This window comes from Oreochromis aureus, linkage group 3 (assembly GCF_013358895.1).
Source record: "Oreochromis aureus strain Israel breed Guangdong linkage group 3, ZZ_aureus, whole genome shotgun sequence".
In the NCBI taxonomy this organism is placed as follows: Eukaryota; Metazoa; Chordata; class Actinopteri; order Cichliformes; family Cichlidae; genus Oreochromis; species Oreochromis aureus.
In genome coordinates this window covers 68,497,026-68,569,114 of record NC_052944.1, presented here as the reverse complement: position 1 = coordinate 68,569,114, position 72,089 = coordinate 68,497,026, and the positions used below count along the sequence as shown (strand labels likewise).

Here is a 72,089-nt window from a genome sequence, read left to right as displayed (position 1 = left end):
CTATTATTTCCTCTTTGTTAAAAGGACTCTTAGAAAGAAACAGCAGTTTTTTTGTGACATTCTGCTCTAAAAATATAGGGTGAAATGTACAAATTGATCAGATTCCTCCATCATTTAAACTCTTACTTACTCTTACTCTTCTGTCAGTTTCTTATTTCAACCGATAGCTGCACACTAGTTTTATTTTCTGTGCCTGTCTTCAGTTAATGGAACAGTTCAGTGGCACTCGATGGTGGCAGAAGACAGTTTTAGCCAGTGCTTGTTGCTTTTTTTGTCTGTGGATGTTATAGCAATGCAGCTATTTAAACTATTTATTTTATTTTGAAATGAGCAGCTATTGATTCTTTTTAATTAAATCAACGAAATCAAACTAAAGACGCATCCACTGATGCACTTATTTTTATAATTTAGCAATATGCTTACACTATATTTTACAAGTTTAGCTACTTGTGGTGCTAAATATTTAGAATTGTACTTCACGGTGCATGACTTAGCATAAAATAAAATGAACATGATCACGGAGGTGTTGTTTTAATAACATATTCTTATAAATACAACATCAGTGCAATCATGTAATGTTGATTTATGTACTATTTGTTTGAATTCAGGTGACAATAGAAAGACTAATAAAACAAGTATGAACACATTTCCTATGGGGTTTTCAGATTTTCCATAAAATCACTTGTTTGGGTGCTCTGGTTTGAACATTTTTTATCCAGTATATCCACAATCCCCCTTTTCTGCTCTTCTGTTCAGGCAATCTCAGCTCTTCCTCTCTATCTTTGTCCTCTAGACTCCTCAGCCTGAGCAGACCTACTCCTTTCCAATATAATATATGTGCACTCCATATAAACATTAGATTTTGTGATGTGAAAAAATATATAAATTTAATAAGAAAACCATATATTGGACAACAAGTAGAATATATTTAAAGTAGTGACTGCAAAGTAAACTAAAGTGAAGCAACTAGTGAGGTGTGGAGCTTGCCATGTGTGGCTTGGCATCACACACATATTTAATATATATAAAAAAAAAAAAAAGATAAAAAGATAAAAAAAAAAAAAATAAGACGCAGGAACGTTATATCTTGTCTGTCTGAATCAGTTTGAAGTACAATGAGACTCATGAAGGAGGCTGAGATTAAATAATTATTGTTGGAGCCAAAATAGTAGAAAAAAAAACCCTGAGAAGACACATCAGAGGCATATCTAATTACTAATTACACAACTAGAGCGCCCTCTAGTTGATGATGGCTTGATATGACACTGGCTTTAAATCACATAATAAAAATAAATGGAAATTTGACAGATTAAAAAATCTGTTCTTTTAAAGGATACAAAGTGGAATATCTGAGCAAACGATAGTGTATGCGGTAATCTGGAGGAAAACACAATATTAAATCCAAAATATCTTTTTGCATTTAATATCATTTTACTTTTACTTTTTAAACTGACTTAATGTGAGTTACAGTGTGAGCAATGTAAACAGTGGGAGAATTTTGCTGAAGAACACTCAGTACAGTCACAGATTGCTGTCTGTACAAGTCTCATTATTTTTATTTTTTTTGTCTCGTTTGTGAGGATTTCTCCAAAACATTATTGACAGTCGTTTGTCAGATGTGTGTCACAAGTGAATCTAGTAATAGGCTATGACACTTGGCCACAGGTGGCAGCAGAGGACTCAATTTGAGACTGCTCCAGCTGCTATGTGATAGCAGATCTGCTAGTAAACTTCACGCTTTAGTTGTGAAGCGGAAACTCTAAAATTAGAGTAATAAAACATACATGATAAAATAAATAATAAAATAAATAATAATAAAACATACAAGGGGAACGATAAAGAAGACAAGATTCTCCCGATCATTTACTCGTTGTCCTGTGAACAGCATGGTATTAATTGTTTGCTTGTGTCCAGACAAAACGCAGATTTTGGCAAATGTGAGCCTGAGGAGAAATACGATTGCTGATCGGGTTTGTGAGATGGGCACTGATTTAAGAACACGCAAAAACTTTCTTGCATAATCTCTTGCTGTGGATAAAAGTATAGACATGATGGACATTGCACAGCTGGCCATCTTCATCCGTGGAGTGTAAATATTGGAAATTAAATCGATGCACGGGACAACGACAGTAAAAGACATTTTTGAAAACGTATTTCAAAGTGTAACCGACATGAAACTGCCCTGGGACAACTGGTGTTGTGCAGGATGTAGGATCTAGTAAAGATGCAGGAGAACTGTACCGGTGAGCATATCACTGCATCATACACCAGGAAACGCTGTGTGGTAAAGTCCTAAAAGACCTTTAAAAAAGAACTAACATAAATAAATTTTATCTGTCTTGGAAAAATTCAGCTCTTTTTCTGGCTATAAAATTCATGTGCTCAAGAGTGAATGTTACCCTGTGAACTCTTTAGCGTTAACACTTGAGCAGTCTGACATTCCTTTTAAGCTCAGCCCCTCTGGGTTTAGGTACTTGGGAATTAATATTATAATTAATATTACACGAACTTTACCTTTACTGTTTTCTGAGAATTTTGCCCCCCTGGTCTCATTAGATTTCCAGAGGTGGAACTCCCTCCCGCTTTCACTAATTGGCAGGATTAATATTATCAAAATGAATGTGCTACCCAGATTTCTCTTTCTGTGTCAGTGTATCTCCCTCTGCCCAAACATTTTTTTAAGTCCCTGGACCAGATAGTTTCTTCTTTTTTTTGTGGAATGGCAGAGCCCCTAGACTTAGGCTCTCTTTATTACAGCAGTTTACCTCGTATGGGGGTCTTTCCCTACCAAATTTTTTTAATGTACTATTGGTCTTTGCACATTCATAAGCTGACCTACTGGCTAAATTCACCTAACCTGATTTAGTGTAAACTTGAAATTCAATCAAGTTCTCAATATTTTTCACCCGCCTCCCTTATCTATTCATCACTGCCTGTTAAAACATCTTCTGTTGCTTCAAATCCAGTAGTGCTCTCTACACTTAAGATATGTTTTCAGTTCAGGTCACATTTTAAATTCATATCCTCCTCTACCAGATTACCATTGTTAAGGAATCATCTACAGCTTATACAGTTTAAAGTAATAAACAGAGTCCATTTCTCAAAATCCCGTTTATCTAAATTTTTCCTTCAATTACAGACCAATGTGACAGATGTCACACCTCCCCTTGCAATCTAAGCCATATGCATTTTTTCTGTCTGAGTCTGAACAAATTTTGGAGTGATTTCTTTTCTGTACTTTCGGGGGGTTTCGGAATTCAGATCCGAAAAGATCCTCTAATTGCCATTTTTGGAGTTCCAAAGACCCCTCTTAATATAACTCCCCAGCAAAATGAGATCTTGGCCTTTTGTTCCCTTCTTGCTAGACGCTGTATTTTACTTCTTTGGAAATCTCCCACGCCTCCATCTGTATTGCAATGGCTTAATACTGTCCGGACATTCTTGAGGGTGGAGAAGATCTCACTCGCAGTGAAAGGTAGTTCTGCCAAATTTATCCACAAGTGGACACCCTTTGTGGAATATCTCAAATCTTTTCCTTAGTACAATGCAATTTACCCACCCTACGACTAGAATGAAAATAATTTGAAATTTACTTTTTTCTTTTTGTTTTTTCTGTTTTTTAAGGTAGGCATAGGATTTAAGCACCCCCCTCCCCCTTTATTCTTTTATTTTATTCTTTTATTTTAATTTATTTTATTTTATTTTTAATGTTGTTTCCTCAATTTTCTGTTGGTACTGTGTTTTTTGTATTTTAATTTCTCTTTTGTTTAACAAGAAAAAGTTAAAATGATTGGGAAAGAAATGTTTGACAAAATATGTCATGTAGGATGCATACAATACAATGTATATAAGTTTCTATAATCTCTTGATAAAACAAAAAAAAAAAAAAAAAAAAAAAAGATATATTCATGAACCAGCAGTTAAACAGTGTCATAAAGTGGTCCCTGAGTGTATATTTACAGTATATACATAAACTATGAACCCTTTGAGGTCAGGACTTAAAATCACACCAAAAGTAAAAGGTAAAAATGTAAAACAAAAAAAACAAAAAAAACAAAAAAAAAACTAATGTCCTATGCAGTATCAGTTATTTGTCCACCATAAATTTTGAATTCCTGCCAATGTAACAGGGGCAGGTCGCAAAGGGCAATCACACACTCGTGGGCTGGGGCAGGCAGTGCTCCGGAAGTCATGTGGTGTTGCTGGGGAATCAGTGGATGTCTGATGTGTGCGCATAGCCAGATTATGATCCTGTAAAACAGGAGAGAAAGTGAACACAGGAGACACGCTGCCGTTCGCCTGGTCAATCTTGCCAGAATTTATTCATACAACACGAGCATAGGGCTGGGCGATATATCGAGTTTTTTAAAAATATCGATATATTTTCATACGAGATATAAGATGTGACAATATCGTTTATATCGATATAGTATATGTTACGTTATAATTATACTTGTGGAGCCGCAAGTTTGCCTCTCTTTCGTCCACTTATGTCTCTACGCTGCGTTACTCGGCCTCGCCTCTCCTTCGCTGAACACAACTCCCCCTCCCCCATAGCTTCACCTGCAGGCAGCGACAAGATGGAAACGGCAAATCTCCCTTATCAAGTTACCGCGGCTCGCCCCGTGTGTGGGGCTGGACGGTGTCAACGTGTTAGCGAGCTAACCGCGCTAATGAGCTAACTGCGCTAACGACATGCAGCCCAGAGGGGCTGCATGACCTAAAATCCTTTCATTTTCTCAAAAATCGACAGTGCGCCTTATGTATGAATTCTGGTTGTGCTTACTGACCGCGAACTGATTTTATGTGGTACACGGAACTCAGCAATCTGTCAAAAAATGTTTTAGTACGACTTTGGTAAGCTACGGAGCTGCACCGCTTGATGGATTGTCGGAGCATTACGGCTACCGTAGTCTGGAGCCTCGCGGAGTGATACGTACTGTGCTTCAACGTAATATTACTGTATTGTGTGTGTATAAGGACTATAAATGGCACCTGTTAAGAGACGTGGTTAGAAAGAGGATTTCAAACTCCAGGCTGTCAGTCACGCAGTAGAACTTGGGAATAGAGCAGCTGTGAAATCTGTCTGTCTTTGTTATTATGCTCAGCGTCTTTTAGTTTACATTTTGACTGCACAATTGTGAGCTTTTTCTTATGCACAAAAACAACATTGTTTTCTTTTATTTATGGAGCATTATTATTTAATAAATGCTGATAATTTATTTTTGAGTAATTTCTTCATGTACATCTACGCTGTATGTTAATAAAAGTGCCTGTGTGACATCTGGGACACAGCTTTGGCTAAGAACTCTCTTTTTGTTCTTACCTTATGGCTTTAAAAAGAAATATCGAGATATATATCTTATATCGCCATCCAGCTAAAAAATATCGAGATATGAATTTTGGGTCATATCGCCCAGCCCTACACGAGCATATGTGCTCCACTCTTTTGGTAACTCAATTTCATCATAACTGCTCATTCCCTCACATGGCTTGTTTTCCAACAGTACATTTCAATATTAATCCACACTACTGGCATAAAACAACAAAGGAGACACGTTGCCGTTCGCCTGGTCAATCTTGCCAGAATGGAAAACTTACGGCAGCTATGCACCCGACTCAGCATGCTGCTGCCCAAAGAGTTATACACTCTCCTGGCAACAGGGAACTTACATGACATTGTGGATTTAAATTACACCAATAAACCAGCAAAATAAAACATGCATAATAATCTCCATATATCACGACACTTAACTCAAAATTGTGACCACATATGCGTGTGGATCACATTCACCTCAGCTTCCATGAGAACTCCTATTCAAGTTTGGCTTCACTCACTTGGATCATCGCCAGCAGGTGTTCATCCTTATAGATCTTCAGTCTCCCTCCTGAGCCAATGGCCTCACAGGATACATATGTAAAGGGACTAAGAGCTTTTAGTTATTCTGCACCTCGATTTTGTAATGCACTTCCACCAGATCTCTGGACTACAAACTTCTCTCTCTACTTTTAAATCACATTCTGTTCAGAACTGCATACCCTCCATTATTACTTGGTCTTAGTTCAGTTCAGTTCAGTTGTGCGTTTAGCCTCCAGCCAAACTCTCTTGGAAGAGTTACATTGTCAAGAAAATGATCAATTACATTGATCAGACAGTCATGCAATGGCACTGGATTTGCCACTGACACCAGGAGAACTCCAGGAAGCCCTGATAATTATGCCCAAAGGCTCCAGGTCCAGATGGCTTTCTGCAGAATTCTACAAAGAATTTTGGACCATTCTGGCACGAGTATTCCAGAGAATGTTGCAGGAAACCAAAGAAAATGGCAGACTACCACCAAATATTAATTCTGCCAATATTAGTCTCCTGCTAAAACCAGGCAAAGACCCCGTATTTCCCTCAAGCTATTGTCCAATATCCCTTATTAACATTTAACAGGTATTAACTACCTGCAGGCCTGACAACAGGAGATGTATCACTGCTGTAACACCTGTAACATTCAGCAGGCGCCTCACTGTTCGGACACACACAACAAAACTATTGACTACACTACACAATAACTACCCAAGATTTGCGCTAAACGTGGCAAATCTCTCACATCTCCAAACACCGCCGTCACGCCTAAAACTTTCTACTTCGCAAACAACAAATGCCATGTTTGTATTGGTCGACATGGTACATTTTTCCACCAACAGGGTAACAGACACTATCTCTACTTTCAAGATTAGGCTTTAAACTTCCCCTTTTGCTAAAGCATATAGTTAGAGCTGGACCAGGTGACCCTGAATCCTCCCTTAGTTATGCTGCAATAGATGTAGGCTGCCGGGGATTCCCATGATGCATTGAGTTTTTCCTTTCCACTCACCTTTCTCACTCACTATGTGTTAACAGACCTCTCTGCACTGGTACCGGTCCGAGGCCCAGGGGTTTGGGACCGCTGCTCTAGCAGACCGTTACATGGGGAAACCTTTTGAATAAAAGCACGCTGATCCACACAGGTGTGCACACGGGTGTTCACTGTCCATAGACATAAACTACACCTTTCTTGGCTGCTACCTCAAAGCATATTGTGCGCTGTCGGTCCTGCGTGCTGCACAACAACATTTATATTTAATATTTATTGTTATTTACACTTATATATTACCATACTAGATTAATGTGATGGTGTTGTGTTTATTATGTTGCTCTCTTTTTTATGCTTGTTTTCTCTTTTTTTCTTTTTTTTCTCTCAACAGGCGATCCATTAGATTTTTCTCTTTTTAAGTGCCCTTTCTCACTGTCCCTCTTCCCTTCTGTTTTTCTTTTCCTTCATCTTTCTTTCTCCTTTTCCTTTCCCCCAGCCTGTCTCCCCGGTCTGTAACAACTGAAAATAAAATGAAATAAAATAAGTAATAACAACAAGGGTCGATCAAATGGACTAATACAGCAAGGCCATGATCAATTCTGACGGCTAAAAAACCAAACAGGACAGGCAAAAAAAAGAAAAGAAGAAAAAAGAAAGCTCCAGCCGATCCAGGAGAGAAGGACAACCGCTGCCCAAGCGAAAACCTGTAGTGATCCCATATGTGTCAGGAGTATCGGAACAGTTGAGACAAATTTTTTCTAAACACCGGGTCTCTTTGGCTTTTAAACCCCAAAGTACACGGCGCCAAAAACTGGTCCACCCCAAGGATCGGGTCCCCCGACACAAACAGAGTGACATAGTGTAGTTAAAGATACACGAAAGGACTATAAAATATGCCATCTGTGAAAATACCATAATTATGTTTTTTTAGATATGTATTGATAGTCCATTGGTCTATTTAATTCTATTATTTCATGTCATGGTCCAGAAGAGTGCTGCGGTTTTCCACTGGAGCACAGTCGCCCCCCATGGGCGGAGTCACCGTGCACTGGCATTACCACACCCCTGCGGGCAATTGAGCTGCTGACATTTAAGATCAGCATTCGCCACCAAGTGCTTGTCATAGAAAACATCTTAGCTTTCATCACTCACATTCAGTTGTCTTTGTTAAAATTGTGTAATAAAAAGTTGTGTAACTCTCACAGAAACCTGTTCAGCGTTAAACAGGTGAAGAAACAATATCAACTATCAAACGTGTGTCACGTGGGCACAGCCGGCCTGTGGGAGCCAGAACTGTGGCTGGGTCATAAGGGAAGACATGAAACATGACATGAAAAAAAAGTTAAAAGAAACCTCCATCAAAAACGAGAGTGTCAGGATCCTGGGTGATTGACCCAGCGTTTTGTGTTCATTTGGTATCATCTTATGCTTTGTGTTAATTCTTATTTTGTATTAGTCCTTAAGGTTTGGTTCTTGAGTTTAGTGTTTTATCAGCCCTACCTGTGTCTGTCCTCTGTGCTCTGTTCATGTCCCAGAGTTTTGTGTTGTAAAACAGTCTGTGAGGTTCCTGTTTTACTTTGTAGGTCTGTGTCTCATCTTGTGAATCAGGTTCAGCTGTGTTCCCCTTCTGTGTGTCATTCCCTCATTACCTTGTGTGTATTTATAGTCTGTGTCTGTTTGTGTTACTCCACATTACTCTGTGTTACTCTGTGTCAATCTGCGTTTCTTGTTAATCCCAGTGTCTCGCTGCCCTTTATTTCTGCTCTCCATTCTCCGCTCGTCATCCCCGGTGTCACCGCCTTATGTTATTCCGTGAGTTATGGTTACGGGTTCGGTTTGCCTGTTAGTTTTTCCCAGTTTAGGTTTATGTTCAGTTCTGCCCTCACCTTTGTTATTTTCACTGTAAATAAATCTCCACTCGCATCTTCATTCCACCAAATGACTGCTGAGAGACTGTTCATTTCTTTAGAAGTGAGCAAAGCTACTAATTCCTTGGACTGTATAACCTCTTTAGATTTTTAATACAGTGTTTTTACTGATATAAGCAAACATATTTGACATAAAAACACAAACATCAGAAATGATTTTCTGGCACAACACCTGAACACTGGGTTTATTCAGCTCTGTTCTGTTTTCACTTCGTTCCTGGAATCAACTAAGTTTCATTTTTAGAGTTTAACAGAAAGTCCTGACCCCGCTTTCCTGGAAACCACTTCCTTTCTCATGGTATCCACTAGCTTTCACTTTCTGTTTGCATGCACTATATATAAACTTCACTTCATGTCTGATGTGAAAGCACGTGATTAGAGGAACAATAGAGGGTCCATGACCCTCTTGGGTTATTTGGAGAGGAGAGGATAATGGCTGCTGAAGAAAGAATGCCGTTGGTTGAAAAGAGAGGTAAACCGACTTCAGTGGTGTGGAAACCAATGTTCCCTCTAAGCTGCGCACGTGCGCAATTGCGCACTGCTGGCACGGTCTCTCCGCACAGAAAATCTGTGTTGCGCACAAAAAAAAATCTAACCTTAATTGAAATTAAAATTAAAACTTTAACAATTCTGTTTTGCAGTGTTAGTCAGTGAGTGACTGGCTGCTCCTGTATGGGATTAGAATGATGCCACCTTATCCTATAGTCCAGCCAATAATGCGATTCACATTCGTATATACGCAGCTAATCAACGTCGTTGACAGGCTATGACAGCGTCCTTATGTGCCGACACTGGCGTTTTAGCTAGCAAAGCAGCGTGGCTGATGTGGAGTGAAGCCACGTTAATGACAACATGTACAACCATTGGAGATGTGAGCAGGACAGACGGAACAATTGACGGAAAAAGTGTGGACTTTATACCAGTTTTTAAATTGTGTTGATAGGCCACGTAAAACCAGAGTTATGATACAAATATGTGCAATGTTTGGTTTTCTTCCTGAATACTGTCGTTGTTTATATTTACTGCGGGAAGAAACGGTAAAAACGGCGTTTTATAAGGAAAACGCTCGAAAGCACTCTCCGCCTGTGAGCAAAAACAAAACCAAAAAACCCCCACCCTTTCCTATTGGTCAAAAAAAGTACCGTGTCAACCAATCAAAAAATGATATGGCAATGTGGCATCTAGTTTTTAAGAAACGGGGGGAAGTTTTAGGAGTGACGGCGGTGTTCTGAGATGTGAGAGATTTGCAACATTTAGCGCAAATCTTGTGTAGTTAGTGTGTAGTTAGTGTGTAGTGTAGTCAATAGTTTTGTTGTGTGTCAGAACAATGAGGCGACTGCTGAATGTTACAGGTGTTACAGGAGTGATACATCTCCTGTTGTCAGGCCTGCAGGTATCAGGCTGTTGTTCTCCTTTATCTCATAGTGGACAGAAATTATTTTTTGGAGTGGCACAAATAATTTGTGTGGCATCAGATTTGATACAGAACACCTGATTGTTGTGTAAATATTTTGAAATGTTTATTTAAAAACGCTTTGGCTGCATTAAAAAAATAGCTGCAAAAAACTTTGTTGTTTCCCAAAATGAGTTACTTTTTTGAAGAAGTAACTATATAATTAATTGCCCAACATTGGTCAATATATACTGTGTTTTGCAGACAGAGTTATAGGACTCTCTCCCAGACCACAGACTCATAATACAAGTCAGAGCTTTTTTTAAAAAAAAAGAAAGAAAGTTGTGTTTTCAAAATTGGAGTTCAAGTTATTTTTACTTCCAATAGTGTTAACATACTACACAGGTCATGAACAAGATTTTTTTAAATTTTCATTGTAAGTGGGCTAAAGCAGTCAATTAAAAATAGTCTAACATAAATGTAAATGCTGTAATTTGATTTGTTTTTAATAAACCATGTAACTTGGATGGATTCGATGCTGGCGTGACCACAGTGCACACGTCTGATGTCGCTCACAGTGGTCCAAGACACCGCTCAGGGAGTTTGTGTGTTCACTCAGATACATGAAATATTTGAGGGAACATTGGTGGAAACATTATGGGTTCACGGAGTCAGACGTGGATCAAATATTGTGCAGTATTTTGAAGTTCACTAAACATAGATGTTTACATTTTTCATTTATTTTTTTATTTTTTTTTACTGTAATCAGTATTCGCACACTATTTTATATTATTTTTTGACAATCTTTAAAGCCATTATTCAATACATTGTTATTGTTAAATAAATATCGTCAAATAATCGAGATCTCAATTTCAGTGAAAATAATCGTGATTATCATTTTTGCCATAATCGAGCAGCCCTATTGTAGGGTCTAACTTACTATATAAAGCTCCTTGAGGCGACTGTTGTTGTGATTTTGCGCTTTATAAATAAAATTGAATTAAATTGAACATTATAAGTTATAATAATCCATATGTAATTGAAGTGTTTGTGAATATTATAAAACATCACAGGAGACAGATGATAAACATATTTTATAGCAGAAATACCTTTAACATTGTCATTGCATTGGTGTTAAAATTATTTTATATGCTTTGAGTTAAATACTTATCTATATAAATATTTATCTTTTTCTTGTTTAGGTTCCAGTATAGATTGAAGTTTGTGTGTCTGCCTACAAAACCCATGTCCGGTCTCTCACAGTCCCAGCCAAAAGGGGCAGGTCTGCTCTGCATGATAAAAAAGAGAACTGAGAGGAAATTACTCACAGAAAACTTTTGATGATGTGGAAGGGTGCTACCATCTCACACATGAACTCACACTCCAGTTGAACTTTATCATCTGAAGACCAGGATTACATTTTACAGGTGAGTCAAGATAAAGAATAAAAATTTAACTTTATTATTTGAATTTCCAGCTGTGTGATAAATGTTTTTATCATTTATATGATACATGCATTGTTACACAGCTTAAATGTGCAGGAAACAAAACTTTAGTTAACTTGACAAAGGCTGCAGCCAACCAGAACATTACATTGTAACTGTGCCAGATTTTTTGTCAGTTGATACACAGAGAAGTGAAGCACAGTTCATAACTCAGTAAATATTAACTGGTGATATTTGTGATTGGGGACAAATATCACCTGTTGACGGGGAGATGGTGTGGTTTAGACTTAGCCTCCCTGATTTGTTCTCCTTGTGGTTCTTCCTCATGCCAACGACCTTTGACCTCTAATCAGGGATCTTGTCCTGTTGAGAAAACTTCTGCCTACTCTGCAGTTGTTCCTACACAGGTTTTATTTCCACACTGATGTCAGCTTTAACCAACACTTTAAAGTTTCTATTTCTGGTCAGTTTTCTGTCAGCAGAAACATCATGTTACACACCCACACATGGCCAAGGCCTCTTCCTATGTAAGGGTGTAGCAGTTTTACTTTCAACACTAAACTCGGCTTCCACTGCAGGGCAATCTCCATGTGGCGAATAAAATTTGAACTTGAACTTATTCTTATTTTTAACCCTCCCCACTGTGGGGTTAGTGCTTATATCCTTCTAACGAGGAGTGTATAACTCCTATTATGAACATGCATTGTAATTAATGTTAATATAAAGTTTTATCCGACCTTGTCCTTTCCTCCAATCTTTTCCTGCAAAAGAAGACAGACGATCAGCCCCTTCTTTCTACACACACAACTTATTTCCTGTCCTCTTGCTTGACTGGCTGGAAGACCATCCCCCACACACATTCCTGGGAGGGGGTATGTTTTGTATTACACGGATGTTGCATTTTCCTGTAATAATACATATTTGTGTAGTAAAAGATAAGATAAATGTGATGTGACATATATACAATAATTGACATATATATATATATATATATCCAGCTGCATTGAATGTGCAATAGTGGTCCTCCTTCCTGTGCTCAGACTGTGCATGGTAGTGGGTGCCTGTTTCTCCTCCAAGTGTCTCCTTGTGCTTGTGAGTCCTCCGTCCCAGTCGCACACAGAACAACAACAGTAAATAATCAAATAGAGCTGACAACACTTAGCTACACGAACGGCTTGTAACACTACCAGGCTTAGTGCAATACTCCAGTGCTGTCTGGCGCTCAGCCACACCATTAAATAGTCCTGCCTAAGATGGCGGATGATTGGCAGCAGCTGGTGAAGAATCGGTCGCAGGTGAGGCAGCTCAGACCGGCAGCGCTTCCGGGATGGAGGTCTCTCATTGCTCAAGTCAGACTACCTCACAAGTGCTAAATTATCTACCTGTAGAGATTTTACCTCTATTATTAGAAACTTTCTTCTGGAAGGCAGCAGCAATGTCGTCACACTTTTTAGTTGAAAAAAACCGAGTTGGTGGTGTAGCAGGGATTAAGCAGTTTATCAATGGATAAAAATAAAATAGCAGAATTAGACTGATTATTGTTAATCAGTTGGGAGATGTATGATTGTCTGGCTTGTTTTATTTCATTATAACAGTTAAGATACATTTTTATAGATTTCAAGATTAATTTCCAGTTGATTTTTCTCAATTTTCTCTCAGCTCTCTGGCAGATTTTTTGTGCCAGCTTTACCGTTTCACTGTTTCTCCAGGATGCTTTAGGTAGACTGTGTATGTCAACAGTTTTAACTGGAGCAATACAAGAAATTGGGTGAAATAAACTGTTCATTTCATCACATGATAACAGGTCCAGTAATGTATACTTTATTATATTCTTGGATGTTTATTTGTTGGTATTTATTTTGATAGATAAACAATGTCTGCAAAAAAAAAAAAAAAAATACAATAATTACCAGAGAATGTTTCTCAATGAAGGGGTGGGTGGGAAAAACAGTAAGACACATGAACAGCTTGGTGGTTGGTGGGCTTTTGTTTAAGACTATGCTTCCTCCTCACTGTTACCCAGCCATCCTGTGTTCCCAGCTGCTGCCAGTGGAGAGATAATGTGGTTTTTATTCAATAAGCAGCAAAAGCTGTGCATGCATGTATGGTATTTTAAGGGAGATGATGTTTGTGTTTCAATAATTGCCAAGGCTTGTAAAGCCAGAACATGGAATGGAGCCAAAAAGCAGATGCAAACAATCAAGGTAGACCAGACAAAGGAAACAAAACTAAACAGCAAACACAAGAAGAAGACCTGCAAAAACAAGACTGGAAACATAACAACCAGTAAGACAGAGACTGAGACTGAACTCGACACACACAAAAAAGGAAACAACCATCGAAACATTACTGACTGGGAACCAATGTTCCCTCTAATTTTTCATGTGTCTGAGCGAACACACAAACTCCCTGAGTGATCCCTTGGACCACTGTGAGCAACAGCAGACGTGTGCACTGTGGTCACGCCAGCATCTAATCCATCCAAGTTACATGGTTTATTAAAAAAATCAAATTACAGCATTTACATTTATGTTAGACGACTTTAATTAACTGCTTTAGCCCACTTACAATGAAAATAAAAAAATCTTATTCATGACCTGTGTAGTATGTTAACACTATTGGAAGGAAAAATAACTTGAACTCCAATTTCGCCTATTTCGACCCTATTTTTAACAAAGCTCTGACTCTGCAACATACAGTAAATAATGACCAATGTTGGGCAATTAATTATATAGTTACTTCTTTAAAAAAGTTACTGAGTTTTGCAAACAACAAAGTTTTTTGCAGCTGTTTACCTAAAAATGCAGCCAAGGCGTTTTTTTAAATAAACATTTCAAACTATTTACAGAAAAATCAGCTGTTCTGCATCAAATTTGATGCCACACAAATTATTTGTGCCACTCCAAAAATAATTTCTGTCCACTATGAGATAAAGGAGAACAACAGCCTGATACCTGCAGGCCTGACAACAGGAGATGTATCACTGCTGTAACACCTGTAACATTCAGCAGTCGCCTCATTGTTCTGACACACACAACAAAACTATTGACTACACTACACACTAACTACACACTAACTACACAAGATTTGCGCTAAACGTTGCAAATCTCTCACATCTCAAAACACCGCCGTCACTCCTAAAACTTCCCCCTCCCTAAACAACTAAATGCCATGTTGCCATATAATTTTTTGATTGGTCCACATGGTATATTTTTCGACCAATAGGAAAGGCTGGGGGGTGTTTTGGTTTTGTTTTTGCTTGCAGGCTTTCCAGCGTTTTTCTTATAAAACGCTGTTTTTACAGTTTCTTCCCGCAGTAAATATAAACAACGACAGTATTCAGGAAGAAAAACAAACATTGCAGATATTTTTATCATAACTCTGGTTTTACGTGGCCTATCAACACAATTTAAAAACTGGTATAAAGTCCACACTTTACCCGTCAATTGTTCCGTCTGTCCTGCTCACATCTCCAATGGTTGTACACGTTGTCATTAATGTGGCTTCACTCCACATCAGCCACGCCGCTTTGCTAGCTAAAACACCGGTGTCGGCACATAAGGACGCTGTCATAGCCTGTCAATGACGGTGATTGGCTGCATATATACGAATGTGAATCGCATCATTGGCTGGACTATGGGATAAGGTGGCATCGTTCTAATCCCATACAGGAGCAGCCAGTCACTCACTGACTAACACTGCAAAACAGAATTGTTAAAGTATTAATTTTAATTTCAATTGAGATTAGATGTTTTTTGTGCGGAGAGCGTGTCAGCAGTGCGCAATTGCGCATGTGCTGGGAAGACATGACTACCTACTGAGACAGGGCAGAGACAGACACGAGGAGACACTGGGAGAGCAGACAGGGATCACAAAAGGGAACTAAGAAATCTATAACAAACAAAATCACGTCATGAAGTCAAATTATAACTCAAAACAACCAGGTCAAAGATGCAGAACCATGACTGTTTGCACAAAACAAGACCACTTCACCTGCAGAAGCTGGGATCTATGAAAACATGACAGGAGAATGTCTGAACCTGTGTAGAAGCTGTGAAAATGTTTGGGGTGATCCATGTTCACATGTTTCCAGCTGGACTGTGTCACAGTGTCATGTTAATCATATTTTGCAGGGCCATGGCAGGACAGTGGCAGGGCTGCTGGAGTTTGAAGCTCATGATCATCTTCAGCCTCCTCGGCCTCATTGAAGAGTTCGGTAAGAGACTTCCACCTTAGTCTGGTGTTAGCCCTGCTATAGGCTGGTAACCTGTTCATGGTGTCTCCTGCCCTATGACAGCTGGGATAGGCTCCAGCAACCCTGATAAGGACAAACAGACCAGAATGGATGGATAGATGTGTATACAGTGGCTTGAAAAAGTATTCAGCCCCTTTGGTCTGAGTGCAGTCAGTTGCCCATAGACATTGCCTGATGAGTGCTAATGACTAAATAGAGTGCACCTGTGTGTAATCTAATGTCAGTACAAATACAGCGGCTCTGTGACAGCCTCAGAGGTTGTCTAATAGAATATTGGGAGCAACAACAGCATGAAGTCCAAAGAACACACCAGACAGGTCAGGGATAAAGTTATTGAGAAATTTAAAGCTGGCTTAGGCTACAAAAAGACAAAAGCACAAGTATTAGTGGTGCCCTGCACAAAGTTGGCCTTTATGGAAGAGTGGCAAGAAGAAAGCCATTGTTAACAGAAAACCATAAGAAGTCCCGTTTGCAGTTTGCCACAAGCCATGTGGGGGACACAGCAAACATGTGGAAGAAGGTGCTCTGGTCAGATGAGACCAAAATGGAACTTTTTGGCCAAAATGCAAAACGCTATGTGTGGCGGAAAACTAACACTGCACATCACTCTGAACACACCATCCCCACTGTCAAATATGGTGGTGGCAGCATCATGCTCTGGGGGTGCTTCTCTTCAGCAGGGACAGGGAAGCTGGTCAGAGTTGATGGGAGGATGGATGGAGCCAAATACAGGGCAATCTTGGAAGAAAACCTCTTGGAGTCTGCAAAAGACTTGAGACTGGGGCGGAGGTTCACCTTCCAGCAGGACAACGACCCTAAACATAAAGCCAGGGCAACAATGGAATGGTTTAAAACAAAACATATCCATGTGTTAGAATGGCCCAGTCAAAGTCCAGATCTAAATCCAATCGAGAATCTGTGGCAAGATCTGAAAACTGCTGTTCACAAACGCTGTCCATCTAATCTGACTGAGCTGGAGCTGTTTTGCAAAGAAGAATGGGCAAGGATTTCAGTCTGTAGATGTGCAAAGCTGGTAGAGACATACCCTAAAAGACTGGCAGCTGGAATTGCAGCAAAAGGTGGTTCTACAAAGTATTGACTCAGGGGGCTGAATAATTACACACACCCCACTTTGCAGTTATTTATTTGTAAAAAAAATGTTTGGAATCATGTATGATTTTCGTTCCACTTCTCACGTGTACACCACTTTGTGTTGGTCTTTCACGTGGAATTCCAATAAAATTGATTCATGTTTGTGGCTTTAATGTGACAAAATGTGGGAAAGTTCAAGGGGGCCGAATACTTTTGCAAGCCACTGTATTATAACATCTTTCAGCTGACAGCTGACAAGGACTAGAATCCTGAATACTCCAACTAACATTCAGCCTCTCTTGAGAACATAATTCTTTATGGTAGCATTTTATTACACAGCCCATAACCTAAGGTTAATTTTCATTTCACCATAAGTTATGTGCTGGAACATTCATAGGTTGTAACACCTCCTCCCAGATGTCTTCACCTTACTGTGCTCCTTCCTGGCAACAGAATTGTAAAACATTAAACTTTTTATAGATTAATTACTATTTACAATATCATAGTAATAGTGATAGTATAATAGTAAATATTACAAAATATTTACTATTAGTTGCAAATGATTAACCTTTTTTATAATTTTAAGTGAAAGTAGCAATAAAACACTATAAAACACGTCATTACATATAAAACTGAAATGTTGGAAAATAGTGCTTAATGCATTAAACCAGAGGTCTTAAACTTGCGGCCCGGGGGCCAGTTGCGGATCACATCACCTCTACTTGCGGCCGCGTATATTGACGTGAAAAAATATAATGCAGTTTGGCCCTCATTGATACTTTTTTTTATTAGAGAGGATTTGTTTGTTGTTGAGTGAAAGGTCAAAATAAGTTCTTTAAAAAGCAAAAAATTATTTAATATGAAAGCAACATGAGCAGAGAGCACAAACATGTGGAGGGATCGGCTGTGTTAGCTCAGTGAGAGAGTCACAAACTAATCTGTACACTTATGTCTGCGTTTTTATTTTGTTAAATATGAACCAAATGAGAGCACAAGTGCTGCCACGTGTCAGACAGAGAGCACCAATGTGTTTATTTGGTGGTTCAATGAAAGGATTCAATTAGTTAAAATTGAGAAGAAAAACATTTGCATTCACGTTTGCAGTTTTGTTATACAGTGTTTGAAATAAAATTAAAAAACAACAACAAAGAAACAAAACTACATTTTAGGGAATATTTGTGGGTGTCATTTACTTGGCAGGAAACACGGCGGCTCAAACGCTCAAAAGTTTGGTTATACTTCACGAGAATGGATGACAACAGGGCAACTTGCAATACTTGCAAAGTAGATATTTCATTTAAGGGAGGAAACACTACGAATATGCAAAAGCATTTGCTCACAAAACACATGATAACCTCAAATGAATGTCGTGTTTTTAATTCCGCTCCGGACTCGTGAATCTCAACCCAGCAGCAGCGGTAACGTTTGTAGTCCTCTCCTGTTAATGCGGCAGGTAAATAATCAACTAACAGTGCATATTATGTTAGCAAGATCTGCCTTATTACAAAACCTGCCATTACTGTGCGCTGCATTTAGGCGACCATGATGAGAGAGACAGAGTCTGGCTGGCGGTCGCTGGCACTTCTCACTGCAGTGTACCGGTAGCGTCTCCTTTCAGGCCAGGATAGACAAATGTCACCAAGCAGTGACTAAGTTAAGTAAGTGTAAGTGAATGTGTTTAATTGTAGGCAGGGACATTACTGGATATTCTTGTGTAATTGCTACAGAATAGTTTATGTTATACTTTGTTATTGCTACAGAAGAATATTTATTTTATTATTTTACATTTACAATTTTTATTCCTGGGGACCCTGTGACACCCCATGGAAGAGCCATAGGCTGGATCTCTTAAGGATCTCTTAAGATCTCACTGTTGGGTTTGTAAGCAGGGGCGGATCTAGAGAAATTTTCTTAGGGTGGCATGAGGGTGGCAAAGAAATCAAATGGGGTGGCAAAATCAAAGCCTTTTTTTTTCAAACACATATGCAGGTGGTTTCATATGATTAAATTGATTCAAACGTGTAAGTATACACGTTTTTCATATAAATATAGTCTATAATTTAATTATTGTCAGTAGCCCACATAATTAAACACTTTAGTTACATAAAACATGTGAGTTTTGATCCTATGTACTGTATAGCCTGTATAATAAATACATATGTAGCCCAATAAGTATAAAATCCAGAAAGCTACACAACATGGGGCGGTTCATCTACAAACACAAGTCTAACTTAAGTTTCCCACTGTTTTTTGTTAGAAATTAAATTACACAAAATGTCAGAAATCTGCACTGTCATGAACAAAAATTTAAACCTAATTCTTCATGATTTGTTGGATTAACCCACTGAGGTCTGAAATACAACCTGAAATTTCCCCTTGCCTTGTTTGGTATCATTCTTTTGAGCTCAACTTAATTTAGTTGTTTTTTTCACTGACATACTGCATTAGTGTTACTGATCTGAAATCACACAGAGAACTTAAAATCCTAGTAGTATTTTTTTACTGTAAAAAAAAAAACCCCACAGACATGTCGAGTACATTTTTATCACTTGAAATGCAAATATAAAAGTTACATTTTGTAAAGATATACAACTAGTTATCTAAAAAAAATATATTTTTCATTTCGTACAACCATTTCAAAATATTACTAAAACTAAAATGAGAGAACAATCAGGTGTCGCAATAAGATGCCCCACAAATGATGTGTGCCAGTAAAAAAAAAAAAAAAAGTTTGTCTACCAAAAGACAGAGGAGAACAGCACAGGGATAAACCTGCAGGCCTGACAACAGGAGGTGTATCACTCCACTGGTTTTCTACTTATTGACAGTGTTTACATTGCAAATGTGCCTTTGTGCCATTCATTAGTGCCCTCACTACACAACAGAACAACTGCACAAGACATTACAACACACTAAATATACGCTAGACGCTAAACGTCACAAATCTCCCACATCTAAACTCTCTCTCTCTCACTCGCTTGCTCTGTCTAGCTGCAGTTACCGTAACTCCCAAAACTCTGTCCTCTTCCTAAAGAACCAAATCCCAGGTGTTAACTTTTTTTTAATTGGTCAACATTGATCATTTTTCCACCAATAGGAAAGAGGTGGCTTTTTTCCTTTCTTTACTGTTTTCGTGCTGTCCTTAGAAAATGCTTAAAACACACACTCACAAAAACGTGACGACAGTACTTAGAAAAAGAATGGCTTATATATATAATCATTACTCTGGATTTACTGGCCTGTAATTAAAATTAAAAAAATTTGAAGTCTGAACTTTCAATGTGGGCTGAAATAGAGACTCAGCGTGGCTGCAGCTTGTTGCTATGCCAGCTTACATCAGTCATGTGTCCATGGACCACAGAGGGTTAATAACACTCACCTTCCTTCCATTTCCAAAGTGTAACATCCAACCACCTGTGTAAAATCCAAAATTCCCATGGTGTTGTTCAAAATGTGCTCTGACACAATCATAAGCATCGCTTGCCACAGAAAACAAGAAAAAAGCGGTCTTGCTATGGGCTGAACCATTTGTTAATGGTGGAGAGGGGGGAACACTGTGCAATATATTCAGTTTTAGCATTTATATTCACTGCTGACTGTAACTACGCTCAAACTGTTAATGCTATCTTATTTTAATAAACAACACTGTCATATGCAAAACTGGGGTGGCACTTGGGGTGGCAAGGGATCATTTCAGGGTGGCAATTGCCACCCCATGCCACCCTTCTAGATCCGCCCCTGTTTGTAAGGCCATGTTACGCCTAAATTTCTATTTTGTTCAAAGAGAAGATATAAAACAAAGTTCTAAGCTAATCGACCTTAGTGTTCTCCTTTTTTAAAACAATCGATAAAGAATCGAATCGTTAACAGAATTGAAAATGGAATCAGAATCGTGAAAATCTTATCAATACCCATCCCTATCCTCCAGACTGTGAGATAGCTTTTTTCCCACAAGCCATCAGACTCCTGAACTCACTACCAGCTCCCCCCTCCACACACACACACACACACAAACCACTAACAGACTCTATTGCAAATACCATTACCTTGGTATGCATGGTGGCCGTCAGTAATAATAGTGTAATACCTTTGTAACAATACAAAAATGAGTTTGAATTTTCACATTTTTATACATTTTCAAATGGAATAACCTAATAATAATAAGGTAATAGTGACTGATGTTTTAGCCTATTTGGATAGTATTACTATATGATAATGCTTGAATTAATCCTACCTTAAGTTTCCATCATTCTGCTTTGCTTAAAATCAATAATCTAAATATTATGTTTATTGCTCTGGATTATTAAATGGGAATATCTGTGGTAGTTTCTGTGCAATAAGCAGGGAACAAGGCTGCAAAATGCAAAACTGCCTGTTTCTAATTAATAACACATTGATAACCATGGTAACAACATTTTAAAGCAAAGACTAGTAAAGATAGTAAATAAAGAATCTTGATGACTACAAGGAAATCCATATGGCCGTTTCTGTGTAATAACCTGAACCTTAATAAAGTGGTAATTATAACTGACTGAAACAACATCAATGTTTCCCACTAATGCAAAATGCTGAGAATTAAGTTTAAAAGAATGCTACATAAATGCATTAAAGTTGCATGGGAGTGTGAAGACCCTCTTTCACAGCGTATTTTATATTTGGATTACAAAATATAAAATGTTAAAATATATTTTATGTAGGAAAGAAAGTAGGAGTAGTAATAGAACAATAGAAATGTGGAGTACACAAAAATAAGATACCAAGATGTCCTCCAACTTGTCCACTTCAGTGTTATGGGGCCACAACTCCACTGTCCTGCACCACCTTCATGATAAATTGACCCCTAACCATCCAATGATCCAGCCTCTCCTGTAGCTATAGCACCAAGCCGCCCGCTTGCATACACACGGCTGTAGTGTTGATCACCTGGTTGGTTTTGGTGATGGTCACAGTGATGATTGCCCGTAATGCTGCTTTCACATCTTCTAGTTGACCTTCAGAGTGTCACAATGGCCACAGGCTGATAGCTAGATTGGACTTGATTGCAGATAACCACAACAGAGACGGCTCAACGTTTTGAAGTGTTTATTATTTAGTCAACAAGTGAATTTGTGGGAGGGTGTTCCTAATGATGTAACCGTGGGACAGTGGGGGTGAATGGGGGTCTAGCAGGTTGCAACGGGAACAGAGCGGTTGTGTCTGGGAAGAAAAGAGAACAGGGTTGAGAAGGCGGCAGGTGCAGGGTATCCAAGCAGAGGTGAAACTGACTGATAGCGCTTTCTGGTGACCGGCGTGAACCTCGCTTTGAGGGAGAGGCAGCGATGGTCCAGGGGAGAAGTAGAAAGGCTGGCAGACCTGAGTTCCGCTGTGTCCAAGGTGGTGAGTGAGGCTGGAGGGCAGGCAGGTGAGGGTCCTTGTATTTTTTCTGAATATGAAGATGGTCCACGGAGAGCTGAGGTTGAGGGTGATAGCAAAGAATGTCCAGGGAATCTGAAGCACATGAAACCAAAGTTAACAAGGAAAAAGTGGCAAAAGCGTAAAAAGCCGTAGAGTCAATACCAACGTGAGGTTGATGACCAACTGGCGGTGAGGGAGAGTCTGAGGAGGCCTTAAATCCTCAACCTGATTGCCATGAAACAGTCTCAGGTGTGCAGGACTGCAGCAGGGATGATGGCTCCGCCCAGGGGTGGAGACCAAGGAACTCAGGTGCCTGATGGAATTTTCTAGTCGAGTCTCCAGATCCTGACACAGAGGATACTTCACGTAGTCTTGGTAACTGAAGGCTCCAGGTTTCCAGCTTCGCCATCATCCTGTCTCTCTGGTCAGCTTCTGTTGCACTCCGCATTCCTTTCTTTCTACTTAGAGCTTGGTACCCAATCTCACTGATATTATCACCCACCTGACCTGATGTCACAGGTCACAGGTTAGCCCGTAGGCAAGGTACAAACAAGAACGTAGAGTATTTTAGAGCCAGGTGTACACTGACACATACAACAATCAAGTGAGTGGTGTCTATTTACACCTACAGGCCAGTGGACACTCTTTCAATGATGAGGATGTACACATCCTGGACAGGATGGACATTTACGTGAAAAGGGAAAGACCATCGCTGAATTGAGGAGGGGGCAGACATCTGTCACCATCTTACAATGCTGTGATTGCAGCCATTCCCCAACAGTCATTGTTTCTGTCATTATGCAAATGTGCTGTTTATAGAGATTGAAAATGTGACCTCATTCAGGGGGAAAACCGCAAAGGATTCTGGGAACCCATGGCAAGAGGTACTAGCGCACCCAGGCTTTCAATTGAAATCAGTTACACAGCGATAAAAAGAAACAAAAAATGGCAAGAAGCTGTTGTATCATTAACTGCAATAGCCGGTCGCACGACAGCCACGGGAAGTCGACGGGTAAAGAGATCGGTTGTTATTGGTTTACGTCGTTGAAGAGAAATTGTGTGAGCCATGTTTCCGAAGTAACAAAGAGGCGACGGACGGCCTGGATTGCAGCCATTCAAAGACCAAATATAACTTCCCAGTCTGCTCCAAGCATTCCCACAAAGGTCAGTGTTTTGTAGTAGTTAATACGTCATTTTTCATAACATAATTGGTGATATAGGTTACAAGCAAATCTGGTGCTGAACAGAAATTGTTGCGCTTTGCTCCTTTATTTATTGTGCATAAATAGTGAATTGTCCTGACAGAATATTGTGTTTCGCTTCTGTTATTGCCACGGTACATTGACAAAAACATATACTTTTATTCACAGGATAAAACAGGTTGTTTTTTTTTTGTATCACTAATTGTCCAGTGCGATTACAACATACAATATTATTGTCACTGCTACATTTCTGTTATGCGTACCAGAAATTATTTCCACTACTAATTAATTACCATTAAGCTCAAAGGTCCTATTAATAAACGGTTAACAAATGTGTATTTATGACGACGATTTGTGAGACTGGTAAACTTAATTTGTTTGTACGATGGTCTTTCGTTCTACACAGTGCATTTCAAGGTCCTGTATCCATCCGTCGGTAAACTGTACCTGGGCTTATGTATGTGTATGCACTCACTCCAAAAACCGTATAATTATAAATATGAGTGTGGTGAAAGTTGGGCAGCACGCTAACGTCTTTTGTCCACTCTGTGTGCTCGTAAGGGTCTGACCCTTTCACTCCTTTGATTTTTTCCTCGTATCTTTTCTTTGCCTTTTCGTCGAGTCTGTCTTTGTACGGTCCGGCATTGTTCTCCTTCATTTTGTACATTCCTTTTTTGTGCGGCAAAGAAAAACCAAGAAGGTATTGGAACCAGAGAATGAACGTTTTGCGGTGCTTGCATTTGATGCGGTACTTTGATTGTTTTGCCACGGGTTCCCGGCATGCAATGCGCGGAAGTCACGTGATCTTTTAATCTCTATAAGGTTGCAACCTGTTGTCAGCTGAGTCTGAAGAAGTCACCTGATGACGATGATGATGAAACGTTTCTCCCACTGAAAATGTCCAGATGAACAGGATCAAACTTTGGAGAGTGACTTACCTGGATGATTGAGCATGGATCACTTTAAAGACACACAGTGGAGACAAACACATTTCTATGTTTTTCAGCGTTCTGTTATTACTCTCAGTTGCCGTCACTTTACACGCACACACATGAACACTACCCCAACAACAACGATGACGACAGGACGTCGTTCACCCTTTTAATTCAGGCGCAGTGATGCCGCTCAGTGTCGTGCACCTCGCTGCAGCCGCACCACAATCACTTATAAAATGTCTGTTATAGTTGATTAGGGGCATACAAATCCAGTGTAGGAGCGGTTCTCAACTGGAACCAGCACTTAGTTCCCCTTAACTAATTTAAACTGTGTTTCAATGTTTTCAGAGGTGAAAGAAGATGAGTGGGAGGAGCTCGGCTCTGACATCGCTGCACTGCATCGACTCCAAGGACTGTCTGAACACATGTTTGATGAAAGCTTTATGAACACCTCAACAACCAGGTATCTTATGACTGTGAACAGCTATTACTACATTACAGCTCCTGTGGGTATCATAGACATTGGTTATCAGAAGCACTGTGGGGCTCTTCCAGTGTGACTGTCATATAAGAATTGTATAGATGTAATGTAATCCTATGCAGCAGGCAGATACTGACCCGGCGTGCCACAGACAGCACTTAAGCTTCAATGCCAAAGTCTTTTCAAATACACAGAGGTGGACCCAGGAGTAAATGATAACCAGCAGAACTCTAGTGAAACCACAGAATGACAGAGGACAAGCCAAAGGACAGGAGTTAGACTCAGACAATAAACACACAGCAGGTAAGGAGGGCAGAGGAAACAGGTGGGAGCTAATCAGAAGATGAGACGAGGAAGCAGAACCAGATAAAGACCCAGTGACCATGACAGAAGAATGCACCTAAAGATTTCAGACTTCACTTTGAGATTTTACCATTTGTACAAAATAAAATTAAGTAAAAAGTAATCTATAACTAATAATGCAGAATGTGTTTCGTTTAGGGTAAATGGCTACCACCAATCAAGATTTGGAAGATCTGTGAAAAGGTAAAGAAGCTTTCAGTCATTTACATTTTTTAAATGGTGTTTAGCAGGTTTAACATCTGGATATTTTATGTCCTTTGCAAGTATTTGTAAAAGAATTTGGACAGTGCTTAACAATACACTGGAATTTTTTTATTAATAGTTGGTTATTAATGAGCCAAAAAGCCCGTTAGGATTTATGACAGCAGATCATCTGCCTCCTCTGCACTCCCTCCTTCACTACATCCATGGATCTTCTCTAAGGATTTCCTGCTGCCTGGCAGCTCCATCTTCACATCCTTAGTCCAGTGTATCCACCCTCCCTCCTCTGCATGTCTCTAACTTTGTCTCCAGACTGCTCAGCAGCAGCTGTCCCTCTGATGTACAATCAATTCTGTTCAACGTGGATTTAGTTTGTTTTATTTATTTATTTTAAAGATAGGGAACACAAACGGCACTTAGCTTGTTTAAGCTACTTTGGAGTATTTTAAAGAAGTGAATAAACAACACGTCGCCACTGTCACACCTTGGTTCTTTTCTTTGCTGCTGTGGTTTTTGTTCTGGGCTATGACCTGGTGTTTTGTGCTGATTGAATTTTGAATCTTGTCACTCATCATTGCTTTGATTTTGAATTTGGATTTATGTTCAAGTTCAAAGTGTTTATTGTCATGTGCACAAAGAAAAGCATTTCCCTGTTCAATGAAATTATTTCTCTGCTGTCCACACACAGATGCTGGTTAATATGTACAAATAGATAAAATACAAATAGCATGAATAAATAAATGGAGACATAAAATTGGCGTATTAAATAGATTTATGTACAAAAGAGCTGTGACTTTAATATACTGCTTTGATATGTGAGATGACCAGAACTGCAAAAAAATTATTATTACTGTTCAAAAATGGGTCAGCTGTTCAAGAGTCTGATATCAGTGGGGAAGAAGGAGTTGTTGAGTCTGGATGTTCTGAACCTTTGTCTCTAGGGCAGAAGTGTGAACAGTGCGTGTTGGGGGTGTTTGGGTTCTTTGAGGATGGAGGCAGCTCTCCTCTGGACTCTGTAGATGATCTGCAGAGATGACAGCGGGGTCCTGGTGGTCTTCTCCGTGGTTGTTAGGGTTCTCTCTGCAGGCGTTTGCCGTCCATAGCAGTAGTGCTGCTGTACCATGCAGTGATGCAGCCGTACCATGCAGTGAGGGGCCGAGGAGCCCGTCCAGCCTCAACTCTCGTCAGCTGGAGGGCCCGAGGAGCCCGTCCAGCCTCAAGTATCGTCAGCTGGGGGTTCGGGAGAACCCAACCAGCCTCAAGTTTTGTCAGCTGGAGGGCCCGAGTCGCCGGTCCAGCCTCAAGTGTTGTCAGCTGGAGGGCCCAAGGAGCCCGTCCAGCCTCAAGTGTCGTCAGCTGGAGGGCCCAAGGAGCCCGTCCAGCCTCACGTTTCTTTAGCTGGGGGTTCAGGTGAACCCAGCCAACGTCCTGTCTCGTCGGCTGGAGGGCCTGAGGAGCCCGTCCAGCCTCAATTTTAGTCTGCTGGGGGTTCGGGAGAACCCAACCAGCCTCAAGTTTTGTCAGCTGGAGGGTCCGAGGAGCCTGTCCAGCCTCAAGCCAAGTCAGCCGGTGGGTCTGAGGAGCCCAGCTAGCACATCCTCATGTCTGCTGACGGTCCGGGGAAGTCTGTTCAGGCGTCACCTGCTGAATTATCCCCCGCGACTTCTACATCATCAACTGCAGCATCATCACCTGCAGCATCCACATCACCGCCTGCAGCATCACCGCCTGCAGGTCATCGCCTGCAGCATCACCGTCATCGTCAGGTTCCGCAGCCTCCAGCTGCCGTCAGGTTCCACAGCCGTCCCGCTGCCGTCTGGTCCAGCCTCTTTGTCTTCATCCACGCCTGGTCCAGCCTCTGTGTCTTCATCCACGCCTGGTCCAGCCTCTGTGTCTTCATCCACACCTGGTCCAGCCCCTCGTCCGGCTTCAGTTTCACCTTCTCCTGGTCCAGCTTCAGCTCCGCCTTCATCTGGTCCTGCCTCGTCTGGTCCTGCGGTAGCAACACTGCCGTCAGAGCCAGCTGGTCCTGTTGCGCCTCGTGTCTGCCGGCCGCTTTCCAGGACTCTAAGTTGGCATCATGGCCGTCGAGGGCGGCCTCCTGAACGAGGTCGCCACCGTTGCTGGCTTCGTGGCCGGCTTCCGGACCTGCTATGTTGCCGCCACTGCCTTCCGCTTGGCTGGCCTCCTGGTTTGGCTCCTTATTTTTTGTTTGGTTTCCAGAATTGCTTAATTGGTATAGTTAGTTTCCTTGTGCTCATGAGGGTCCTGATTGTACCTCTCCACAAAACAGCCGCCACAAAACAACAAAAGAAAAACCCAGTTCAATAGCCCAACCCCAGTCCAGTGGCCGAAAACATACTTCTGGAGGCCGACCCGGAGGACTGCAAAACCAGCGGGTCAGGCAGTGGCGGCAAAACCGTTCAGGCGGCCTACCTTTAACCCCTTGGTGGAAGCACTGCAGCTCTTGCGGGCAGCCACGGTCCAGCAGCAGCGGCGAAACGGTTCTGGTGGCCTGCCACTGGCGGCAGTGCCGGCGGCGCTGCTCCTCCCGTGGCTTGCCGCACGTCCAGTGGTGGCGGCGCTGTAGCTCCAGCGGCCTGCCACAGGTCTGGTGGCAGCAGCGAAATGGTTCCGGCGGCTTGCCCCGGGTCCAGTGGCGGCAGTGCTGCTCCGATGAGCAACCGCGAGGTGTGGCACCTTGTGACAAAGTGGGTGAGAAGACCATTTGTCCATATTCTTAGTTAACATTCTTGTTTTGATTTAACCATATTTCACATGTAGTCTGCAATAGGCAAACATCTACTATCCTGGGTTTGTTTATGTTTTGCACTTTTACAGATTATATAATATAACATGTTGGTTTATTCAATTCCTACAAGTTTGTTAAGTTAATATGTTATTTACTTCAACTGTTAATTTGTATTGTTTAGAACTTACCTTACCTACCTGACTTCTAGAAACAAAAGGAGGAAATGTAGTTTTACTTCCTGCTTTTTTGGCTTCTGGGTTCATCTGAGGTCACAGGAAGAGACCAAGTGCAGAAGGGGAACTCTTGTAATTTAATAAAGTTGATTTTAGAGTGTTTATGGAGAAATAGATTTATTGATGTAATATGTATTGATTACACCATAGAGTTTGTGTTGATAGTAAATAGTAGTAGTGGTAGAGGTTTGAATATAATCACGTTCATCTTACCTACCTACTGAATGGAATAGTCCAGAGAAGAAATTGTTTGGTTAAGTGGACTATTTAAGCAGAAGAACTCAGGTGTTTGAGGAGAAAGGTTCAGATCAGTGTGAAGGTTGACCTTAATTTCCGTTGATTTAAGTTTAGTTATGTTTATTTGAACTGAGTTAATTATAGAGTTGAGTTTCTTATTTGTTTCTTTGTAAATATTTTTTGGGTCACAAAATGGTGAATGAATCACTTGCTACACTGGACAGCATCAGTCTCCTGCACTTCTTTGACCGCTTAAGTCAAGTCCTACCACACACCTGCTCTACGACGTGCCGGTCGTGGACTTGCTGGTCGCGGACGTGGTGGCCCCTCCGGTTCTCCAAGGTCTTCCGTGGGCAGCACGGGCTCCTCTGGCTCGCTGAGCTCCTTAGCTGGCGGCTCCAGGAGCTGGTGGCTCCTACGGCAGCTGCGCTGGCTCCTGCACCAGCTTGCTGAGCTCCAGCTCGGGCAGCGCAAGCCCCTCCAGCTCGCTGAGCTCCTGCTCGCTGAGTTCCTCCGGCAGCAGCGCTGGCCCCTGCTCCGGTTCGTTGAGCTCCTGCTCGGGAAGTGCGAGCGCCTCGAGCTCGCTGAGCTTCTGCTTCGCTGAGCTCCTCCGGTGGCAGTGCTGGCTCCTGCTCCGGCTCGCTGAGCTCCTGCTCGGGCGGCGCGAGCTCCTCCAGTTTGGGCTAAGCAGGTCCAGGTGGCGATGTAGCAGGTCGTGAAGAAGATGGCAGAATGGAGGCTGCAGGCAGATTAGACGACGGTGGCGCTACAGCTGCAGATGGTGAAGCAGCGAGTGGTGTGGAGATCTCTGACCGAGATGATGCTGCCTGCGCTGGCGGCTGGCTTACAGCAGCATCAGCGGCCTCATCGTCCACTGCAGACACAAAAACAGATGGTGAGGGAAATGAAAAATTGTCCTTATTATTCACCACAGCCAGCTCTTGAGATGTCTGGGAATTCGGCTGCGGTGAGGAACGCCGGCAGCGCGAACTTCATTTTTGTGTAGACATCGGAGCCGGCGTGTCAGGCTGTGACTCTACCAGCTGTCCGGGCCCGTGAGCAGCCTGAGTAGGAGAGTGGAGGTGGAGGGTTGAGAGTAGGAAGTCCAGGACGACTGAATTGAGGGAGTCCACCAGCCAGGGGAATTTAAACAGTGTTTCCTGCAGCCGCCTCTCCACAGCGCAACACAACACTTCCCCGGGCTTCTCCCACCATAAATCACAAAGTCTGTAAACCCTGTCAATAGCCTCCTTCCTGAGCCTTTCCTCAGAGACCGCTGGGTCCATGTCTAGCGGGATCATTCTGTGGGGATGTGGGGAAGGAGGAGCTCTGTGTGTAAACAGTGCGTTTATTTACAGTGTATGGAAACAAACAACAATAAATCCCTGTGCTCTCCCCTGACTCCCGTGTCATGTCTCCCTGAAAAGTCCGTGTCTTTGTGCTCTCCGCTCCCGTGTCTCAGCACTCCTCGTGCTAACTGCTGTCTGGCGCTCCACACTTCTCCTGAGGAAACAACAGAAGCAGCCATCGGGACACTTTACAACTGCGGGCATACACACACTAACTTTACAAAGCTGAAGACTAACGTGGAGTCTCATGCAATGATCCCACGTCGGTGGGAGCTCCAGCACTCTCCTAAATAGCTCCCTCGACGAGCCCTGATCAGCAACAGGTGTGTGGCAGGAGCTTCGGGTGTGGTCAGTCCTCCAGCAGGACCACACCCATCAGGCCTGCAGGCGCTTGACATTCATCCTACAGCCAAACACATATACACACACACACATCTGCCTATATAGAAATGTGGACACAGAACAGCAGCACAGTATCACCTATACATATAACAATATAATTCATAACTGCTCAGGGTCCTGGGTCGAACTGACCCTGACTGTTGTATAAGATCCAAGAACCATGTTTTTAAAATATATTTTGTCATTTTTTTTATTTCACAGGGTTATGAGATCACTCCAGTTATGCTAATATGTTAATTTTCCATCAGGCTGGACACTGAAGAAAACCCACTAACTTTGCTGGATGGATTTCAGGACTGTGAAAATGTCACAGCTTATGTCATTACAAAGGAGAAGGTCAGTAAACATGAGACAGAAAATGAACACACATTTAGATTTAAGAGATTAAACAGTGTTGAAAACACAGAGATCGTTTCTAATGATGAAATTCATTAGATCTAAACTAGAACTTGATTAGGCTGATAAAGATCAGCATTTCCTTCCACTGAGTATCTGTATCTTTTTTTCTTTTAAAATGGGACAAAATGTGAATTCAACATGAACACTACACAACAAAGAAAAAGACTTACTAACAGCATTAAAACAGCTCATAGTGGTAGCTGGGTTAGCTCGAGGACTTGTGTTTCATACCTGGTGGGGTTTGCATTTGGCAAACTTACGTACAGATCGACATATCAGAGCAGTATTAACTTATTTATTACAACACGCACACGGCTCAGTCAGGCCAGGTTTTTAACCCAGTCTTCATTGAAGCAGAGTGTTGTACTTCTTCCTGTTTGCACTTCATGTTCAGTCACATCCTTCAGCTGTCTGAGAATTTGGGATAAGACAGACAGAATAGTTTTGCATTAAAATGCCCCACCTCATAACTCACACACAAAGAGCACATCACAGATGTTAGTGTGCGGGTAGCTGTTGCACGTTTATCTTCTAACCTGAACAAATGTATGACAGGAAATGTCTTTAACATCCAGGTGAGGAAATCCCCAAAAAGCCGATTCTGTTCATGTGGACGTCGCGTTTTCAGTTGGAGAAACATTTTGTCATCATCCAAGTCGGATGACAGGAAAGCATTCCCTTTTACATCCACCCTGGAATGCTCAGTCACTATCTTCTCCCATAGAAATACACGAGGGGATGTTTGAGTTTGTGTTATTATAGTTTTGTAATTTCTAATAAATGTTCCTTTATATTTCACTTGTCTTTATACAAGTTAATTTAGTTTCAGGCAGTTTGAAAATGTTTAGTTTTAGTCTATTTAATTATTAGTATAATAATCAAAGTTGTGACACGTCAGGGAACACTGTCACAGATAGTAAGATCAGAAACTTTATTTGACAGCAGACATTTTAAAATGGGGACTTCGAACAAGGGCTGAGAAGAGGCAGCCCATGGTCCCAAGAAGAGATCAATCAATCAGCTTCCACCCAGCAATAAAACACACACTAAAAATGAGACTGAAAAGGGAAAACTAAACTTGCATGAACACCAGAGGTGTCAGGCCTAGCAGCACCCTCTGCTTCCCCTGAAGAATATTCTCAGGAGATGTTGTTAATGAACATGGGCACGAGCATCTGGAAAAAAGCAGCTCAAGCTTGCGAGGAAATGGAGGCGATGGTGTTCTGCATTCCTATTCCCAGCCTCACGGGAAGGCAACTTGCTTCCTCTCTCACGCTGGAACACTAACAACCCTCGCTGTATATTTTTGCCGCCAGCAGCTTTAATCAGCTCCATCAAAACGAATGCAAATCCAACATGTCTGTAACTTACTCTGCCTGTTACTCCTTTTTAATCAAGTCCTGCCATCTGGCTTTGCAGTTAGAGCCACCTGTTGTCCATCAGTCAGGGTTCCAATCACATTATTATACTGATAATTACATAGACTAAAAATAAATATTTGGCTGAAACTAAATTAAATTTTAAAAAGAAAAGTGAAATATAAAGAAATGTTAATTATAAATTGCAAAACTATAATAACACAAACCTCAGAAAATAAAACTGAGGTTATTGTACTCGGCCCTGAAAATCTTAGAAATATGGTATCTAACCAGATTCTTACTCTGGATGGCATTACCTTGGCCTCCAGTAATGCTGTGAGGAACCTTGGAGTCATTTTTGACCAGGACATGTCTTCCAACGCACATATTAAACAAATATGTAAGACTGCTTTCTTCCATTTGTGCAACATCTCTAAAGTTAGAAATATCCTGTCTCAGAGTGATGCTGAAAAACTAGTTCATGCATTTATTACTTCCAGGCTGGACTACTGTAATTCATTATTATCAGGATGTCCTAAAAACTCGCTGAAAAGTCTTCAGCTAATCCAAAATGCTGCAGCAAGAGTACTGACAGGGACTAGGAAGAGAGAGCATATTTCTCCTGTTTTGGCTTCCCTTCATTGGCTTCCTGTTAAATCCAGAATTGAATTCAAAATCCTGCTCCTCACATACAAGGTCTTAAATAATCAGGCCCCATCTTATCTTAATGACCTTGTAGTACCATATCACCCTTAGAGCACTTCGCTCTCGCTCTGCAGGCCTACTTGTTGTTTCTAGAGTATTTTCCTTTTTGCTAAAGCAAATAGTTAGGGCTGGATCAGGTGACCCTGAATCATGGGGTCATATGATTGTTGGGTTTTTCTCTGTATCTATTATTGTACGATCTGCTGTACAATATAAAGCACCTTGAATTATATTATTATGTGTTAGGCATATAAGAAACACTATATACATTATATATATATACATATATATATATATATATATATATATATATATATATATGTGTGTGTGTGTGTGTGTGTGTGTGTGTGTGTGTGTGTGTGTGTGTGTGTGTGTGTGTGTGTGTGTGTGTGACAGCTGCAGGGAGGAAGGACCTGTGGAAGCGCTCCTTCATGCATCCAGGATCTAGTTCTTAGTTTAGTTTAAATTAACTATAACTAGCCTGGTGTGTGTGTGGTGTACATTTTCTTACAAACGTGGGTCACTTATGTTACCTGTTGGTGGTCTTCACTGATGAGACCATAACAGCTGATCAGGGCCAACTGAGCGTCAGGCTCAAACTGCAGGTTTACATCAGCAGAACAGATTCTTAACATTATAACCAGTAGCGGTTTTTGATACGGGCGACACGAGCAGTTGCTCGGGGCGGCATCGTGGTGGGGGGCGGCATCACGGGCATCGGCAAAAAAAAAAAAAAAAAAATGCTCATACTCATTCTGTCCCGACGTCATGCCAGCACATATTGGGAATGTCATAGGCACCGATCGGTTTTCTATCGCCCATTTGCTGGGAGTAAGGGCGCCCTCCGTTTGCGAGGTGCGCCTGCTGCTTGCGGCACAGGGAGGAGAGGGCGGGGCGGCGGTGGATTCTCTGACCGGCTGGAGCAGCATCTAATAACCAAATCGCAAAATAAGACAAAATAAAAACAAACCAACAACACGAAAACACCAGACATTATGATACAGACTTATAATTTGCACCGATGTTTTTTCAAAATTCTACAAGCAAAAAGTGAGCACGAGAGCCCTCGGTGCACCTGCTCGCTGCTGAAGTCAAAGTAAACTTTATTGTCATCTCCGCTACATACAGTCCAGTATATAGAGAGACGAGACGACGAGGCTACAGTTACAGCGAGTGTTCGCCCAGGGCACCAATCAGGACCACCACTGATTATAACCACAGATGCAAAAAATGCTCAGAAATCTCATCTTATAGAAATTCACTGAAAACAGTTATGCTGGAGCTCTCTCTCATTTCACTCTTTGCTTCATTTTTTAGGACTTTAACACCTTCTTGGCACATATCGAGAAACAGAAGGTACAAGACTGGCTGCTGGGTGCTTCAGAGATCTCACACAGCTACAACCAAAAACTTCTGATCATGACCGACAGAGAGAAATCCACCAGTGACAGAGTCCAGCAGGAATACAGCATGGATCCTCATTACTCCGTGAAAGTCACCAAGGACTGCCTGTTCAACGACTCCTGTGTACCAGCAGCAGACAGCTACACTGTAGTCAAAATATTTGGAAGTGTTTCAGAAGATGGACAAACAGTGTCTGGACTTGATGGATCTTCACTTGCAAAGCTGATGTTAAAACCATCTCTGGAAGCGGCTCCAGTTTTCTCTCTCGATGGAAACATAACCACACAGTTCCACCAGAACTTCATTCGGGTTTTGTTGCTCCACGGCCTCCAAACAGTCTTAGAAACCAACCAAGACAATCAGCAGATTTACCAGGTGATGGATCGACCTGACTCAGTTTCCAGCTACAAAATCCCACAAAGACGAGCTGATCACAGCACACAGTATGACCACCAGCAGATCGTAATGATGGAAAATGAGCCTGTGGTCAGAAGAGCTGCTGAATATTTGTATGAGAAACATCCAACAATTAGTTCTGTCTATGTTCTTGATAAAAACCAAAGACCCAAACTGATCCACGGTGAACCAGTGTCTCTGTCAGAGGACAGCAGACTGGTGCTGGTAGGTCATGGTAAAAAAGACAACGCAGGAGAAATGAGACTGTCAGGATACAGATCTGGAGATGTAGCAAAAATCATCGAAAGGACAAACAGAGGCAGTGATAAAATCAAAACAACGAGTTTGGTGTCCTGTGAGGTTGGATCAGACCAACGATTCATAGAAACTCTACTGAGGGACCTCCATAAAAATAACATCAAGACAGAGCTTCATGTGAGGGACGCTCTTGTCCAAGTTACACACACAGGAAAGAAAATCACTCAGGAAATCTCTCCAGAGGGGCTGCAATGGAGACATAAAGACAACAGCAAGAAAGTGGTGGCAACCCTTGATAGGAACAAAGATGTAATAATGAGAAATGAGCCAGGAAGTAAAGGAGAGGCTGTTTTTACCAATGAAAGAAACTTTCTGGGTGGAGGAGAAAACAGGGGAAACAAAAAACCAGAACAAAGTGTCATAAAAGAAAACAGCTGGCCAGATGAACCAAAGAGGTTTGTTGACCCAAAGGTTTTTAACAAGATTGACCAAAATAACGTTAACAAGATAAAATCTGCCATTGATGAACTCGAGGCTCTGTCTTGGGGACTCTTTCACTCAGATCAACCAGTACCAAAGAAAATCAGTGTCAACAACCCAGAAGAAATAAGAAAATATAAAATATGGAAAAGAGAAAAAAATGGAAAAGTTAAAATTAACACAAACAACAAAATGATTCAAAGTGGATTAAAAGACATTCTTAATAAATGTTATGAGATTAAATCAGGTAAAGATATTAGAAATATAATTCATCACTTTGCAAAGAATGGAGAAGATAAGCCCACATACTTAATGGTCAGTGACTGGATATATGAAGTTCACCCTCGGAATCTGTACGTGTATCCAGTTGGAAAAAAGCTTGACAACAATCAAATAAGAAACAGTAACGTAATTGATGATATTAAGAAATGTATTAATGAACAGGCGGGCAAAGAAAGCTACCCAGACATGCGAGACGAGATTTTTAAAAATGAAAAGAATGAAAACATGAATAATAATGGAAAAAAACAAAAACAAAGATATGCTGAATATGTAGAAAATATTTTTCGTGGGGAGCACCCAGGTGTTTTTAAAGGAAGTCAATATGAAAAACTGTCCAGTGAGGCCTGGTTCACCACGTATTTCACTGCAACAGTTATATCTGAATCTGCAAGAAATTTCCGGACATTCCCTCTGACTCTTATGGCCTTGGATCTGGTTCGAAACAATAACGATGATATCCGACAGAAAGGCCTTGATTTTTTCTTTGACAATCATCCAATGGCAAGAGGAGGCAGTTGGATTGACCCGAGCAGACGAGGATTCAAAGGCTCAGCAACACCTAAAGATTCCAGCAAATTAAGAAATCGAGAAGAACATCGTAAAACCGAGGATCAGCTCATGGGTAGCCTTGCTGACCTTGTAAAACGAGAGGGTAACTTCTTTACAGAATGGAAGGAAACCGTTGGTACTAATGAAGGTGATGTGGTGAAACGCATAACTGAACTTTCAAACACCTACAAAACAATGACGGATAATTCAGACTTTCAAAAAAAATACAATGATTTCCAAACAGACACCAACATGATAGCACATCCTGATGATCACAGACAACCTTCCACATCTGGAACACTGGGAGGAAACGATGATGGCTATGTCACAATGCGAGACCTGAATTCAGCCTCAGAATTAGAAAATACCTTCAAACATGAATCTTATTTCTCAAGAGCATCTGCATCATTGGCTGAAGAGGTCCATGCTGCACTACAGCACAAATATGGTGAAACTCTGGCAGGAATGCACCTTCAGGAGGGAACAGCCCGAATAGAAAACGGAGAGTTTGTATGTAAGCTCGTGTCAGAGAGAGCTGGTGCTGAGCCCGTGGAGTTTAGGACTGATTTATCTCCACAGAGTCAACATTACAGTGAAAAGATGTGGAAGAACATTGAGAAATCAGTGCACGAGATGGAGCAGCACAGTTCAGCATCCTCCCATCAGGTGAACAAACATGTAGAGAGGACTGGAACTACTGTTGGAGCTCTGGGTCTCATGCTGGGACTGAAAGGAGCTGCTCGTGCCTTTGAAAAGGGAAACATCACAGATGGTGTGATGGGGTCTTTGCAGACAGCTCATGGAGTGACGGCTATGACAACATCTGTTATTGCACGCAAAGCTTTGACCTCAGAGGCAAGAATTGCAAAAGCTGCAACAACAATCATGAGGAGCCCTGCAATGAAGCGTTTTATGACAGTTATACCAATAGTGGGAATTGGATTTGGGGTCTACAATGTGGTAGCAGATTTTAAAAGAGGAGATGCTCTGGGATACATTGATGCTGCGTTAGATATTACCATGGTTGCGTTAGATGTTGTTGAGCTTCTTCAGCCTCAACTGGTACCTCTCATCGCACCTATAAATCTGGCTCTATCAGTAGTGCGGATGGTCATTGATGATGTTTATATGGCCATCCAGAATGAACTGAAGAGCCTCCCAGCAAACGCTGGAGTTTTGGACAAAATATTTGCTGTTTTTGTTGGCTTTGAAAAAGGGATCATACACTTTGCTATACATGTGGCTAGTGTGTTTTATGACTGGCGTTATGATGAAATTGAGGAGGGACGAAGACTTGTTGAACATATCTCAGATCAGCAATTTTATAAAGTCACAAAGCAACAGGATGGAACGACTGCCATTGATTTTACTGCTGGCGCCTCCTCCTGGAATGGAGGAGGTATTAACTTCTGCCTCGCTGATGAGGGTGAGTCTGAGCTCTGCATGGACTATGTTGTTTCTAGTGATGAGAGTCCAAGAAGACAATGCTGGAACATTAACACAAATGGAAGCAACGATATAATTCTTGGTCAGGGAGAGTCACATGGATTAGAGCACACGACATATGAAAAAAAAATTTTAGTTTTCTTCTCAGATGGATCTGTGACAGTGGTTTCAGGTTATAAAAATCTTACCAACTCAAGATACGGGACATACAAGGGAAACAGAGACTCTAATCGATTTTTTGCAGTTCAGGAACAAAAGGACAAATATTTGATTGAAGTCATGTTGAGCTACTCTTACAGACTTCATGGGGAACCAGGGGATGACACATTCTTCCTCGGTCCACAGAGAAGTTATGTTGAAGGCTCAGGAGGAAAAGACACTTACATCATTCCCGAGAAAGGAGGGAAAACGATCATTAACAACTATGATCCCTCCAGAGCACAAGACACTCTGCATTTCAGTGTCAACTACAGCCACATTTCTGTGTCTAAATCAGGTAAGGATGTTGTGCTGATGTATGAGGGCAGTCATACTGTAAGAATCCAAAACTGGTTTTTAGGAGAAGATTATCGTCACATGAACATGATGTCAGGAGACAGAGTCTTATTTGAGATTTCCTCCACAGTGGTTTCTTCAGTTCAGCTGGTGGCCAGAGGAATTAACAAGATGTTTGAGAAACAGGGTGTAGTTGTTGATGCAACACAGCCACTTTTACACACAGTTACAAACATCTTTGGGTCCCAGTATGATGACGTACTCATTGGAAATGGAGAAAGGAACCTGATAGATGGGGGAGGAGGGCGAGATCGTCTGATTGGTGCTGAAGGTGAGGACATTTACATGGTGAAAGGCAAAAACTTGTCTTCTGTGCTGATTGAAAATGACTCCAGAGACGAGAAAACTGACCTGGCCATCGTAGAAGCAAATCTTCATACGTTTGGAGTCAGAGTAGAAGGTGATGATGTTCATCTGGAGGCTCAACATGACAGCACAGCGTTTAATGTTACTGTAGTGAACTGGTTCAGATCATCAGCAGACAGACACTTACTGTTTATCACAAAGGATCTGATCACCTTCACACTGTCAGATAACAAGACTGACTGCCTGCAGAATAACATCTTCACCAAATGTATAAAGAGCCTCAGCATTGACTACAGGAGCTCCCCATCTCATCTGGAGGTGGACCTTGAGAAGGATGAGGCTTTGGACAGCGTGACAGAGGTCCGCGGGTCAAACTATAGTGATGTCATCAAAGGAAACAAAGAACACAACGTTGTCGTCCCTGGATTAGGAGATGATTTCATTGAGGGGAGAGGAGGAGAGGACTGGTACATTATCACTGCAGGACACGGAGTGAAAACCATCAACAATCTATCACCAGATCTAACCTTGGACCTGCTCTTCCTTAAAGAACAATATCAGCATATAACATGTACATGTGAAGGTCAGAGCATCATCGTTCAGGTACAGAACAGAAGAACTGTTATTTTACAGAACTGGTTTAAATCAAAGAATTATCAGCACCTGCAGATCAAGACCAGTGATGGAGTAACAGCTGGACTAAAACCCAGCATCAGCAGCTGTGGACGGGATTTACTGCTGCCTTTAACCTTCGATTACAGAAACCAGAGTCCTGAACCACTTTCAGTAATTGATAATCTATGCTTTTATTTTGCTAAAAAGATAGTGTACTTTAATCGTGCAAGGATTTATTTTGATAGAGGCAACTGCATGTATTGGGGGAAAATGATGAAAATACAAGATGTTGAATCAGTGAAAGAAATGTACGGTTCCTCAGGATTTGACATCATGGTTGGAAACAGCAATGAGAATTTACTGGATCCACACACTGGGGGGGCGCTGATGATAGGAGGGGAAGGCAAAGATACTTACATAATCAAACACGTGGATGAAAACATGGTAATCATTGATAACTTTGCAGAAGATCAGAAAACTGACACTGTGCTGGTAGATATGGATTTCCTTGATGGAAGTCGAGTCATACTGGACTCAACAGTTTTAATGGAACCAACAGTTTTAATGGAACCATCAATAAATGATGTTCATGTTAGAATCATGAAAAATGAGAAAAAATTAGAATTCAGTCTCCGCAATTATGCTAATGGTGAAAAACATCAGCATCTAGAATTTCAGAGCTCTGATGGCGTCCATTTCAAACTCAGGTCTCTAGACTCATCTGCAGGTGACTCTTTCTATCAGGTAGAAGCTTTCAAAGTGACTCTCACACAGTCTCATGTGGACTGTCGTTTGGACCTCAGCGCTCAGAGAAATCTGTCAGAGGTTCACACAGTGCAAGGCTGTCCCTCCCAGTCTAATGTTATAATAGGCAACAACCGAGACAACGCTCTGATTGGTGGATGGAGGGACGACGCCTTGGATGGAGGTGATGGAGATGACACGCTGGTAGGAGGAAATGGAGCTGACATCCTAATTGGTGGGAGAGGAGACGACACTCTTTATGGTGAAGATGGAAATGACACACTGATGGGAAACTCTGGCCGGGACATCTTCCTTCCTGGACCAGGAGCTGATCTGGTGGACGGAGGTCCAGGCAGAGACACAGTTCTCTATCGGGGTGATCATGAGAAGGGTGAAGGGGTTTATGTTAACCTGCTGACGGGCCAAGGCCACTACGCTGACGCAGAGGGCGACGTGTTGAAGGATGTGGAAACTGTGGTCGGCACCATCTATTCCGACATCTTAGTCTCTGGTTATGAAAGTTCTCTTCTCAAAGGCTCAGATGGTAATGACATCTTGGTGTCCACTGGTGGAGATTATCTGGTCGGAGGTGATGGAAATGACATTTACATGTTCACTTTCAGCAACGGCTCAGTCACCATAGACAACTGTGCAACAGACAACGCCACAGATGTTTTGTACCTGAGCTCAAATTCAAGTCCAGAATTTGATTGCCAACTATTATCTGACCGAGTCCTGCTGACCTTCTTTGGATTCGAACAATCAACTATAAAAATTGCACTGCGAGGCTGGATTAGTGATGATGATGAATGTGGCCATTTGGTGCTGGTGTTCAGGGAGGTGGAGGCATCGGTGGACATGCTGCTGCAAGAGTGCCAGTATAGAAAGAAGGAATCACTTTGGTCATTGATCATAACCCGGGTTATCTGCATCACTCTTCTTGCCTTCCACTTGGCTTTTGCTTTACAAGGGTCTCGAAAATTAATCAGAAAAGCACAAAAACAAAAAAGACAAAAACAAGATGAAACAAATGTTGAAGCAGAGTCAGTACCAGCGGTAATGTAGACTGCTGCTGCTGCAGGTGACATATTCTTTAAAGTATTCTGTGATTTCACAAATAATTTCTTTTTATTGCTTTTATTGCTCTTTTCATTTTTATTGATTGCTAGTTAGTTACTCTAAATGTTGAGCTAATCATGAGTATTCTTGCTTGCTAAAGTCTAAATCTGTCACGTTATTAATCAACTGAAAACTAAAGGAAAGTTCCTGTAATCATAAATGCTGAATCTGTCTGATTCAGTTACCCAGAGCAACCGAGGAGTCAGGACAGAATCGTTCAGCAGGGATTTACCACTGCGGATAATTAGACACTGTTTGTGTGAATTTCACAGCTTGAACAAGCTAGTCGAGTTCTGATCAAACATGTACCTGACATAACACTGATCATCTTTTTTTGCTTTTATTTACTGTAACAGCTGCAAAATTGTGAGCTTATTCAGAGGTGGAGAGTGTGAGCTGTTTTGTAATGTGGACTCAGCTCCCTGGCAACATTAAAATTTATTTTTAATGCTATATACACATATATTCTTGTAATAGTTGAATAATAAACATTTACTGTCACTGATTTGTGCTGTATGGTGATGTTAAGTGTAACCACCCCTCTGATGGTATTCTGACACATGCTTGTATGTGTGCATCCATCCATCAGCTCCCACTTATCATTTTCAGGGTCGCGGGGCTCACTGGAGCCTATCCCAGCTGTCATAGGGCGAGAGGCGGGGTATAGCCTGGACAGGTCGCAGTTGTATTATGTATTATTTTAATATTAATGTCAAGTAATAGGGATTTTTTTTTCTTAGTCCATTGTGAAATGTAGAAAATCCAATAGTAATTTAATTCAATTCAGCTTTATTTAGACAGCACCAAATCACAACAACAGTCCACTCAAGGTGCTTTATACTGTAAAGTAGACCCTACCATGATACAATCATATGACCTCCAATGAGCAAGCACATCCAAGATGACAAAGTCCCCGGGTGGAGCGCCCTCAACCATCCTACCCAGGGACTCCGAGACTGACTGTTGCTCATTCCCTAACCAGAAGGCACAGAGAACAAACTCTCTCGTACAGACCAGCAAGCTGAGGGGACACTCAGCCCAGCACACTGCCTCTCACCCGGGCAACTCCAGACTGAGACAGTCCTGGCCGCTGCAGCACACGTTGCCACAGTAAACCTATCCTAGGCAGGGGGAACTGTTCCCTGATGTTCATCAGCAGCTGTTCTCACAGGACAAAATCTGCAACATGATTTATAAAATATGGTCCTGGACATGTAAAGTATTTAAAACGTAATTAAATAACCCCAGCCTGAAATAAACACAACAATAATACCGATGGGGAATATTTTTCCTCAGAGTAATTATGTTTACTTGCAGCACTTTTACGTGCACTGAGGTGTTTTCATTGTGTTTTCTTGCTTAAAGGAATGGCTGGCTAATAAAAATGTGATAATTTTTACAATTCTTCAGCCATAAAGGAGTGTAGAAAAGTGAATGACTGATAACATCTGAAGTGGCTGGCAGAGTGCAGACAGCTGCAGGAGGCTGTCAGCAAATTTACAGTTTTTCTACATCGCTTTAACAACAACAACAATAATACTAATAAATTTATTTATAAAGCACTTTCAAACAAAGTGCTGAACAGTTACATGGATTCAACAGCCACTTTATTAGGTACATCTGTTCAACTGCTCGTTAATGCAAATATCATTTAATCAGCCTGTAATGAATCAGCAACGTTAAAGCATGTCGACATGGTCAGAACAGCCTGTTGGAGTCAAACTGAGCATCAGGAAGATGACTGGACGAGGCTCTTGATACGAGACGGGCCGAGTATTTCAGACACTGCTGGACTTTTCCCTCCTGTGGTTTACAGAGAGCGGCCTGAGACAGGAAACATCCAGTGAGGAGCAGTTCTCTGGATGAAACTGGCTCGTAGAATGACTTATATCGGGATATGAGATTTTGGTCATATCGCACAGTCCTATGTGGTGGTTTCAGCTGCAGGTGGAGTCTGATCCTCCATCTGATCTTAGCAGCTTCATGTTTCACCACGACGATGATCCAAACACACCGTCAGTGAAGCACAGAGGATAGAAACACACAGGAGAATGCCATCAGAGCCGGGCCTCAGTATGACTGAAGCAGAGTGGGACAACACAACATGAGTGTCCTTTAGGAAGCTGAAGATCCTCACAGAGACGGAGAGTATCTCAGAGCTCACGCTGAGCTGAAGGATGAAGCTGCTCGCGCCACAGATTCACCTCCAGGCTGCTTGCTTTTGCCCTGTTTGCTGCATTTCCATTTATATTTACTCTATTCCAATTTTCCTACAAAATATAAAGAACTGAGGAGTGGCTGAAGACTGTTGCACAGCTCTGTATGCTCACACACACACACGGAGCAGAAACGACGTTTGTGCAGCAGGCGATTCAGTGACATCAGTGTTTGTTTTAATGTGACTCAGAAATGCAAAATATTCACATCTGAGCAGCGAAACCAGAGAAGTTTCTTAAAAAGACAAAGATTTTGTTCTCTTTGAGTTTTTGGTGAGTGATTCCAGCCGAGCGATTATTGGATAAGGAGTTCTTACTTAGCTCTGCTTCATGCATGAGGATGGCTGTCAGTCACTGAGTCGCTGCGTCGTCTGTTTCAGGTTCGTCTGCCTCTATCCCGTCTACATCAACAGTAAGAAGACGCTGGCTGAAGGACGAAGGATTTACGTGGAGAAGGTGACGGTTTAACCGTCATGTGTTTGATGACTACATACGCTTGCATCTCGCAGCCTGTGTGACATGTTTTTGTAGATGAAAACAGTCGTTTAAGGAAAATGGCATAAAGATCATTAGAGCTCGTACTGTGCGTCTACAAGGAGCGGCACGACTGCTGGAAGATTCGTTTTTTTAAATAAGTAAAAATCATGACGCACAAGTGTTTGTAGCGTAACATCGAAACAGCCTCTGATGAGCCTGAATGATCGTGTTTGATGAGATGTTACCTCTGAAACCTGAGCTATGATCTTTAAATTTAACTCATCGTCTTTTAAAGGATTTTACAGTCGGCTGAAACACGAGATAGAAGTGTGAAAAAACTCTTGGAATTAAAAAAAAATGACCAGATGGAGAAAAAAACCCTGAAACAAAAAGTTTCACTCTGAAAAGGTTGATTGTGTTCATGAACAGTGGGCTGGAGGTCAGTTTATGATCAATAATATGGAAATTCACATGACCATTGATCAACAACCATTGATTAAAGATCATGCACTTTGATCAGCAGCTGTTAATCATCATGAAACGTTGCTCCCACTGAAAACGTCTAGATCAGGGGTCAGCAACCTTTAACACCCAAAGAGCCACTTGGACCTGGTTTCCACACAAAAGAAAACACTGGGAGCCGCAAATACTTCTTGAAATCTAAAATGAAGATAACACTGTATATATTGTTTTTTACCTTTATGCTTTGTGTGAACAACTAAAGTAAGTAAGTACAGTTTACTTATTAAGCGCTTTTCACAGACAGCGCTGTACACAAAGATTAAAATAAACAATACAATCAATAGACATTATACACAATGTAAAAGATCAAATGTAAATAATGTAAAGAATATAAAATACGTAGATCAACAAAAGGCTTGTTTGAAAAGAAAAGTTTTTAACTGCTTTTTAAAAGAATCCACAGAGCAACTAAGGTGTGTTGCTTATGAAATTCATGAAGTGCTACAGAGAAAATTACATTTTATTTATGTAATGAATACATTTTGAACTCTTAAAGAAATGTAACAAAAGGAAAGACGCCCAGCTGAACTAAAATGATCCATGTAGCAAACAAAAACTGCTGTGAGCCACCACCCTTATATTGCCTTTGGGCTTTTGGAGCCTTGACCTGACTTTTAAAAACTAATTGGAAAAAAAGCACTAAAAGATGAAAAATTGATATTTGCAAAATTCTGCCTAAATATGTATTTTACCTGGTTAATGTGTGTGTCTGCAGCGCCACTGCAGGGGAGGCGGACGCACCTGAGCGGCACCCGCAATCGCCTTAACGTCTGTGCTCTCTCTGCTGTTCATTTACTCTCTCTGCTGTTGTGTTGGTGTGTGTCGGGCTGTGAGCTGAAAAGCTACAGCTGGCTGTATGCGTACAGCAACCGTGTGTGAAAAGTGGTCAATAAAGAGATGCTGAAAAGCGTGTTCTGCCGGGTCACCGTAACTTTAAGCTAGCACCATAAAGACAGTAAAACCCGTAATAATATCTACAAATGCATCTTAAAGCTGTTATATTAGCACTCGGTGTATTACTAACATAACCACATTAACATTATTGACACTCGCTGACTTTTAATAGTCATTCTATAAATGCTGTCCGGTTAAATGGTCTTACCTGTACACGCTGCTGTATCCACCGGATTCCAGCCAGAGTGGATTCTGGAGTCTTCCACGCTCCTGTTACTGATCCTCCATCTGAATGGATGAGAACAACCTTCTGAACAATCTAGCAGGTGGATGGCCCACATCTATGGGACTGATTTCTGTTAATAACGCCCATTGTATGGACTGATAACAGCCGAAGCGGGTGAATAAAGTCACCCAGTCGCTAGCTGTGCCATTACCCAGCATACACCTCTCCCTACATAAATGCAAAAGTAATAGCCTATAATTAATTTATCTGCTGTATCTGCTGTTTATCAGGTAGTTGCTTACATTATATAATATATTGTGTTCAGTACACGTCACTATAATGTGATTTTGGAAATGTATAAATGTACGAACAACAGGCTCTTCCGCGGAAGTCTCAACGTTTAGGGAGCGCTATAGTATTCAATAGGAGGACCCTGCACGTCAATTCTCGACACCAGGGGGGTACCCTGCGCGTCGTTAAGTGAAGCAGAGGGAGCCTTATATGGCAAGCCATTAGTGCCAAAATTCGCCACTTTTCTAACCCGTTTGATTAAGAAACGGCGTAAAAAACGCCGTTTAATTATTCAAAACGCCGAAAAAACGGCGTTCTGTTTCGACAAACGCCGTTTTTCCGACTCTCACATGGCGCCCTGAGCGCACCATCCGAGTGACGTAAAAGCGGCGTTCAAAGACAGAGACGGAAACGCCGTTTTTTTCCGCCACTCGGCAGAAAACGCCGTTCAAAGATGCATAAAAGCGGCGTTTTTACGGCGTTCTGTGCCAGCTGTAACGGCGTTTAAAAGCGGCGTTTTATTGAAATTATGCAGGGCACTCCCCATGGTTCCCTCATCCAATTACTTTCAACTCATTTCACCCAATCAAAGAAGAGGAAGTGCAGACCACACTAATGCATCACCGATTCACCTTGCTGCTAAGTGATTGCCTATTCAGTACCAGTGCTTGTTACCCACTATGCATTTTGATGTGTTTAAAGCATGATGAAACAAGCAAACGACGGAATGCTTTTTCTGTAACAAGACCTTAACTTTGTGGCGCATGGGTCGCTTGTTTACTTGAGGATCAGCTATTAGCGCTGCGCTACCGCAGTGTAGCATTATGATGCTAACGGAGTCCTGGCTAACACCGCAAACTCCGGACATGAGTGTGGAGCTGCCGGTTTCCAGATGCTGCGGGCGGACAGGACGAGAGACAGCGGTGAGAGGAAAGGAGGGGGGCTGGCAGTGTTTGTTAAAGACAGTTGTGGGACCCCTGGGCACATTGCTGTCAAAGAACAACTCTGCAACAACACAGACATTGAGCTATTAGCCATTAGCATCCGTGGAGGCAGCCTGTGACTCTCTGTGGTCCGCAGACTGCAAACGCAATCTCCAAAGCTCTTCTTCTAATATCAGGGGACTTTCATCATGTCTCGCTGGACTCCACACTGCCCACCTTCAACCAGTATGTGACCTGCCCCATCGTAGTCAATAAAACATTGTACTTAATGTATGCCAATGAAAAAGTGGCATACAGTTCATCACCTCCCTGCCCAGGGAAGATCTGATCGTAACCTAGTGTGCCTTGTCCCTGTGTGCAGCACTTAGTGTGCACGGAGCCACTAATCACCCACGCAGTGCAGAGATGCTTCGCGGAGGGCATAATCAAGCAAATAAATGACAGAATGCTTTTTATTTCATGTCGACGTGCAATTTATGTATAGTTGACCGGGAAATTAAAGCAGCGATCACTTGGACTATTCCGTAGCACCCTTTCACAGTGGTACATCCCTCCAGGTAACCATTCACCAGTCTTGTACAGTAGAGCGGGACATTACGTTTACTCTCAGCGAATTCACCGAGAAGGCATCAGTTCCTGCACTGCACTGGTCTTCACCACGATTAGTATAAGGTAAGAATGAATACATTTTCTTCTATTCTTATTTCCAGTACAGTAAAAACTCATTAATTTACATTTTCGGACAAAATGTAGGAGCCGAAATTGTGTCTACTTTCATCTTACAGTCCAGCAACAAAGAACACATTTTCGTTTCATACTTTTGTTATATTTCGTTACAAAGCTAGCCTTAGCCTTGCCGCCGCCTCGGCCACCATTGATCACGTGGCTCTAATATTAGAGCCACGTAATTCTTGCGCATTGATTTTTCCGGTGAGGTTGTGCGTAAGTGTTCAATGCGTAAGTGTACAATATGTTCAATGGGAGAAACTTAGTCATTTATCTCTACAGCCGAGTAATTATCCCAAGAGCCTTTTTCCAGTAAGCAGGATTAACAGACTGTCAAACCATGAAGTCATAGTGCAACACCAAGTTGCAATTTCAGTAAACTCATCTGAATTAGATCGTGACAGATGTTCCGAATTTTCAGCTTTTGATGTTCATCCTTATAAGCACGCATGTGCCTTTTTAAACGCATGTATAGTTGTATCTACAATACCAGGATTTAGTAATACAGTGGGGTATACAAAGAGCCACATGAGACTGTTAAGCTATCAGTAAACCCGACACTGCAGACTGAAAGACAAACTCCATGAACTGAAAACTGACCTTAAATATGAGTGCGGCAAATCCGCAGTGAAGAGAGATAATAATATTGATTAGGGAGAGAGGACGCAGCTGGGAGAAACAAGACACAGGTGAATTGAATCAAACAAGTATGACCAGCGGAAGCAAAAGCAAGTGCACAAAAGACTAGAGGTCAACAATATAAAGCAGTAACCAACTAAAGATAGGACACAGAAATGCAGACTTTGCACTAGGAACACAGAATGGCAGGAGAACAGCCTCAAAGAGTAAAGAACAGTATATGCAGAAAATAAAGTTAAAAGACAGCGTGGTCTTCAAGAACCCAGAGTACGATACAAAAATGTTGTTTTATTCAATGTTGTTTTATTCAAGTGAACAAAACAATGTAGACCATGTTCATTTTGTTAATAAGTTGGAAAAAAAAATAAAAACTAATGACAGCATTTAAAATAAACAAAGATGAATAACATAGATGGGAACATTTGACAATGGAATTGTAACATTATCAAAACTGATTTTTCAGATATGCAGAGTAGAAGATGTGGAGATTCAAATTTTTAACTTGGGTGTGTGTTTGAAATATCAAAATATTGGTTGACATCGTTGACATACTGTTATTAAAGATAGGAATATGTATGAAGCATAGATTCAAAAGCTCTATTAACAGAACTATAACCTGTTAGAATCTGCCATTTATTTCAGATGTATTCTGTAACTGTTCACAGTCTCAATACTTAAAGTGATGACAGATTGTTTCCAAAAGTGCTCAGTCACATTTTTCATAAGACTAACATGGAATTTTTGATTTATTTAAATATATAAACCTGTTGAAAGTAATAATTGAAATTCTTGTCTTTGTAGGATCACAGTAATATATAGATTTCTAATATAGTCCAAGTTTGTCTATGAAAAACACCAGCAAGCAGGTTATGTCCTACAACTATCGTCTCACTGTGAATGACTAAGACTAAAATTGAACTCTCTTCCTTAAACAACGAGAAACATGAAGTGCACTCAGGAGCAGATTCGAGCGCAGGCTCAGAGTGAAGTTAACAGAAAATGTTCTTTACATCATCATCATCATCATTTATTTATATATCACTTTGGTCTAACAGGTGTGTTTGTAAAGTGCTGTACAATAGAAATAGAAATATAGTAATAAAATAGAAAAAACAGACAAGTATGTGTATGTGATGCAAAAGGTAAAATTAAAAAACAAGGCTAGAATGCGTGAATGTTAACTTTGAGTTCTACAACTAGGAGCAAAATGCTGTGAACATGGACTACGGTAGTTCATACTCGAGGGAACAGTAACATGACCTGTGGCTGCTGGAGCTCGGCAAGTGAAACAGTGGTGTGAGAGTTGATGGTGGAGCGGCACTGTGCGACCCATTTTTGTGTTGTTACCTTATGTGTGCTGCTACGGGTCACCTTTTGTGTTTTTACATATGGTGTGTTTATGGAAATGTATTTAAGATAAACGTAACTCAAGCCAGGTGTTTTTGGTCAGAACAAGCAGTTTGTAAACTCTGTGCTGTTATGATCAATGACATTGGACAAAGACAAGCAAATAAAACTGATGAATACAAAACAATCTTAACCGTACAAGACAAGTATAGCTTGAGTTTAGAGCTGCCACGATTAGTCGACTAGTCACGATTACGTCGACTATCAAAATCGTCGACGACTGATTTAATAGTCGACGGCGTCGTTTGAAGCTTTGTAAGATCACAAAAGACGCAGGAATAAGTAGTAGGATTTAAAAGTGTAATAACGGACTGAAACAGAAGATGGCAGCAGTGCATGTAAAGGATGCCAGCTGCCGTTAAACCCGAAGAAGAAGAAGCTGTGTCCCAGAATTCATAGTGCGGCCCAGCGCAGTTGTCAACAATGGCGGCAGCTAGTTAGTTTTAATATTACTCTTATTATTCTTTCTGGGTCACAAAATAAACGTTTAACATATTTTCAAGCTGTACGTTTTACGTCCAATCGATGCATGATCTGATTAGTCGACTAATCGCAAAAATAATCGGTGACTAGTCGACTATCAAAATAATCGTTTGTGGCAGCCCTACTTGAGTTGTCACAAGTTTAATTCATAACAGTTACATTGCCTCACCCCTGCCACCAAACACTTCAGTGGCTTCAAGTGTAGGCGTAGCCTCTACAGGTACTGCAACAGAGGGAGAGCAGAGTCAGGAGGGTCTTGGAAGAAGCAAATGGAGATCCGTGTCCAGGGAGTGAGGCTATTTGCGAGTGTGAAAGGTTGTCCAGGAAGTAACTAAGAAGACATGAACAGAGAGGTAAGTACTAGAGCTTTGAGCAACGTGAGGCCAATAACTAACATAGGTTAACAGATAATATGGCACAGACTGGTTGTGAACAGTGGTCTTAAATACAGCTGGCTTGATTTGTCTCAGGTGGTGATCCTCGGTGGAGTGATGAAGTAGAGCAGCCAGCACCCCAAGTAGAGCAGGCACTGTGGAAAAATAGTTGTGACTCAACCAGACCATTACAAAGTATGGCCTGGAGGATTTTCATCTCAAGGTGCAAGAACATTCTTAATGACTGTACACGGCAGCTGCTGATGGACGATGTTGGGCCAGATGTGCTACAGTTAGCGTTAAGGAGGTATGATCAAAGCAAGATCGAAAACATTTAACATTTAAAATGTTTAAGGGGAATATGGCCTGAGAATATAACATGAATTAAGAAGTAATTTTGGATATCTTTGAGGTTGGAGACAATGCAGAGAAGCCTTCAGTGGGCAAGAGGAAGACTGATCAATGTAACTGCAGCAGATCAACTTCTGCGTGACTTGGCTGAATTGATTCAGGATGTCGAACTGTCTACTCAGCATGGGCAACAAGGTAAGCACATATTGTGTCGATTCCTTGACTCACCAACAGTGTGAAATAAATTATGACTCTGTCTTAACCTATTTTCCAAATATTTACCTATTTACCTGATATATTTACCTGATATATGGGGTGCCTTTACCTATTTACCAAACGCTTATATATTTTCAGGCTGTTTTGGATACCAGGCACCAGTGGTTTTCAACAGAGGTAGAGGTAGATCCCTTTACCTTATCACTCGGGAACAGCTTTCATTCCTGAAGTCATGTGGATTCACTGCACCTCAGATGGCTGATATTTTGAGTGTTTCACTTCGTACAATTTGAAGACGTCTGCGGTCAGTGACTTTTCAAACCAGTGTGACTTTCATTTCTTTGTGACACACACTCACTGTTTATTCAAATTAAATGGTATTGTGAAATTGTAAAAATTAGTATATTTGAATGTGCACCACTAGTCAAGTAATGAAGTGTGTTGTTATGGTAGTGATAAATCACTCGTGTTTTTTTGTCTGATTTCAGACAGTATCATTTCACCCGTGCATCAATGTATGCGGAACTGACTGACAGTGCCTTGGATGAACATGTGCAGGACATTGTCGCTGGCAATGAACAAACTGGTCCTGAGGCTGTCAGAGCCTCCCTGCGAGTACGTGGACTACGTGTACAGCGAAGGAGGGTTTGAGCAAGCATGTTACGGATGAATCCTGGAGCAGCTGCCCTTAGAGCAGTTTTGCGGAGACCAGAACGAAGAACATATCAGGTTGCAGGTCCAAACTCATTGTGGCACATTGCTGGAAATCACAAGCTGATAAGGTAACCAAGCACATTGATTTGTCTTTTGTCTGAACACCTATTTTGACCAAAGTGAAATTCAGCATTACATCAAATATAATTGTTAAACAGTAAGACACGTCCAATAGAGCCAGGCCCTGGGATGGGCAGTCCTCTAACACAACTGGTTATGTTTAAAGGGAAGAGGAGAGAACACAGACAGCGCAAGCAACATACAGAGCAAAATTCAAACTTGACATGCAATAGTCACATGTAAATCAATTAAGAGTGTGTTTTCTATTGTTTCAATAACAAAGCAGAAATAATATTTTTCTTCTTATGGACCACGGTTTTAGGTGGAGGATAGTCATTGATGGGGCTATAGATGGATACAGTCGTCTTGTGGTCTTCCTTCATGCCTCAAACAACAACCGTAGCAGTACCGTTTTATCAAGTTTCATCAGACCCGTGGTATCCTATGGTGTACCCTGGAGGGTCCGGACAGACAGAGGTGGGGAAAACAATGCTGTCTGCCTGATGATGAACATTTTCAGAGGCTTTGATCGTGGAAGTGCCCTAAGAGGAAGGAGTACCCATAATCAGAGAACTGAGAGGCTCTGAGGTGATCTGTGGCGAGGAATGACCAATGTCTACTGTGACTTATTTCACCACCTGGAGGAGGAAGGCATCATTGACATTGACAATGAAATGCACCTTTGGGCTCTCCATTACATCTATCTCCCAAGGATCAACAGAGATTTGAAAGACTTCACTCAACAGTGGAACAATCATGGCTTGCGGACAGAGAGACACTTGAGCCCATTACAGATTTTTGTCCGAGGCAGCCTCCTGGTAGAACTATGTAATCCACTAAGTGGCACCAGAGGGAGTCATGGTATTGAACTCATCACTGGCTTAATATACTTTCTGGACTCCACATATCACTGAGACAGTTCAATTATTGACTGAAACATAATAGCAGCAAGTGGAAAGACTTCAAAATATCTAGGTGACTGGATACATATAATGTGAAAAGTTATAATACGTGTTTACTATGTACCATTGAGTAGTGGAGATACAAGAACGAGCTGTGTGACACTGACAATAAAAAATGTTGAGTGATTTTTAAAGTGTGTAAGATGGAAGTTGTGAAATGGAAAGTTTACAACTGAAACTGAATCTCGATAAAGTCAACTTGATCTAAAAGTTACAGCTGTTGATTTTGATAAATACAACTATAAAGCAGTGACAGTAAATAATTAAAAAATAAAGTGGCTCAGTATAGTGTGGTAGATATAAAGTGGTTTAGCGTGTGTTTGATGTTGTGACAGTTCACAGCAGAGAAAAAGTGTTAACATTATTGAGCACATTATGTTTTGCTTTGTACAAACATAGTTCTGAAAATACTGGACTCGAGTGTAAAATGTGAATAAAAAAGAGCAAGCAGTGATTTGCAAATGTCAAAGGCAAAGTTTGTTCACAGTAGAACATAGAAAACATGTCAAATGTTTACACCGAGACTACGTCGTTAAAAATAAGTCCATTTTAATTTGATGGCAGCAATATGTTTCAAAACAGTTGGGATGGGGCAAGAGAAGGCTGGAAAAAGTGGTACTAAAAAGAAACAGCTGCAGGGATATTTTAAAAGTAACAGGTCAGTTACATGATTAGATATTAAAAGAGCATCTTAGAGAAGCAGAGTTGCTCTGGAGGAAATGTGGGCAGAGGTCGATCAATCTGCAAAAAACTCCATTAACAAATTGTGCAACAATTTCAGAATAATGTTCCCAAGTGTAAAGTTGCAAAGACTTAAAATGTTCCATCCTCTAGAGGCATAAAAATATATTTTATCAAAAGATTCAGTGACTGGAGAAATCTCTTTGCAGAAACAATGAGGCTAAAAGCCATGATGTCAGTTATCTTCAAACGCTCACAGGAAAGTTATCATCATGGAGCCTTAAACAGACACGATTCTGTTATGGAAATCAGTGCATTTCCTGTATCCTTTGGGGCAACAGACCTGAGTCACACTTTTAGAGAAGTACCTGGTGAGGTGGATTGAGAGGAATATCCATGATGCTTGGCAGTTTGTTCACTCACTTCCTCTCCACCACAGCTTCTGAAGCGCTGCCAGTCACAGAGCTTGCTCTCCTGATCCAAGAAGAACACATTAAAGTGCACTGCACTCACCTGACCTGACAGAACACCTGTCATTAACATTTTGGTGCACACATAAGCTTGCTCTCAAAAACAGCCTGCCCATCCACTTCTTGTGTACAGCCTCTGTTTTGATCTTCCAGTCCAGCAAATGTATATATGTGGGTGTCCAGGTATTTGTATTCCTCCACCACATCATATCAGCGGGTTCAGTATCTTATACTTTTGTCAAGATAATGCACACTGCAGCCGATTTGTATCTACAATTATCAGAAAGAAGCCATAACCAAGTTACATGGATTCTTTTTTTTTTTAATTACTTCATGTCATACAGGTAAACTAGTTATGTTATGTGCAACGCTGTCATGTGCCACTCTCTGTTTCAAATTCATGTAAGACATCCAGAGTACTCTGATGACATTGACAAGGACAACTCCAGTTTACATGGAAACAATTATTTCATGTTCTTGAGATTATTTATTTACATCACTTTTCAGGAAACGAACATGCAGGTCTGATTCAAAACTGCATATCTATTTTTAATGCATGTTGATGGGGCAAAATATTCCTGAGATACTGTTAACATTATTAAATTTGTGGGCTGTTATACAGTGGTATTACTTTAAACTGAACACACAAGGATTTTGATAAAAGTTAAGGTCTCCGTTTGTTTCAGAAAAAACATACTGTCATTTATTTGCTTTCATTATTTATTCATATGCCCTCCGCGGACCATCTCTGCACTGCGTGGGTGATTAGTGGCTCCGTGCACACTAAGTGCTGCACACAGGGACAAGGCACACTAGGTTACGTTCAGATCTTCCCTGGGCAGGGAGGTGATGAACTGTATGCCACTTTTTCATTGGCATACATTAAGTACAATGTTTTATTGACTACGATGGGGCAGGTCACATACTGGTTGAAGGTGGGCAGTGTGGAGTCCAGCGAGACATGATGAAAGTCCCCTGATATTAGAAGAAGAGCTCTCGGAGATTGCGTTTGCAGTCTGCGGACCACAGAGAGTCACAGGCTGCCTCCACGGATGCTAACGGCTAATAGCTCAATGTCTGTGTTGTTGCAGAGTTGTTCTTTCACAGCGATGTGCCCAGGGGTCCCACAACTGTCTTTAACAAACACTGCCAGTCCCCCTCCTTTCCTCTCACCGCTGTCTCTCGTCTTGTCCGCCCGCAGCAGCTGGAAGCCGGGCAGTCTACTCACAGAGGGAGTACGGGCAGTGTCGGGTACTGCCACTGTGACCGGGTTAGCGTCATTAGCTCCTCGATCATATCAGGGAGCGATCTCACATTTACAGTGATTACAGGAAGGAGAGATGGTGTGTAAGGTGTCCTTCTCGGGAGACATCACCCCGTCTCTTCCCTCACTGGGGACGAGGGTCTGTCTGCCGGTAGCGCAGCTGCAGGGGCGCAGCGCTAACAGCTGATCCCTAACGTAAACAAAGGAGCCATGCACCGAGTATCCAAATAGAGAGCTAGCTCTGCTCATTACCTGTTAGCTGCCATAACAGGTAACACAGTTAAGGTTTCATTAAAAAGTATTCTGTCGTTTGTTTGCTTGATCATGCTTTAAACATCAAAATGCATAGTGGGATTATAATACAATTCAATACTGTGACAAGCACTGGTACTGAATAGGCAATCACTTAGCAGCAAGGTGAATCGGTGATGCATTAGTGTGGTCTGCACTTCCTCTTCTTTGATTGGGTGAAATGAGTTGAAAGTAATTGGAAGAGGGAACCATGGGGAGTGCCCTGCATAATTTCAATAAAACGCCGTTTTAAACGCCGTTACAGCTGGCACAGAACGCCGTAAAAACGCCGTTTTATGCATCTTTGAACGGCGTTTTCTGCCGAGTGGCGGAAAAACGGCGTTTCCGTCTGTCTTTGAACGCCGCTTTTACGTCACTCGGATGGTGCGTTCAGGGCGCCATGTGAGAGTCGGAAAAACGGCGTTTGTCGAAACAGAACGCCGCTTTTTTGGCGTTTTGAATAATTAAACGGCGTTTTTTACGCCGTTTCTTAATCAAACGGGTTAGAAAAGTGGCGAATTTTGGCACTAATGGCTTGCCATAGCCTTACCATGCGTCACACATTTGACGAGTTGGGAGTGAGAACGTGTTACCAACTGCCAGAAGCAGTTCCAGGCTTGAGATCCAGTGGAGACTGATCTCCACTCTCCTGATCTGACCTCCCGATCTGCTGAACTGCTAACAGACACATTTAATGAGATCATTGGATGTAAATTAACAGCTGGACCTAAAAATAAATGCAAGCTCTCAACCCTTATATGTTAAATTTCTTTCTTTCTTTTCAGATATGTTCACTGCAGTGGATGCCTGTGTCACGGTCCTGGGTCGGTTCGACCCAGCATTTTGAGTTTCTTATGTGTTAGTTTATTTTCTGCATTATGGATTGTTCTTTATCCTCTGGTGCTTTGATTGCGATTATAACTATGACTTATTCTTGGTGAGGGATTACTTCTTATGTGTTTGGTTTTCTCAGGTTTATTAGTTATATGCTGTTTCTTTGTGATACTGTTTTGATTATAATTATGTTCTGATTCTGTAGCTATATCAGTGGTTCCCAAACTTTTTTTGCTGGGCCCCCCTTGTTTTACAAGAAAAATGTTTGCGCCCCCCCACCCCCGCGCGCACAAACACATCCTTCAACCACACACACCCATATTTTGCTCCATTGCGGTTTATTTCACACCTCAAACATTTATTAAACAATTAAGCAAATACAAATAATCTGCAATAAATTACAGGTAGTAAGAAAATAAACTACTAAGTCTTTTACGCTCCGTCCGCACCTACACGGGTATTTTTGAACGCGCAGCTGTTTCGGCCACATGTAAACGGCGTATCGAATCAACGAGAACTGAGATTTTTTAAAACTCCTCTGCGCCCCCCCTAGGGGGCGGGCCCCACACTTTGGGAATCACTGAGCTATATGATGATGAGAATTTCTGGTTTAGGGTTTTGTTATCTTGCCCTCATGTTTAGTTTTGCTTGTGCTTAGTCTTTTCTGCCCGTATGTCCCTCTGTCTGTCCATGGTGTCTTGTCTGGTCCTGTGTCAGTTAGTTTCCTGTTTTATTCTGAAGGTCCTTGTCTTACGTTAGTATGTTCAGTTTACGTTTCCCCTGCCTTGTCAGTTGTGATTTTCCCCAGGTGTGTTTTCCCTCCTGTCTCTCATCCCTTGATTACTGCCTCAGTGTACTTAAGCCCTGTGTTTTTCTGTGCTCACTGTCGTGTCGTTAACGTCTGTTCACCCTCACGTTATCTGTGTGTTCCGTTCTGCCTGCCTGCCTGCCTGTCTGCTTGCTTAGTTTATTTCTGTATCCTCAGTTTAGTTTAGTTTCGGCTTCTCCAGCAATAAAGCTGTGTATTCTGAGTTCACGTCTGCCTCTGAGTCTCGCATTTGGATCCTCCTTTCCATCCGCCTGCACACTGACCCGTGACAGCCTGGTTGTGTGTTGCCTAACTGTGGAACATGTGGCACCAGGATGTCCATGTGACACTTTAAATTCTTAATCTGATTGAGCACTTGTGGGATGTCCTGGACAGACAAGTCTGGTCCATGGAGGCTCACCTCACAGCTTACAGGACTTTTGCTAACATCTTGGTGTAGATGCCACAGTACCTTCAGGGGTCTAGAGGAGTCCATGCCTTAAGAGGACACGGCTGTTTGGCCAGAAAGATGGGTGGTAAAACACGGTGGTAGGCAGATGGTCATAATGTTATGCCAATTTGGTGTGTAAAAATGTCCATAAATAAATTATCAGAGACTCAAAAAAGTCCAAACTGTCATTTTTGTTTGTTTTTAATTGATTTCGATATAAAACACATAAACAGGAACTCTGGCACTTTATTTTATTTCATTACAATAGAAACTTAAGTTATATCAGTTTAAAAACGTATAAACACTGATTGATTAGAATAAAATTCATTACTGAAGAAATATTTCTTAGTTGATTTCTAACAGCTGTATTGTTAGTCAATGTCCAACAGAGGGCAGAGCAGCACTGAAAAAAAAAAAAGTGTAAAGCAAAGCGGAAACAAACGGTGAAGCATTTAATTCCATCAGTGTCTTATCCTAGTAGCACACAATCACAAAACAACAAACAGAGACATCCCAGATTCATGAAACCTCTTGAGGACAACAGTAAAAACTGTAATCAATACAAATTTATGCTTATCTCTGTGTATCAGAGAGTCCGGTTGAGAGCAGTGCTTTTTTGATTAGAGACTAAAGACTTTGCAAACATTAAATACATAAAGAAAACACTTTGCTAGCTCGTGAAACATCTTTCAAAGTAAAGGCTTCACAATACAAATGTTAAAATGGCGGAGTATAGCTGCCTCCACTTACATTCACTTCACATGGGACAGATGTGAGGCGTGACACAGAACACCTGTCAGTGTTGTAATGGTGTCAGAGCAGGTTTTAATGTTCCGATAAAAATAAAATTTCACAAACTCCTCAGGGACAATTGTCATGTTTTAATCATTGTATTACTTCATCTGTGCATGTGTATAATCCATCTTATAAAGTTTATAAAGGACACTGAGATGAGCGGTAGGTGTAGATTTTTTGTCTTTTGCTGCTCAGGTTAAACATGATATATAAGTCACTTAGATAACTTAAACATGTTATAGTTTAGCTTTATGCAGTGTTTTATTTGTTCCTGAGTAAATTGGTTTAGTTATAGTTTTCGCACAGCTGAATAAACATCAAACAGAAAATGGATTAAACAGAAGTGTGAGATGGTAGAGAATTTACTCTAATGTCAAGTTACATATTAGTGAGCAAGGAGCAGACAGCTGAGTTTATTAAACTCCACCAAGACAGCTGGTGACGCAAATCTGAAGGCTAGACCGTCCAATTTAACAACCTCGCACTTCCGGCCTGGAGCTCCTGGACATTGGACTCCTCGGTCTCCGAAAGCCCACATAGACTGCGCAGGCCAGCCTAGGAATTGGGAAACAACTTGTGAACCTTTTGTTTTAGTTTCATTTTGTTCATTTGTTTGACATTTTAGTAGGCTACTATTAAATTAAAAATCCTTCTCACATTTATATTACACATGTTCTGAGACAATATTCTCTCTTTGTTTTCATGCTCACCACCACTGCACAGGCTGTAACTTTATCTGTATCCTTAGGTCGGAGCCGGGCCACTATTTACCAAGCAATTAAAGTCTGAACAATCATATTTATTTTATGCCCCAGTGATGTGCAAGTTGACTCTTACTTCAACATCCTATTCAGCAAGTAGGCTGCACCTCTTTTGTTTTTGTTGGATCTAATCACTGAAATAAACTGTACATAACTGCAGTTCAACACGTGTCAGCAAAGCAGACGGCTGTATTCAGAGAGAGCCGAGGACTTTTTCACGCCTAACCCTAACCCTAACATCCTCCAGCATCTGTCGCCTGAGGAGCACCAGGCAGGGATTTTCACTCTCCCCTTCACTGTTTGCAATTTTTATCAAAACACCAGCAACAACATGTAGGCGGACTATAGTTATTAAGGGCATAAAATGCAAGAACGTAGAACCTCAAATCAGTCTTCATGAGAATGATGTGTTACCTTCTCTCCAGCATTCACAAAACACTCTCTCTGAGGTAATTACATAATTAAACTCTTTCTCAAGACTTTCAGTTTATCCAATAAACTGGTTAAAGTCTGCAGTTCTTCACATAAAGAGGCGCTGTAGGTGACACTTAATAATTGTCCACATTTTTCATATTACAGCTGTATTGCAGGATCCATGACAGCAAGAGGAACCGTCATCATTCTGGACAACCCTATGAGTCCAGTATTTATTAAAAACACAGATAGTGCAAAACAAAGAGGTTTGGTAATGTAAGCACTTCAAAGTCCTGAGAAACGGTCTGTAAAATTCCTAAAATGTGTGTATTTACTGTGTTATTTAAGAAATAAATAATCAAATCTATTTGGTTTTATCATGCTAGAAGATGCAAAATCACCCAAATTAAAACATATTGGTTATTTCTGCAATTCAGAACGATGTTTAATTAAATTGCTAAATATGCAAAACATAAGCTGAGTCTTAGCTCAGTTTTGGAGATATTTATTCTCTATTTTTGAAATTTGTTAAAGTTTGTTGGTTTGTTTATATTTTGGGGTTATTTACTATTTTTATTTGCCAGTTAATATTTACTACATTTTGTTTTATTTTGTTTTTTATCTTGTTAACTCACCCAGGAAGAACTATGCATGCTGGTATAGGACCAGCATGCACTGGGGTGTGCCTATGGTTTTTTTGGGTTTTGGTTTTTTTACCAGAGCATGAGAAGCAACAGGAAGGAACAAAAATCGGTCTTTGTTATTGCTTGCCAAAATGGATAAATAAACCATAAAGTACAACTTTCAAGTTTGGAAATTGGACTTCTATAGTCTGCATACAAAATATCACCACAGTGCAGCAGTGGCTTGTAGAATTGAAATTGTTGGATGTTTGGTTGGACAAAGAATTTTAAAAAAATTGAATCACCACTACAAGTGTACTTATGCAGATATTTTCTGTTGACAAAGTATAGGGGATAAAGTTCATGTCTGCATTTAATTCTTTACAAGCTTTGATGTTTGCACACCCGGCATGCCCCCATGTCTCAGTCATGACATTTTGAGGGTGTTCTCTCATACGAGCTTTCTCTTTACCTTAAGTACTTGATCAACACAAATAAATGGTTCACTTACCCAATTCTGAACAGGCACATCAAGCAATTTAAATACAAAGAAACAGATGCTTCATCCAAACCTCGAGAGGTCCATCCAAAAACAATTTAATTTGTGGTCACCAAATTTCCAAGGATCGGGTTACTTATCTTGACTTCATCATTATTTGTGGTAATTAAAAAGAGCAAAGTTCAACAGTTTTGTTTTCTGTTGTAACTGCCACCTTCTTGTACTCTTGGCTTGTTTAGTTTCATGTTCTGTTGCTTCTACGCTGATCTCACCTTTATGGCCCATGTGTCACTGAAACCTTATCGGTATAACACAGAGGTCATCAGTCTTTGAGAACATGTGGGAGGAGTAACATTACAAGAATTATCTTAAGTCCTGCTGGAAAAGTTAATAAAATTGTGAGCACAATATAAACCCCAACATCTCGATATAAATTGTAGACAGTTTGTGTGATTTTCACCACCAGGTAGTAGAAGTTGTTCTTATCTGACACAGGTCAAGTTTTACCTGTAGCAGAAACAATGTGCAGGAGTGTTGGATTACAGGAGACGAACACTGTGTGCTGAACTTGTCCAGTAAACACTAAAACAAGTAAATGTCCTCCACTTTGAGTTGTGAGTTTTAAAATGCTTGATACCGAGCCAAATGCTTCAAAGTGTTCCTGATGATGTGATAAAGAAGTGGCGTTCCGCCTCCAACCACAAACAGGAAGCTCATGAAGCGAGCAGTGTCAGCTGTTGTACGACACTCACGAGGAGACCTCTGAGCAGGATGGCTGCAGTCACACAGCTCTGCTTCTCCCTGGTGTTCACTCTCATCATAAGCATTTATGCAAAAGAAGTTATCGTCATAAGAGAGGAAGGAGACTCTTTGGAATTTGATTTTCCAGGTGAGGACGACTTCTGCATAACATCCAAACTTGTAGGTGTAGATACTCTTGTTCTGTGGAACATCTCTGATCCCTGGAACAAAAACGTCTCGGTACATGAAGATCTGACAGGAAGACTCTCAGTTCTTAAGACATTTCATGATTCTCCTTCATTTGCTCTCAAAAACCTGACCCACTCGGACACTGGACTGTACCAAGATGTGTGCTGGATTCAGGGCAAGGTGACATATGTGGGAAAGATGAGCCTGACTGTGTGTAGGACAGTCAGTAGGAAAACAACTGATATTATGACATCTGAAGCAAAGGTGGACGTAACATGTGAGGGAGCAGGTGAGAATCTGACGGTCCAGTGGATCAAATATGAGGAACCCAAGTCGAACATCTTCCAGGACTCAACTATTTTATACGTGAATAGTTTAAAAGAAAGCTTCCTGGAGGTGAAAAACTCATCACTCCTCCATGTATTCAACACATCACAAACATTTTACATCTGCCTGGTGATGAGCCAACAGCAGTGTGTGAGCACTCACTTTATAGATTTGACCAAAACAACAACAACAATAAATTCCGTCTATCACTCAGAGGGAGAGACAGCTGTGCTGCATTGTCCCTTCAGTCATGACCAGCCACCGGTTTGGGAGAAGCTGGTCCAACACTTCAAAGGATCAAAGGAAGTCGGTCAAAACTACTCGCTGGTCATTCCATCACTGATGTTAAATGATTCAGGTTGGTACACCTGTGCAGATCAGACCATGAAACAAATGTACTGGCTTGTAGTCTGCCCCAGATTTGGTCCACCTGCAGTAGAGGTTTTCTCAGAGGGAGATGAAGTCACCATCAGGTGCACTGCTCAGAGAAAAACTGGTATGTTTTCCAGTTGGTTCATGAAGTCGATCAACACAGAAGGCAAAATTGTGTACAGTGATAGGTTTGGCGATCAAAGTAGAATCACTCTCTCCAACGACAGCCTGGTAATCTCTAATGTCTCACTGAAAGATGCAGGAGAGTATTGGTGTGCTAATTCATACGATTTTCAGGAGTGTTTGTCAGCAGAAAAAACTGTTCTGATCTACAGAGAGCCCTTTGGGGTTTACTCCACTTTCTACAGAGTCAGGTGGATACTGCTAAGCGGTCTGCAGGCGATGCTTTGTGTTGTTGTGGTCTGTGTGAAACAGAAAACTAGGAAAGGAGAGCGTCTTCCAGCCGAGACACACAATTAATATGGATATCACCATCATTTATTATTAATGATTAATTATATATATATATATATATATATATATATATATAACACAGTTTTTCTTTATATATTTCAAATATAAAGATTATCTTTTCATTTCATATGGCATATTAGAATTTGCATTTAATCCAAATATTATCCACATATCTCAGTGTTGTAAGAGTATTATTATTATTATGTGTATTATTCTTCTCTTTCTGTTGGTCAGTGATCAGTTAGATGTATAAAAATGTTATAAAGTAGTTTTAAATGTATCAGTTCTTCATTCTGATCTGAATCAGTATCAGATCTTGTGGAAAATGTATTTTGTTATTGTTTTTAAGAGCATATTCACCAGAGCACCTTTTTTTTATCTGCACTATACTGTTTCAATTGTTGTAAATAATAATTTATATTGGCATTTAAAATTGTTGTGATGCAGCATAGACTTCATAATATGGGCTTTACTGCTCTGATTGTGTTTTTATAATCTCTCTTTTTGTTTAAGAATCATTTCTAAAATAAATATATCAAAATGTAAGTTTACAGGCTGTTTGTTGCTTCTCTTCTGTCAATGACTCCATGCTGATTTTAATTTTTAATAAACAAACAATCCACATATTTCAGTGCAGGATTTAGAGCAGAGTATATCAGTAAACTGGGTTATGTTCAGATGCTACATTAATGTGACACATCAATGAATAATAATTATGATTCAGTAACAATGTGGCCTTTAAGATTCTGCATATGGAGCAACTGTCACAGTTTTGTACCAAAGAGCCGGTTTACACAACTGATGTGAAGTTTAATTTTTTTAATCAGTGAACATCATCAGTAATATAAGCTGCTAGGTTTTAAACTGCTTTTTAAAAGAGTCCACAGAGTCAGCTAAACTTAGTTGCCATGGATGACTGTTAGTTATCTCCAGCAAGAATTTTAAAATGAAACCTGAAGTGTAGAACATAAATAAAGAGAGGCATTATTAAAATGTGTTAATTCTCTGGTCTCAGCATTTAGTGCAGCTTGGAGGCGTAAAGGAGATGATTTATCAAAGCCACAGTAATCTACGCATGACGACACAAATCCATGAATAATTACTTCCAGATTAACGAATAACATCATACGTCACAATTTAAAATTTGCTCTTAAATGAAAGAAAGAAGGAAGAGCACTACATTTTACATGTGAACCAAAGATAAAGAGTTTAGGAACACTGGACTTAAGCATTTAAACAAAAAGAAACAAACGCCCGGCTGTCTTTAGAATATAATTCAGGAGGAGTTATAATCGTGGTCTCAATCTGGTGTGTAAAACAAATTGATTGACAGAAACATGATCACTGTTAATACATCTCAGAAAGAGCTCATTTCTCAGAAGAGTAATAGATTACATCTTCACAGTATCTCATCAACCAGCTGCTGTGGAAACTTTTGAGTTTTGAGTTTTTTTAGACACAGAAATAAAAAATGTTTGATTTAATGCTGATAAATAAATACTGAGAATTTAGAAGGAAATGTTTTCATCTCAGAACCTGATTAAAACTGTCACACTAATCTTTATGCTTTTTTGAAAGTCAGCAAACATGAAACTAAGTGCTGTTTTGATTGCTCATATTTTTATGAGATGTGTACATAATTCAGAGCAAAGTGTTTTGTTCCACAGTGTTCGCTCTGTGGCCTCACAGTAACGTGTTTACTTCAGGAGCTCCAGTTTCTCCAGCCAGCAAATACATTTCAGGCAGAGGGAATGCTTCATGCACCAACAGCAACATCATCACAGCCACATCCATTTATGCCAAATAAGGAGCACTAAGATTTTATCGAATAATCAATCTAACCTGCTGAAATTATGAAAGCAGAACCAAACTGTCAGATTTTGAGCCACCATGTAATACCATCTGCAAAGCATCTGATTGGATGTGACATCATTATTCAGGATAACCTACTGACCAATTGCCAATTAAGTAAAAGCATGGATTGGACTCCCTAAAACCCAGAGAACTGCTACAGCAAGCAGATGTACGTATCAGACACAGAGTGCCAGCGTACTGTATGTGTGTGTCTGTGTCTAGCACCCCAAAATGGGCTACATTTACCAATCAATCAGCAAGTTTAATTTCAGTTATTTAAACTTAATTTAACAGGAAAACATGGCTCATGATTAATATGCTGGTTTTACAACACATACATGCAGATTGTAAACTGGGTTGTTTACCAAAAAGCATACTGACATTGATCAAGGTGTGCTGTCTACTTGTGTAAAAACAGTTAAAACACAATAAAAGGTCTTGTGATGTGTTGACAAATTTGTACCGATGTGAGAGAAAAAGTGTGCTAAAACCACTGAAATCAGCGTGTTTGCAGACAAAAAGATAACGAAGACATGCTGCTAGGAAATGAAAGATACAGATTAAAAAAAAAACAGTGTGTGTGGTGTAACTGCATCAGTACTCATGGACATTATAAATTCTGTCTGTATTCTTTTTACAGTCATTGCAAAACATTACTTTAACACTAGTACAATTTACAGTAAATATTAGTAACTACAAACTAATTTTAACGATTCTGCTGTTGGAATTTAGTAATCTAATACAAACATACCTTATTATTATTATATTTGTCACAACTACCTCATAATGACATCTCTGTCTTGTTTTATACTTTATTCCACACAGTTAAGTATCGCAGTAGAAGTAGATGGAGGGAGGGTAAGGCGTGGTTTCCATGGTGATGGGTGAAGTGGCATCTCCACATAAAGCAGTGGTTCCCAAATTTTCTTTTGCTGGTCCTCCCTTTGTTTTGCAAGAGAAATGTTCCCCCACCTAAACAACAGCACGTGCTCCTGACACAGGGGAAACTAATTCTGTCGCAGAGACCTACCTCAGCACTTGTGCGCGTGAAGCCAAAGGGAAGATATGCTTCACCATATTTTCTAGTCTGAAGTCGGTTTGGAAACATATTTGGGAACCTCTGACATAAGGAGAAAAGCTGCAAAAGAAGAAACGTGAGCAGAAGTACTGGATCTCAGCCAAATGAGGAAAACTGACCAATCACTGCTGTGGTCACTGCCCTCTCTGCAGAGCATCTACCATCGAAGAGTCCAGAGGAGAGCAGCCTTTATCCTCAGAGACCCCACACACCCCCAACACCGACTGTTCACTCTTCTGCCCTCGAGAAGTGTGAAATCCAGAACATCCCAACTCAACAACTCCTTTTCCCCCACTGCTATCAGACTCCTGAACAGCTGACCGACCTCAACTGCAGTTTGCACATCAGGACACTTTGCACACTAAATTCATTTTACACATTATGCTCCTTTGGACATCCATCTATATCGACATCTGCATACCTCACTTGCCTTCACTTACTTATTTTTGTACTTATTTATTTATCTTCCATGTTTTTTTTATCCTTATTTTTTATCTTTATTTAATTTGTTCCTTTAACCCTTACCTAACTTGAAGAATTTCATTGTACAGAGAAATGTTATTCCTTCTGTACACATACAAATAAATGCTTTAAATCTTTGATTCTCTGCTCTTTGTTTGTTAGCGGGTTTCTGCTGAGAACACACTAAGACTTGTTTCATCTCTGATGTGTCGTGTTGGATAAAGACTCCAAAGCAACAACACAATCTCCAACATCCAGCTCTGAGGCTTTCAAACAGAGTGTGCAGATAGAGGTTTGTTCTCCTCACATCACATCAAACTATCAGTCTATGTGGGTGTCTTCATCAGGCTGTGCTGCAGGTCGGTACCAACATCATGAAACGTTCCTCACGCATCTGCCACTGTTTGATCCTCTTTAACAGGTGAAGTGTGACTGTGTTGTGATGTTTAGTCACACGTAGTGTTCATGTGTACAGGCTCACAGTCAAACTAAAAGCACACTGTAGATGGAAGCGAGGAAATCCACTGTGATGAATGAATGTTTTATTTCTACACCTGAAGAAGAAACGTGTGGTTGTGTTTAAAGATTACCCAGAGTTATTTTACTGTGAAACTTAAAGTTGGTCTGATGTGTTCAGACTAGATCAGGGCCTCAGCTCAAGAAGTTTCCTCGGACATTTAGAGTTGTGACATTTTCTAAGAATTATCTTCAACATTAAGACTAAATCCTCCAAACATCAAAGTTCTTCACAAACCATCTTCATCTTTAAAAGAGGAAACTGAGAATGTGAAGGCAATTTTATGAAGCTGAACAGTTTCTTCTTCAGAGGAAAAACTAATGTTCACATCTCCTCCACAGCTGTAGCTGTAATAAACATTTCTCCTCGGAGGAAATTGTTTGAAATTAAAATGGTTGTAATGTTGTGAGCTAAAATAAATCCAGTAACTGTGTTAACTCCCTCATGCTGTCTGACTCCCCATGTGTTTTCCAGTATAGTTTTGTATTGTTTTGCCATTCAGCAATAAAGCTGTGTTGCTTTGAGTTTGAGTCTGCATTTAGGTCATTTTCTGCCGGCACACAGCCGCTACATGCCGCTACACCCACAGGTGGCCCACAGACTGTGAAGCCTTTGATTTATTATTTATTGCTGCAGTCAGGGGAACACTTATAGAACAATGAAGAAGAGACGTGTTTATATATCTAAATGAATCTGTAAAATCAGATCCAAACAAATCAAGAAGAGCAGTTATTCACTGTAGTGAGACAGGCAGTCAAAGTTAACATTTAACCTGTGTTACTGTTTCCTGTATTTGGTTTTAAATCAATTTGATGTCTGATGATATGAAATAATGCATCATCATCAGTACATCAGCTCTATGTTCACAGATGGAAAAATGAAGCATATCAAGAAAATAACACTGTCCCTACTGTGAAACATGGGGGAGGCTCGGTTAAGTTCTGGGGCTGCTTTGCTGCATCTGACACAGGGTGTCTTGAATCTGTGCAGGGTAGTCGCAGGTCATGTCTTACAACAGGACAATGACCCAAAACACACAGCTAAAAACACCCAAGGATGGCTAAGAGGAAAACATTGGACTATTTTAAAGTGGCCGTCTATGAACCCTGACCTCAATCCTATTGAGCATGTTTGGAAGCAGCTGAAACATGCAGTCTGGAAAAGGCTCCCTTCAAACCAGAAAAAAATGGAGCAGTTTTCTCATGAGGAGTGGGCCAAAATACCTGCTGATCGGTACAGAAGTCTAATAGACAGTTCTAGAATTTTTTCGATTGCAGTGATTGCCTCAAAAAGTTGTGCAACAAAATATTAAGTTATGGGTACCATCATTTTTGTCCAGGCTTATTTCATGTGTTTATTTTTTAAATAATTCAGTTGCAGCATGGTTGAAAAGCAATGTCTGACTTTCATTGGTTAAGATTTATAGATTTTTTTTTATTAATTATTACTTTTGTCGGATTAAAGTTTTTTCTGTGACCGTTGTGAGTTTTTCTTTCATTGACCAAAGTGTACCAACATTTTTGTATTACAAGTAGCAGCTAAAGTTCATAAAATATATTGCAAGCATATTAGTAAAATATAAAAATAAGAGCATCAGTGCTTAGTTTGATTGATTTTTATCCTGTTTGAATCTGGTGTATTAATCCTGTTTCCTCTGCAGGGTTCATGGTGTTTGTCATTATTTACACTCTCCTCGGTGTATGATGGCCCTGTCAGTTTCAGAGTTTCAGTGTTTTTTAAAGGGAGTGTTTACCCAGTGCAACAAATAGGCTAGGACTGCCACTGTGTGTGGAATTCATTTTATGTTCTCTGTGAGATTCCCATACCACACCTTGCAAGGTGTGTGGCCAATGAGTGTATGCACTGTGTAAAACAGTCAAGAAAAAAGAATAAAAATAAGAGCCACTAGGTGGCAGAAACGGAGCTTTAGTTTGCTCAGCACATGATGGTTTTCATCTGACCTTGAGTCTGACCCCAGCTTGGCTGCCTTCAACAAGCCTCATGTCCCATCAGTGATATATGTATATACAGTAATATTTGAATCTCTTTGTTACTTTACTGCTAATATATATAACTGCTGGTATCTACCGACTTAGAGAGAGGCAGCAGGAGCAGGCCTACACATTACTGCATTTAACGTCTGAGCCCCGCAGATCATACAAGTGAGAATGCTGACAGTCCTTGGCTGATCAGATTTTACGTTGTTAGAAAGATAAATAAAAGTGAGATTTTCAACATATTCTAGGAGCTTGTTAAATTTTATACTTACCGTTTATCTCAGTGTCCTCTTTAAAATGTTTAAGATACACACCTACTCATTAAAACAGAATCCTCTATATATACACATATATATATATATATATATATATATATACACATATAGAGTTGTTGAAGACCACAATCACTGTGGAAAGGAAGGATCTCTGCCTTGCCTTGAAACTGAAGTCTCTTCTGTGTCAACTTATTTGGGTGTTGTGGCTTCAGTTGAGGTATTATTTCAGCTTTTCTAATGCTAAACAGCTGCGCCCGTTTGTAAACCCGCTTATTCCCATGATTACGCATCATAACTTATCATCATTATTCATCTAAGTTAATTACTTTTATGTATTAGTCATCTATTCGTTGTAATCATCTATCCTTGCAGTTGATTATTACACAAAACAAATTATATTATCACACTTCTGGCCACATAGCGCTGATATTCACTGCACATGCCCATATCAACCTTAACCAGACGGTTTAAAAAAAACAACAACAATGTTTACATACCATATCTGCTTCTGCCGTGGCCTGGTGGATAACAAATTGGTCAAGGTTTCCCCTTTCTTTCACGCCACTCATATTCATCATGTGCCCACCAGTAGAAGCGTGCTGCTTAACGTCAGTCAGTCCATTATGGCAAATGGAAAAAGTGCGCCGGCACACAGTGCAGTGCGCTTGATACGTGTTATCGCGCACTTTCTCCAACCAGGTGTTTTCATTTTCCCATTCCTCCCTGTATTTCTGCAGCCCTTTTTTTTTTCTTTCTAGGAGGGGAACAATCACTATTGGTCAAAGGTGTACTGTCGTCCCAGACTTGCGCCGCAGTATCGATGTTTGTCTCCCTGTTGGCCATGCTGGTCATCTGTTGTCTTCCGGTATCTTCTCGGCACGCGACCTTTCCTCGACCAATGAGATAAGCAGTAATCTGAATTGTTATACTCGTACTAAGTCTGCTGTCAGCTCACTGGTCACAGAGCAGGAGAGGGGCTGTTAAATCCATTAACATTTATAGACTTTTTGTGATTCTCACTGTATTACGGGACAAAGTGCGTCCCTTATTAGCTCAATATGGGACGTGTACTTATGTTTCTAAATACGGGACGATTCCGTATTTTAGGGACGGTTGGCAACCCTAAGTTCTGGGTGGTTTGCTACCGCGTTGATTAGCCTTTCCTCCAGCTTTGGAGCGTGATGTCACTGGGGTGGGCGTGGAAAGGATTTTGGCCAGATGCACCATTTTCCGGGGCCAAGCAAAGCGCAAGCGAAAAGGAATGAAAGCACACACAACAGCCTTGGTTCGTACCTGCTGTGTGGTCAGCTGCAATGTTCGATGGCGCGACCGGAAAGCTTGAGAATGCTTTATCTTTTTATTCTTTCCCAACCTGGAAGCAACATGAGGGAGCTCATATAGCGGAACTTACCAAAAGAAGGCGTCTATCCTGGATAGCAGCCGTGAGATGAGCTGATATCCAGTTCTCTTCCATCTCCAGATATCTGTTGGCGTGCTCCAGACATTTTCATTCTTGTAAGTTCTAAATATGTTCATATCACTCTTTATAGCTTAATAATATTATTGTTGGTGGTCTTGGAGGTTATAGAAATTGTGAACAAACATCGAATGGAGTGACTTTGCAGACATAAGTGCTATGTAATGATTTGCTAATTCTTTCGCACAACTGTAGGGAAGCCTGCCTATGAAATGTATGTAATATCTTGCCCGATTATCAATGTGGTAGTTTGCATAAACTTTACAACAAAATAACCATGTCATGGAGGCAGTGGACAGCAGTTGTGTTGGACAAGTGGAGGTTGACGTACCAGCTGCAAATGTGGACAGTGGTGATCAGACTAACAGCGTCACGGAAGTTGAAGGGCAGACGAAGGATTGTGTGTGCAGTGAACAGGGCAGAGCAGAAATAAACCGGCTGTTGGAGAAGAACAGACTGCTTCGATCACAGTTGCAAAAGACAGAGCTGAATGAAACTTTCTTAAAGGACAATACCGAAAAAGTAAGATATTACACTGGACTACATTGTTATGCTGTCTTAATGTCCCTCTTCAGCACTGTCAAAGATTTCCTGCCAATATCAAAGAAACTGACAGGTTTCCAAATGCTCTTACTCACACTAATGCGTCTGAGACTTGATCTTCCAGTCCAGCATCTTTGTCATCTATTCAATGCGTCCCACAAAACACTGTCTTCTATCTTCGCTGATACAATTGATGTTTAGTATGCCCGCTTAGGAGCACTGGTGCACTGGCCTGAGAGGCACTGTCTGCAGGCCACAATGCCTCCACAGTTTACTGAAACTTTTGGAAAACGAGTAGCCATCATTGTTGACTGTTTTGAGATTCGAACAGAAAGACCATCTAATTTAAAGGCACGCGCACAAACATACTCTCATTACAAGGGTACACACACCATAAAATACCTCATCGGGATTACATCCCATGGAGCTATTTCTTTCATATCCAGGGGATGGGGGGGGGGGGTGAATCAGATAAACACATCACAGAGAGATGTGGCATTCTTCAAAAGCTGTTACCAGGGGAAGTAGTATTGGCTGACAGAGGCTTTGGCATCAGAGATGCTGTAGGAATGATGTGTGTAGAGGTCAAGATCACCGCTTTCACAAAAGGCTGCTCTCAACTTGTACAGTGCATTGTAAATAGTTGTAATTTGTGTGAAGTTGTTTTAATCAAACAAAAAATAATAGTTTATTTGTTTGTTTCTTTTATTCTTGATCTGTTCACATGTACTTAGCAAGTACATAAAAATGAAATGCAAACTATTTACATCGCACCACAAAGCTGTCATCAATCTTGAACCACAACATGAAACATTACAGGCTATTTAGTGTTTGGAGAAGTATTTCCCAACAATTTCAGGAAGACACACTTTAAGGAAGAAGTCTTGTGCTTGCTTTAAACGTGGTTCCCAGAAATCCACAGCAGGGAAGATGCGTATCACAGCAAAGTCTCTCTGTGTCCACACAACAAGGTCACAGTGGTTGGCGCCAGTAACAAAGATTTGTGTTTGTACCTGACAGTAGTACGGGTGCACCTGCTTCAACTGAAGACCATTAGCAGCTACCTCCAAGCAAAAGTCTTTGTCCTGTGCAGCCAAAGCCTCGTTAATGCTGGCTGTTCGTTGTTTAAAAGGACAATTTATCTCCAGACACGCCTTACCACAACAGTCACATATTTTCAGTCCGTCCGGAAGTCTCCTACTTCCGGAAAATTGGTGTTCACACAGAAACCACATAAACGCACCTGGAGATTGCAGTGATGCAATGC

At 40.9% G+C, this 72,089-nt stretch overlaps 1 protein-coding gene and 1 long non-coding RNA gene across 4 annotated transcripts; both read left to right on the top strand.

The window, feature by feature from the left end:
* Positions 1 to 11,513: 11,513 nt before the first annotated feature.
* LOC120437414 lies at positions 11,514 to 41,628 on the top strand. Of its 3 annotated transcripts, none has more exons than XM_039607995.1 (7): positions 11,521 to 11,593; positions 12,382 to 12,483; positions 15,745 to 15,827; positions 24,838 to 24,952; positions 25,472 to 25,516; positions 30,756 to 30,843; positions 34,287 to 41,628. In XM_039607995.1, the coding sequence occupies exons 3-7, from the start codon at positions 15,749 to 15,751 to the stop codon at positions 41,067 to 41,069; spliced, it is 7,110 nt and encodes a 2,369-aa protein (XP_039463929.1). In that variant the 5' UTR covers positions 11,521 to 11,593; positions 12,382 to 12,483; positions 15,745 to 15,748; the 3' UTR covers positions 41,070 to 41,628. The 3 variants fall into 3 exon arrangements, with proteins under 3 accessions (XP_039463930.1, XP_039463929.1, XP_039463931.1); XM_039607997.1 differs by having other exon boundaries at positions 11,530 to 11,593; positions 12,385 to 12,483; XM_039607996.1 differs by lacking the exon at positions 12,382 to 12,483 and having other exon boundaries at positions 11,514 to 11,593.
* An 8,619-nt stretch (positions 41,629 to 50,247) lies between these two features.
* LOC116322003 lies at positions 50,248 to 52,896 on the top strand. The gene is made up of 6 exons (XR_005611109.1): positions 50,248 to 50,301; positions 50,419 to 50,629; positions 50,735 to 50,868; positions 51,028 to 51,193; positions 51,378 to 51,671; positions 51,986 to 52,896. It is a non-coding gene; the product is annotated as an uncharacterized LOC116322003 (long non-coding RNA).
* Positions 52,897 to 72,089: the final 19,193 nt, after the last annotated feature.

What these genes read in the sequence shown, in the direction of transcription:
- LOC120437414 (XM_039607996.1), top strand. Translation starts at nt 15,749, where the DNA reads ATGGCAGGACAGTGGCAGGGCTGCTGGAGTTTGAAGCTCATGATCATC. An exon ending in CGGCCTCATTGAAGAGTTCG is followed by an intron (nt 15,828 to 24,837) that starts GTAAGAGACTTC and finishes CAATGTTTTCAG; the next exon opens with AGGTGAAAGAAGATGAGTGG. An exon ending in ATGAACACCTCAACAACCAG is followed by an intron (nt 24,953 to 25,471) that starts GTATCTTATGAC and finishes TGTTTCGTTTAG; the next exon opens with GGTAAATGGCTACCACCAAT.